Genomic DNA, 57,834 nt, shown 5'->3' with positions numbered 1-57,834 from the left:
CCGAGAGACCCGGAGTTCCCAGAACAGCTTCACCTGCGGGGTTCTCATCAGCTTCAACCACAAGAGCTACACGTGCAGATTTGCCAATACCAGCAAAACAGATCAAGATGGGTCAAAATACAGCTTTTGTCAAGTATCGTGGCATAACACTCCGGAGCTTCAATTACGTGCCACCGTTCAAAAAAATGCAAGGTTCCGCTGAACGAAAATTGCATTCAGAAAACTGAGTGTCATTGATCAAAATACAGAAAACAGATACTTTCCATCCACTGAATGGTGGTGGTACAGGAATTTATCAGAGCCAGCTTTTCTAAGTTCTGTTACGTTATGCCCACCGTACTTATGACTATATGTCACTGTAATATGTGAATACTCTCAAACAGCGCGCTACGCTGGGTGACTGACATCAGCTTGTTCTTCCTCTGGTCAACAAGGCAGCAGTGCTGCACTGGAGTCTTTGCTGTATATGGTGACAGAATAAATGGTCCTTGCAATTAAAGCAGAAGGTAGTGAGATTCTAGACGACCACTGGTTACTGATGAGATTTGTTACACCATCTTGTACTTACGGTTACTGCACAGGCACGTTTTACTCATGTCTCAAAGCTCAGCTACACCAAAGATGCAACTAGCACTGGCTTTAATACTCACAGTCCTCATCCCAGAGCCGAGTCCAGGCTGCTGGGAGTCTTGAAGAAAAAAAAAAGAAACCACAGAAAAAAAAAACCCAAAGACCTGAAATATAACTCATTTTTCTAAGTTTGCTAGATGGTGAACATTGTACTGTTGTGCTTCATCCAAAGATAAAGAGATAATTGAAGCTAGGTGACAGACCACTAAGATAGGATGGCAGCTCCAAGAAAAAGAGGACGGAGCAGTATTTTTTTGTAAATGCTGCTATGTGAGTCCACCAGAAACGGATAACAAGGCTGTCTAAAGCCTTCTAAATGCAAAGACCTATTGCAAATATACAACTTCAGAGAAAACGGTGCATTTTTCAAAATGTTTTCTCACCATCAGTCTATTATTTGCCTTGTCCGAGTTCAGGTTCAGTTGCTTGCTCTTCATCCATGAGCTAATCCCATCTAAGCATTGGGTCATCTTGATAATTGAAATTATGTGAAATAGGCAACTGAGTGAAGTAAAGCTGATTATTCAAAAAGAAAGAAAGGGAAACAAAAAAGAAAAAGTGCCAGGAGTTAAAAAGCTGGATTACATGAATTTTCGCTCATCTCAAAAATGCAGGAAATTATTTTCCTTGAATTCTGCAAGATCAACTGTGCCACTGATTAAAACTTTGTCTACTGAAGTGGAAGAGCAGAACACTGATGAGTTTGATTGTCCTGCAAGCAAGATATTTTCAATGAGACTGTTAACAAAATGAAGCCACTATGATAATTTAATTCCCAGTTCAGGCCTTCCAGCAGCTTTTCAACATGAGTAATCCTGCATCAGTTCAATACCCCCCAAATTATAAATAACCAGTGAATATGTGGCATTCAACTGTAGGCAGGCATAAGCTTATGAGGTAGTTCATAACTTTTACACTCTCACCACCAATTAACAATGTAAATAAATTACTAAAGCCCTATCAGATTATCATTTCCCAAAAATAACATTTCTGTGATTATGTTTCTGTGATTTCTGTGATTATAGTTAAGAAGTAACTAATCAAAGGGTGAGAAAAAATCCTAGAATAACCTGAATTAGCAGGAATCAGGATGGTTGGACTGTCCCGAGTCTCTGCCTCCAGTGTAAGCGTCTTTACAGCAGGAAAAAACCTCACAGCTATTCTGCCGGCTCCTGGGTACACTCAGATCATTAGCAAAACACTGAGTTATATACATGGAGTAGACTCACCGCTGTTTTATCAATCACGGTAAAGATGTCATCTAAAAATTAATGTACTGAAAGGCATGACGAGATCTGTTGTCATCGCTCAGATAATGAAAAACAGGCTTCGCTGTTCAGCACATTATTCAAAGCTTATTGATAAAGCAGTGGCAACACCCTAATTACAAAGTATATTACAGACATAGAGAACAATGTGGCTACTCCTTTGGCACTAGGGGCTCTGTCCTGGGGGCAGGAACGTGGAGGAGGCAGGAAAAAGACTCCCAGTCACACGCTGTAGAACTCGGCGAAACTGCACTTGATGTCTTTTGCATAATCCCAAGAAAAGCTGTGATCGATACAGAATTCCATTTTTACACAAGAAATACCACAAAGAGGCAGCAAATCCTCAGAAATAATTGATAGATCTTTCAAAGGGGTTTGACAGATCATTAACTTTGGATTTCATCATCCCATTTGATCCAATTAATAAAAGCAAACCTCACTAGGAGACAAGCCAGGCAGCGTTCGTACCAGCCATGGTGCTGCAGCTCCTCAGCACCTGCCCCTCTGTTACAAATCCCCAAAGTCAAGGGAAAGAACAATGGCTTTTCTTAAAGCAGGTTAAAGTGAATGCAATGAAAGGCAACTAGAGTGTCTCAGCGAATTTTTACTTTACAAAAGTCAAAGTTTTGGAAGTAGTAAGAACAAATATTTGCTGCTGACTTTGTTGCTAATTTAGGAAGTTCTGTTCTCAGTCTAGACAGCCCAGCGTTGATAAAGTTGTTTTTATAATCAGATTAGTTTGATCAAGAGACTGCTAAAAAAAGCAAATTAATTCCCGAAACCTCGCTGTACCTAATGAGAGATCTAAACATTAGTGTCATATCAAGCCAGTAGGCTACAAACGGTTGGATTCTTAAGCTTTACTTGCAAAAATAATATATTCATTACAGGCAATTACTCTCTGAAGAACAAATACGATTATGAATATCATGAAGTAACCCATTACCATTTCATATAATTGAATATCTTCCTATTCACTTTTCCTTCCATAATTCTCCTCCAGAACCAAACAGGAATTTTCTCCTAGCTGCAAAAAAATCACAACTGCAGCACCACATTAGCATTGAACCTCGTATATGACAACGCTGGAGAATGCAGAGAACAGACATCTGAATGGAGCGTTTTGGGTTTACACAGCAGCGAGCCCAGCAAGGAGCTTCAGAGCAAACACGTGGAAGGCACAGCCCTGACCTAACATCCAAACCAACTAAATATGCCCATGTTCTTGTTTCCAGTCCTGTGCGGATTTTTCTTTCAATGGGGAGAAGCCGTTCACTGTCCATAAATTTACTGAAAATGAAATCATGTTTTCAATAAACAGGGTAGATATCATTTTGAACATCAAGACTGGAATTTTAAATTCTTGCCAGTTCTTGTATCCGATTTCTGCTCTTAATATATGTATATATTAAATTATGTAAAAGCAGCAGTAATTTGAGTTAACGTCCATTACATTGCATAACCAGATAACTCACTGGACAGAGCTGTGAACACCCTCTTGGGCAGGTGGCACCCATGGCACCATCCTGTGACTCGCGCTGCTTCCAACCTTCCACCGCCGTACTAATTGCAGGCCTTTCAGGAAAACTTCACAGTGCACTACGTTTTTTAAAAGAACAATACCATCCCTGTCACAGTAAAAGGCTTATCGGTTACTTACTCAACACGCAAAATGAAACAACCTCAGTAGCACCATTCTAAGGTTTGGAAGGTCAAGCTTAGTTTTTATCTCTTTAAAATCACTCATTAATTTTGATAGCAAACATTAGCATCTCCATCAAGCTGAAGCGGTTGCTGTCTTTGAGGATAACACTGGTTATTAATGTAAGCAGAAATGGTTTCACTACACGGATGAATATTTAACTAGACAAAGCGGCCAGGACATGGGTCCACCAGGACCCTCCACTCCACAGAGCCCGGTAAGCGCTCAGTGCTTTAAGTGCTTGTTGTTGATGCTGCTGGGAGCAATGAGGCCGGGAACATTAACGTGATGTGCTGACAAAACACACACTGAATGCAAATGCAAGGCAAGAGGCTGCTTTAGCTAAAAAAATAAGACCGACCCAAAATAACAAATGTTTAGAGCCACAGGAAATATTTATTATCAACATTAATTTGCACTATGTTTTATTTTTCTATACAACATAACTACTGCATAGCTTTCATAGCTGGGAAAAAGCTTCAAGAATCACTCAGAGCCAAGATGTACACAAATTATTTTATCATCTGTCCGACATACATTCAGTGTTCCTGAGAAACTACCATGTCTGAGTTGAAACTGCAAAATTAAAACACCTCCAATGAGCAGAACTAGTCTGTTACCGCTGCTACAGGAATGTTATTTTACTGCTGTTACCATATTTAGTTTAATCCCTTGATACTGGAAGCTGGGATCTCCTCCATGCCAATCACTTATCTCAGTCGCATCGGCGCAAATTAGAGGCAGCCCAAGCTTGTCATTTGTAAAGAGGAAAAGTGAGAAGAAGGGCAAACATGCTCATAGAATGGTTTAATCCTGGTTTTAAATATCTCAAAAATATCCGATGTTTGTATTACTGGGAACCAACGCCTGGTTCCATACCAGAATGGTTCTAGGAAACATTTCACAAAAGAAAGCCACCACTGAAAAGTATTAGTAGAAAAATCAACTAGGTTGACCAAGTAGATCATTTTCCCTCTCTGCATTGCATAAATCTTTTGTCACATAAAGTCTTAAAGTTAAATAATTTTAAAAGGTCAGAGTATTGATACGAGACTATACTTCTAATAGTAAAAGATGTTTATTACTAAAACCTGTTCTAAAAGCAAGACAAATGACTATTCCTCACAGATTACAGTAAGTGAATAAATTCATGTACTTTAGAATACAACTCTCTGCTTCCTAATATCATGGCGTGGTACAGCTTTTCCTTGCTAAATTGTCAGAAAATGAAGAAAACCATAGGAATCTGATTACAAATTAATAATTGTAGCTTGACTGGATGGAAGGAAAACTATTTGCCCATGGACTTTAGTTAAGGTATCAATTTAAATGACATACTGAAAGCCAACTAACTCCAGCATTTTTTCTTTAAGCTACATTTCTTATGGTAAGTAACGAGCAGTTTCCAATATGCACGGCGCAGAGGCGCAGGCTGAAAACGACACAGCACGGACCGATGGCGTTTCACGAGCCGCGATCCAAGGGAGAAGGGGCCGGGGCCCAGCCCCGGGGTGTTGCTCTGCCAGGCAAAGCTGAGCGAACAGCCACCAACTGTCCCAGCGCACACCCACCAGCACAGGTACCCACAAACACACCCTCCCGGGAGCACAGACAGAGCTGCAGCGCCCGCCTTTTGCACTGCTCTGTGTACACGTCTCCCAAAGGTGAGACTTTAGGGGCTTTCATGACATCACGACATAGCAAAGCATGAAGTCATCATTTATTCTTTGCTCTGACAAAAATTTTAAACACTAGAAAATCTCTACAAATCTGAACACAATACAAAGCGTTGCTGCTTTGTGTCTTCACAATGTTAATACCTACGTATCTAACCGCAGCTTTATGTACCCGGTCATCAAGAACTACCTCTATATCTAAACACCGTTATGGCCTCACATCAATATTAGCCCTTTACTGCTTTGAGGTATTACACAGAATCACAGTTAAGATGGAAGACTCTCCTCTCTTCAAAAAAATATACTCCTTTCACTTAGTACTATTTTCCTATCATCTAGTCAATCCATTCTAGATTTTCAAAAGTCCCACACTACAAAGTTTATTTTATACAAACCATGTACTTCCAAAAACCACCAGAGTTCCATGGGTAAAAAAAAAAAAAAATAAAAAAATCACAGTAAATACACAAAGCGTTGCTTTTCCTTTTACATTGTTCCAAAGCAGATAACCAACTAATCCTATGGGAGCAATTCCTCAAGCAAGCGCTCCAAAGCAAAGAGGCTCTGGCCCGGCGAGGAGCAGTGTGCACGCTCCAGAGTGGCACCAGTGGGGAGCAAACTGCTGACGCTGCTGGGGGCACCCGATGCCCTTTGCCAGGACCCCTCACTCCACAGCCCAGCAGGGGCCACAGGGGCTTTTAGGCAGCTGTGGCATTTCACAGCACAAAATGTATGGGAAGCCCAAGTTCTGTTTGACATTAGCAAACTTGTATATTTTGCAGTTTCCAATGTTTTTCCCCATTTACTGCAGTCTACAGTATAAGCAGCCAAAACCAAAGCTCTGATGATGAGCAGGACTGTGGGTGGTTCTAATTGTTGCAGGAGGCAGACAGTGACCTCCACACACCCGCAGAAAAGGCGGCCTCATTCCTACACCACATTCTTCATCTACTTTTGTTTCTCTGGGCAACCTTTTTTGACAGTTTTTCCACCAGAAAAATTGGAAAGAGGTTTTTCACCTTCCAACATTCATGAAAAACTAGCGCTATTGTCAAAACCAAGTCATTCTGCATGCGTCTGTTGTATCCCTGAGAAAACTCGAGCTAAGAAGAGGGTTTCTGACACAGTTTCCCTTCAGGATCTAGAAAACCTGTTTCTCCAAGCAGCCCTGGCATCCCCTCCATTACTCCTTCAGGAGGGGTCAGTTACTTCTTGGGTAACTTGCTCTCTTCCCACTGCTATATGGCTCTAAAATCACATATTTAAAACAAAACAAAACAAAGGCAAAATTTGCAGTAACTCTAAGGTGATCACAGTGATTTAAGTGAATCTGTGTGTCACTGCCCCAAACCTTTGAATACTCCCAGTTGTCAGGAATCAGCACTGTGCAGCAGAACAAGTGAGTACATGATGCCCGCACAGGACGGGGGGCTTCCCACCCCAGCCCTGGGAGCATCCTCCACTACACAATCCTTAGTGAAGCACGTCCAGTCTGGTAGGAAAAAATGCGTTACTCCTAAACTGCGGTTTTGCAAGCGCTTTGCCTGTCAGTTCTTCAGTTGGTTAAGTGTTTTCCAGGGGATCAGGATGACATGCAAACGTCATGGAAGTATCACATCCACCAGGTTCCCAAGGTGCTTCAGTACCAGCCCCCAGATCTCTGGGGTGTCCCAAGAGCCAATCTGCTTCCCACAGCTCTGCTCCTGTTGCCAGCAGAGGGCACGGGGCCTGCTCTGTTCCCCAGGGGCAGCTGGGACACCCCACAACCTTCCAATTAAGCCAGTGACACCACTGCACCTCAGTGTCTTCAGATGGACTGCACAGGTGTCACAGACTTAATTGGGTTGCACAGCTGTCACAGGACATTAATTTGGCCTGTAGGATTTGTGTTCCTGGTAGCTAAGATAGAGTGAAAGATCCCAGGTTGGCTGTCACAGCCAGAGCAGAGATTGAGGGTATGACAATTAAAACAAGAAAAAAAAAAGAAAACCAGGCCAAAGTCCCTCCTGCATCAAGTCCCACTCAGTGCCACAGCCATCTGCTCCCCCATCCGCAAGTGCCACCGCTACTGCAGCCTGCGCCAGCTGGTGCTGGGTCCTCAAGGGATTTCATGCTGAGAACTGGCTGCGTGCGTGGACCTTGCCGTACCTATGGAAAGTCGCACAGAAGGTGGTTCTACACCGTTCAGCTGGAGGCTGCACACAAATACTAGAGAAATTCTTACCTGGGGAGCAGGCAGTTTTCAGCATTACTCAACGCAGCTCCACCACCCCCCAGAAGGGCGATAAGCAAACGATCGCAAAACCCCACACGTGAACTGGAGTCACCCTAGAGCAGGAAACTTGTAATAAAACAGTTGTCTGTTTAGTAATACTAGTTTGAAATCAAACTGTTTAAATTCTGGGCCCCCCCATGTTTTAAATAAAAACACCTGTAACTGCAGTCAGAAAACTTAATATTTTATGAAGAGTCAAGCTCCTTCCTTCCTAGTGCAAGCTGCACAGGGCAGGAAGGCCCAGACCCACCCCCCAATGCCTGCAGACAGGGAGATCTCCACGCCCTTACTTGCAAATGAGGCAGACTCACAGGTCCCATGCTGTATTCTAAATTCAATTAATTTTTTTTGCTTCAGACATATTTGCTTTCACAATACTGTTTTCATTACTAACAAAGATTTTAGATATTCTCCAGTCCCTCTCGCATAAATAGCATTTTAGAAAAAAAAGTTGGAATTAGAAAAGAATCCTCATGTTACTTGATTCCAACTAATTTTGTAGCCAACTGCTGTGATTTAAAGAGGAAACCCGAAACATCAGTGCTTTCAGTTCAGCACGACAGCACAGCTCCCACTCCAGGCAGAACCTGTTTCAGCAAGGGCTGCTCCAGCTTCTCTTGGCCAGAAGAACCAAATCTCAGTGTACTCCAGGGAAAGGAAAAACTGAAATCTGACCAAGTGTGTTAAATCATAGAATGACACCATGGGTCAGGTTGGAAGGGACCTTTAAAGATCATCTAGTTCCAACCCCCCAGCCATGGGCAGAGACACCTTCCATTAGACCAGGTTGCTCCATCCAGCCTGGCCTTGAACACTTCCAGGGATGGGGCATCCACAGCTTCTCTGGGCAGCCTGTTCCAGGGCCTCACCACCCACACGGTGAAGAATTTTTTCCTTATACCTCATCTAAATCTACTCAGTTTGAAGCCATTGCCCCTTGCCCTATCAGTACATGCCCTTGCAACAAGCCCCTCTACAGCTTTCTTAGAGGCCTCTTTGGGTACCAGCAGGCTGCTAGAAGGTCTCCCCAGAGCCTTCTTCAGGCTGAACAACTCCAGCCCTCTCAGCCTGTCACCACAGGAGGGGTGATCCACCCCTCTGATCAAATCTGACTAAAAATTCCACATGGGATTAGCTTCCCAAATTAAAAATGCTGTCGAGTCGTAGTTCACTAAAAATCACTACAAAATTACAACAGTGCAATGTAATTTGACCTACAGTGTCACTTAAGAATTACTTGTGTTGATCTTAAAACTGCATCTTAACATTGCCCAGCAGGGTGATTTCTAACTGGCCACGGACACTTCACTTTACAGGACATGTTACTACAGTTCTGTTTGAAAAAAAAAAAAACACTCCCAGAAATTGTGCATGCATTTCACTTTTAAAACAATTTCCTACATAACTTAAACAAATGCGCAACAGATCTACACTGTATGTATGATATTGATGTTACCGTAATTGTGCTGCTTAAGCATCTACGCTTAATATTAAAATATTAAACTACTGCCATGTCAATAAAACAGTAGTTTAATGGGAGACTAAAGGGCCTCTCATGTTTTGATCAAAACAATAGAAATACTGACATACTGTGGCAAAAAAAATAGTATAAATAGACTTTATTGAAGTCAGTACCTTTGTACTGAAGCTGAAGATTGTGTCTACATAAGCACAAGTTGTAACATTTCACAACTTCTAAAAGGAATGTCAACAATTACAACGATCATGCATACCATGGTCGATAATCACATTTTTAGAAGCATTTTCAACCATTTCTAAAGAAATGCTTATAACATTGTTATATATAGAACTACTTTCAATAAACTGCAAAACATTGATCAGCTTTTCCAGTATGAGCTACAGTGTCAACACAAAAGGGAGGCATAAATGTTTAATTTATGAAATCAGAATGGAATATTTACTGTAAAGAAAAATTAAAAAGCTTTCAAATAAAGGCCATTATTGAACCAAAGTGAAGAGCACAACTTGAACTTCAAATCCTTTCATCTCTTAAAGCTGTCCTCTGAATAACTTCAGTTCAAAGCATGAATTCAGTACTGCGAGTATTCCTTGGACTGAAGTTTGGCAATGATGCGATCCAACTGCCTCTTCGCTTCACACTGTGGAAAATTGCTCATGTCATAATATTGAGGGGCAATTTTCACCAGCCTGTCGAAAAAGGAAAAGTTTGTTACTAGTACTCAAACTTGCAGATGCATCCTACAGAAATTCTACAGCTGAGGGAAACAAAGATTATCCATTATTTTTTCAAGTCATTTTGCTGTTCTAAGATTACTGGAAGTTTACAGACATGCACACACACTTACATTTCAGTCCCCTCCTGCACAAGTGCCCAAATCCAAACCAAAACCACATGCACCTGAGCATTAGCCAAGAGCTCCTGCTCAGCTTGGTGTCCCTGACAGACCCACACTGCTTCTTCCACACGTGCCCCAGGAGCTTCATGTCAAAGTCCACAAGAGTCCACCCAAACATCAGTTTGTGCAGTACAGCTGAGCCGTAGCTGTTTTAAGCTTAAAAATACAGCGCTCGTTCAGAAAAATACTTCTAAGGAAGTGTTCAAACATATTTTCCATTAAAATACTACGGACAATACCATATATATACATATATATGTGCTATGTTTTATGTCTTACAAATCTTTAAACTCTTTTTGCACAACAGCACAATACTAACAACAGTTTAAGAACTCTGCCATGTCCTCAAAGCTTATAGCTTGGCAGTTTAAGTACAACCTTAAATATGGGCAAGACATCCGCTTGTCTGCAGAGGATCAGGTCTCCATATCCTTGATATGCAGACTGTTGACTAATAAGTATTAGAACAAAATAGGCTGTACCAGTAATACCACCTCTTTCCTTTGTATTTTAAAATGGCACTGAATCCGGTTCAGATCCTTGTGGAAAAATTACAGATACATACAGGGAAGAGATGTCCTCAATCTTGACAACAGAGCCACCTACCAGTATCTCTTCGCTTATGTACACAAGTGTGTGCTAGGACACATCCCCAAACCTACCATCTTCCGGCAGCTCCTTTCCAACAGGCTGACTGAAGTAACTGGGTCCAAGTCAAGCACCTCTGTGCACTGTATATAGAGCCTGGGAACCCAAGTTTTTAACACAACTCCCTCAAACAGGAACAAATATCCCCAAAGAAAACCTTTAGTCGTCTACAAGATCTCAAGTCCATGCTATTGCCATTCCCCAAACCATTTTAATAACATTAGCTTCAGGAGAAGTAAAAGGAATTACCTCAATTTAGAAAAGGAGAAAGAAAAACAGGAGCTTTACAGTAGGTCATGACTTGTGACTTACCATTCTGGCTTGATGTCTGTACATGTCCGGATGTAATTCTTTGTTGTAAGGACAAACTCATTATAGAGCACCCACTCTGGTTTATGATCAAGAACAGTGGAGGGATGCAACTGCACGACCTGGTTATCTTTTACTGTTAAGTAATGCCCTGTTCGTTCCAAATGTGCCACCTAAGTAAAAAGATATTCTTTCATTACCACAGGTCATTTTCGAATTAAGTGATTTTGAGCTCTTAAGTGTTCTCTACAAAACAGACCATCCCAACTTTCAAACCTCATCTAAATTTGGCACATTACTTGACCATTTCAACTATTCATGGTTGTGGGGTTTTTTTGTGTGTTTGTTTGTTGTTGTTTAACAGACACAATCAAGATGCCACATGTTTTTGCTGACTGCTATGGGAAGTGTATATTCTAACATAAAATTCAAGCAACATACAAACATAGTTCTCACCCAAGGAGAAGCAGCATTATTAGAACAGCAGTAATGCAAACAGAAGTACAGGAAGGGAATGTCTGCTGGACAGGTTTTAACATCAAAGTCAACTGTGGTCCACAGATACCTGCTTCAAGCACCTCACTGCAGCAGTAGTTACTGTGGGACCAATAAGCTACATTATTCCTTCAAGTTTTTATTAGTGCAGTGTTTCAGTAGTAATTTTACTCATGCACATATTATTCTGCAAATCCTCTCACACAGTAAGCCTGAAAAAAACATGTCAGTTCAATAAAATGGGAAGTTTAGTATGTCAGAAATAAGAAGAGTCTTGTTACAGCGTGACTTCAGAGCTGGAAAATGTAGGCTCAGCACCACACTTCTGCTGTGACCTTGGTGAAAATCAATTAACCTCTCTCTGGCCAAGCTTCTCGCTCTATGAAAGGGAATAATGCCTACCTCGCCAAGATGCTCTGATACCGAGCTCATTAAGATCTGTAAAGCAGACAGTTATCCCTAGAAGGATAGCCCCTGTAAGAACAGTTAATCTAACAGAACAGGTAACTAAAATTAACCTTTTGATACTTGTAACTCAAGATGACCTCAGTACTTTTTTCATTACATATATATACACACAGAAATGCTGTAAAAGGATTAAGCAGGGCAGACAATGGCTGACAAGACATTTTTAATCAGATCACCATTAGCTGATTTCCTTTAATGCAGTCTGTATAATTCCTTGTTTTCTTAATTCGTAGGTGTATTTTTTTGCCTACTGAAACAAATTCCATCTGTTAGACTAAAACCCCAGATTTCTAAAGCAATAGCTACCTCCAGGTTTAACTCAGTATCTCCTTAGTAACAAATTACTTATTGAGTGTGCTTCTCTTATATTTTATGACACCAATATCCAGAACATGTTTTAGGAGTAGAACAAAGTATTTCAGTAGTCCGCAAATATTTTCACCTCAGATTTTAAGAGATTATACTGCTACTTTATTTCAAGTCTGGGGAGCCAACAGAGGCTTTTTTAAATGGAGATTAACAGTGCACTGTCTGTAACCAAATTGAATTGCAGTATAGCTGCAAACCAGACTAGAAGCTCATCTGTCACAGACCCAGCACAATCATGGCACTTATGTTGCTGTGGGATTATGCCTTTTTTTTTTTTAATCCAAGTTGTTGGTTTTAGGGGTTTTGGTTTTTTGTGTGTATGTGTGTGTGTGTGTGTGTGTGTGTGTGTGTGTGTGTTTGTTTTGTTTTTTTAAATCAATTTCATTTATCAGGACATGAGTAAAGCACATTTACAAAAAATATTTTGGTGATTTACCTGTTTCTGTTATTCCTATAAAAGGACAGAACAAGTCACTAATTTAGAATGGGCTCAGGCCAGCCCCAAGGCTGACATAAGGGAGTGAATGAAGACACACAGGAGGCAGCACATAAACTTACGCTGCTTTCAGACCCTGGCATACAACCACTTCTAGTGCCTGTAAAACACAATGCAGTGGTGGTTGGGCCAGATGTCCTCTGGAGGTCACTTCCAACCTCAAGATTTCTGCAATTCTGTTGTTTTTCAGAATATGAAAGCCAGGAGCTTCCACAGAAACCACAGAATTGTACAAAGCATGTCTATGAAATGGGTTTGCTTTCCAGTGAGTAGTGGTAGCAAACAAGATACCAGGGAACACAAACACTGAGATCATCAAGGAATTTGTCATGTATCAATACAGAACATTTGTGCATTAGGCTATCTGAACAAAGAACAAGGCTGTAAAATGGAGGAAAAGCTACCAACACTACTTGACCGCACAACATACAGAGCTACACAAACATGACTAAAAGGATCATCAAGAGCCAAGCCAGCCCATGCATTGCTGCAACAGGTTGTAAATACTTCAAAATATATACCACTCTATATATGAAACAGCAAAGACTGAGTAGCAGAAAGAATGAGATTTTAATTAGTAGTCCAATCATCTGACATCTAACTTCTCATACAGCACAGGTCATTTAATGTCATCCTCTGCAGTGACCCTGATAAATTCTGTGTTTGACTAAGCCACATCTTGCAAAAAAGATTCCAAGCTTGATTTGAAGGCATCACAGGACTTTGTCCACCTTTAAATTATTATCTAAATTTTTACTTGAAGGCCCTCACTACTAGATTGGAAATACAATGATAAAAACCCAACTTCTTTTAGAAAACTTGTAGTATCAGTCTCAAAAAAATAATCTTAATGAGGAAGATGATCCATCTTTAAGATACTTCAGCACTTGCTTGCCTCCTCCAATTCAACTGTTTCCTTAGTTTACTTCCTGCAGTGTAATTGTTTTCTACTTAGTATTTACCATACAGTTATTTCAGCTATATGTGTATTAACACTTTTTAAACTATTAGGTTAGTTTTTCTACTACTTTTAAGTAACCATCTATATCTAGTTCATGAGTTTTCTTAAATTACAATTGTGTTAAAGTTGTACAATCTTCCAATCCCTCTCCCTTCTTAAAACAGGATATGTCAAGTGTTGGAAGTATTGAGAAAGCAGCATTGCTCTGATGAATTTTGTTGTCAACAAGTAGTTTCTTAATGATACACCACTCTTGCTGTATTTATATATACTTCACATATTCTCATGTGTGATATACGAATAGTTGCTGGAAAAAAAGCCACTAAGTTTTCCATTATAAACACTAGAAGAAACCAAGGACATAGCACAAAAATTTGAGACTTAACTTCTTGTCAGTATCTATCCACCAGTTTTTCTACACAGAAAATTGCTGACAGTTTTAAACTATTTTACTATTCCCTTTGCTTACCTATGGCAGATTTACTGGAATTCAAGTTTGAATTTATATATGAAGAGTAAAGAGATGATTTGTCACCAGCAAAAATTCCACATTTACCAGTCACTGACACACAACTGAAATCAGGCAAATTTACAGTACTTAGTACTAATTATATCATTAGTACAATTTCAATAGTTAATACAGGGCCACACTGTCTGATATTAATCACAGGTCTTGATTAGTACAGGAATTTCTACAGTAAAATTCTATGATTGGTGATTGTCCAGTGTCCTAAAAACAAAGTATAGAACAATGCAGTCAATAAGAACTATTTCAGAACAACGGCTGCTACTTTTTTGTGCCACTTCACACAGCATTTTTAAACTTTCGAAGAATCAACTTCTGTCATGTGTTGCCCATAGACCTTAGTACTTTACACACACAGACTATCTACTGTATGTGCACATCCTCTGTAACGTGGAATTCCACACAAGTTCTGTACTAAGACGACAAAGAATGATGATATGCATTTCATTACTCGGGTTTTCTGAACAAGAGCCCCCAAATGCCAGAGCCTGAATATCCACTTAGAGAGGGTACAATGTGCATACAAACTACATTTTTAAGTACTTCAGCTGCTGGTAATAATTTAAATACACAAAACAGATATTTAAGTTTCCTATTGAAGGTTACTCAAAGCAACATGGAAGTAATGAGAAAAAGTTCAGAGTCAACACTAAACAGGTAGCACACTATCACGGAGGCTGAAGAGTCAAAAGAAACTCCAAATAAAATGGACTTCAACACAGTAAAGGAGAAGAGAAACTCTTGAAATGGCTTCTACTCCAAATGTCTTCAACAGGCTTGCCATAGCTATCTCTTGATTCAGCCCAAAAACTCAATTAGGCATTTTGGGTGAGGAGGGTGCTATGCAACCTACTGACCACAGAAGTCTGAGGAGACTTCTGGAAAGGCTTTTGTTTTTACCAAGGCAGCCCTCTACTCTATTCACACCAAAAATATAAAGTCAGATCTTTAACTCCTGAGCAGCAGAGACCAAAAAGCTACCTACACCGACAGAGCAGTTCCATATCCATGTCAGGAATACATCTACTGGAGGAAGAATTCCACTCCAGGTAACAAACTGACAGTGCACCAGCTTCCAAGGACATGACCTCCTATAGGTCCCAAGCAAATGAAGGAAGCCATAGGGTATCCTGCCAAGCAAACACGCAACTATGGGAATCTGACCTGCCTCAACCAGCTGGAGCTCAACAAGGACCACTGGGCAGAGCTGTTCTTCCTTTTGCAAAACATCTGCAGAATTAAAAGTGTAGGTAGAAATGTGTGTTAAAGAATCCCCCAAGAACAATGAAGATGATGCATCCCAAAAGCCGGGACTGAACACAGTGACTAACCACTTGTCTGAAGGGTTACAGCAAGTCAGTCTTTAGGACCATTTAAATATTTAGAAGCAGCCAGCAGCTTTCATCTCCCATTGCATTACAGTGAAATGCAGTTGCTGACATTGATATTCCTGTATTCTGAAAACCCAGAAATATGTTTCTGCTACAGACTGGCTGGCTTAGCCCTGGGGAAGGGACTGTTTCCTTGGAGCAGGGTCTACTCATAGATGGCACCCCAGTCTGCACTCCAGTTGGGACGTGGTAAGTGCATGCCTGGCAAGCTGCTCGCCATTCTAAGCTGCAGAGTGTTGACCAGTGGTTCCCTTTTCAGCCATTGTGTGCAAATACCACCAGAGCACAGCTCATGTGAAAAATTAGGAAATACCATGGGCACTGGTCAGCCTCAAAGATAACAAGGCTGTGTTCTCTAGAAGTCAGGCTTTAGGACAGACATTGCTGAGATGCATCAGAATGCATGTTTGCTGGCAAAAACATTATTGCAACAGTCCAAAGTCAGAGCTGCTTCCATTAAAGGTTCTGCACTCCCAGGTCTGTAAGAGCCAGCAAAGGGGTGTTTTCTAGCCCCATGTATGAATGAAGACAAAAAACAAAACAAAATAAAACAACAAAACCACACAGCAAACACCCAGCAGGAATGGACTATGCTGGAGGGGAAGAGGGGGGGGGGGGGGGCGGGAAATCAAATCTCAGCCTGCATTCTAGCTTGGAGGCATGCTTAACATGAAATGCAAAGCATCCAGGAGGCAGCAGTGGTGACCAGCTTCCGTACCATCCTGGTTCAAGAGGCAAATGGGTTGCAAACAGCATACATCTTGCAATTACAGACCTGTTCCAGTACTCCGGTACTTGTGACTCGTGTAATTTAAAAGTGAAATATAAATATGGAAAAGTATGCAAAAGATAATACTCTCCTTCTATGAGGATTACATGTAATTAATGTTTATATATAACTATACTTCCCCTGTTTGTATCAAATTACAAATAATTTTAAAACTACATATTCTGCAGTTACTTTGCAATGTTTTATGAAGTTACTTCCCCAGCTATTCAGAAGTCAGCAGTCAGTTCTTGACTGTCATGCCAGAAACAGTTATTTCAATACTAGTATGATTCCCTACAACTTCTCTTCCACCTAAGATATGACTAAAGAATGTACTACTTGAGTAACAATCAAGCAACCTGATAAAGACTACCTGGTAATACAGTTAGCCACACAGTATTTAAGTAACATGCATGAAGTTTTGATAAATTATAATATTAACAGTAACATTATAGCATTAACATTAAAAGCCACAAACTCTGAACTATGATCCCTACAAGAATGCACACATACCTGCATGAAATACCCGGTAACTAATGCCTTTCTTATGTTTATGTAATAGTCTCGGCTGGTAAAGTCAGTGCTTCTACGAGGCAAATTAAATCTATCCATGATTCGTGACAGCTGTTGGCGTACATTGTCTGCAGACATCAGGGACCTGTAGTTAATGAAGTTGTCATAACACCACTGAACCGACTCATGATCTGCAACATTAAAAAACATGAATCAAAAATAAGCATTTCATCCAATTAGAATAAGTAAATAAAACAGCAACTAATCAACTGATCAGTCAGATGAACCAGAAAAAAAAATCCATAAACTTTCATAAATTACAACAGCTCTTAGTTTATTCAGTTAATTTCTTGCATTAGATAACTTGCCCAAATTGTTTTCTATTCAGGAAATGTGTGGTCAGGACAAAAGAAAACTAGATTCACCCCCATCCCCAACTTAATATACACACAATCACTAATGTTTTGCTGAAATACCACACCAATAAATTTCACACATTTCAAACAACTGCAACTAGAAAAATCATCTTCCAAACATGTGGCACAAAACTTAAATTAATATAAGGAACACTGCACCATTTTTAACAGTAGCATGAAGCGAACACACAGGAATATTGTACATAATTATGATGTATTTGAGAAAGCAAAACCTCCTTAAATTAAGTGCTGAAGTAACAGTTACAAGCTATACAGACTAATCTAATACTAAGTATGATGTACTTCACAGCAGTTTAAATGAATGTAGGCAACTTAAGTTACTGTTTCTACTGCTGATAGCCAACATGAAATCTGTTAAGACATCAAGCCTAAGCCATCCTGTCAGGATAAAAATCTGCATGTTTAACATCAAGAAACCCAGTTCTCCCTATCTATTCTGTTACATTAAGTTACTCTCTTCTAATCTTTGTCAGTTGAATCCAACAAAACCAGCCGTAACAAAACTTAAGTTATATCTTGTGCAGAGAGAGACCATTCTTAATTTGCATTGAAAAGAACGAACATTACATAACTTGAGCAAAGTTGTTTCTGCACTTCATCTTACAGAAAGTATTTAAAATAAAGCATGAATGCTGAAGCTCTTGTACACTGTACAGCAGTCATAATTCTAGTATCATAGCATGTTACTTTGTGTCATTTGAACTGTGCATTTTAGATGACCTAGAACTGTTTCATATTGTTCTAGATACAAACAGCAGCAGCATTTTGTCTTCTGATCCTGAAACCCAGATATCCTGCTCAATTTTACAGCGAAACTGAACAATTATTGACCAAGAATTCCACCCCTCAGTAACCTGAATATGAAAGCAGTGGCTTCCAAAACCACACACAAGATGTCTGCAAGACATATTGGGTCCTGCTAACTAAAGAGTTAACAGAAAAACAGGCAACAGGTGCCTCCAATTCATAGGTATTCAGTAGAAGTTTCTCAACTACTTTTTTTTTTTTTTTTTAAACAGTTTTGAGTACTCTGTTTGGATTTTAACTCTGAAGATATCCTCATTTTGGGTTGCCACATAATGATACACTGTTAGAATGTTTAAATGCAAACTGCCTAAATCAAAGCTGCAACAGAAAGGGGCACCCAGTTGTGTGGTTTGTAGGTTTTTTGGGTTTTTAATTTGGTTTTGGTTGGGGGTTTTTGTTTGTGGTTTTTTGTCCATCCCCTCGTCCCCCCCCCCCCCCACCACCTTTTAATCCTTCCCCCCCCTCTCTCTCAAGGTAAAATACTGCTGCTTTTTTGTTTGCTTACAGAAAAATGCAACTGGAGCATCTAATTTAACCTGGTTTGCAGTTGAGAGCAATAATTTTACTTATCACCAGGGTAAGTTACTGTTTAAAAAGTGTGCCACTTACACAGTCATTTTTCAAGAGAACTCCTAGCTTCACCTGTTAATTCCCATCTTTTTCAATCTGCTAAAATACACTTCAGCTACGCTGAGGAGGACCATACATTTTTCCCTAAAATCCATACACAGAAATGAGGTAAATGAAATGAACTTATCATATGGCTCTAAGTTACTTCTTGTTGATGCAACACCCCTTTGCCTCTCAATCCATCCCCGAGGCTTATTACTGAATTCCTAACTATATTTAAAAGTTAGGATTAAAAAGGTTTGGTTCTAGAATGTATCCTCCAAATTCAGAGTATCTTCTGCACTCCCCTCCCTGAAAAATTACTAAGCAATTATGTAGATTTTTCTGTAACTAATAGCAGATAACAAGCTTCCAATATTTCTTAATTATAGAAGCACTTCCTTCTGTTCAAAGGTATTCAGCATTGATTTAAAAGCCTGACTTGTCTCCATACTCAGTTAATTACATGATCTCTTGGCTAGGTATTTTTGTTTGGTTCCTCCAAAGGAAAGCTGCACTTAAAAAGCTTTTTACCTACTAAAAAAAGAGGTTACAATAGGCTAAAAAAGGGCTCAAAAAAACAAGCCCTAATTGTCCTTGGAACCCAGGAACAAAAGCTGGCAGCACAAGGTATTACAAATAGTTTTGCTAAAACAGTTGCACACTTACTTTGTTTGAAAGCATGGTAGACATTCAGCAACGTCAAATGATCTCCATCTATGTGGGCAAACCTCATCTTGGCTTCATCTGCTGCTTTCTTTGCTTCCGTGGGGCGAACAAAACACTGTGGGACTAAACAAGGTTGGTATGGGCCCAACACAAACGCCCATATCGATGAGTCACGCATTCACAGACAGAGGAACAAGGCCTAGCTAGGTCAGTTCACAGAGCATAGGGCAGGGCAGGATGGCCTCCGACTGCATCTTGGACTGTTTACTACCTTGATTTGGTACATCAACACCTAACCACATCTGTAAGACAAGAGGGTTTCAAAGCTACAGAGTACCTGATTATTTTAATAGAACTATATGTAGGCATCAAAATCTCTAGTCTGAAGGCCATCATATATATGTATACTGGAAGATTAAACAGATCTTAGTTCAAGTCCCAGTGCTGATAGCTCTACCAGGGGATTGTACCCCTTTTAACAAAACACTTCAATTGCAGATTTACTTTCTGAGAAAGCCTTTGTGGACAGCGTGAAGAAGACAGTTCTGCAACTGTACTGCACTAGCACAGCCTAAACAAGCACATGTTTTATCACAAGTCTGCTACTAGATAGAACACACTGGTAAAGTTAAGTCCTCTTCCCCAGATGGTATTGTTATCAGCACTGGTATACAGAAATACGTGAATGAAAGTATTGTCTAAGGTTGTGATGGTAGCGGTAGTGGTGGGAGGTTAAACCGTCCTTTGGCACTACTTGAAATTAATAAATCCCAAACAATAAAAATTGCAATGTGATGAGCTTTTTCTATCATTATATTCTCTTACATAAGTCTGACTTGAATCCAAAAATTGTGTTTTAACATTGTTTTTCCAAACACAGACTACCAAAGGCCACAAATGGTATCACAGCCCACTTAACTCATGGTTTATGAACATTCTTATAGATTTGTAATGTCAATACTAATTCACAATATGTTCAAAGTAGTTATAAGAGATCTTGACTTTAGAGAAATCTATAGGAATTAAAAAAAAATAATTCGGTTTTAAGTAGCTGTAATTTTTAAGAGGTTAAATTTAAATAAAACTAATGCTAAGCAAGATACTACAAATCCTTTATCTTTTTCCAGCTGCTTGGGACTACATTAGCCTTCTCACAACTGAAGCCCACCAATCTCATGAGAACACCTCTTTCCATCTCATCTGTCCCTAACAGATGAGGGTCTTTTTGTGGTACGTTATGTTGTTCTATTTTATTATTAAATTCCCATAAAAGCTCCAAAACATTACATTTCAAAAATATGCTGAATTGAAGAATGGATGGAATTTGAGAAAAAAAAATACACACTGCAACTGTGAATCACATGGTAACAAATCAAAAATACTAATGCATTAAATAAAAAGGAAATGCAGGTACAAAACACCCTGTGTTTTGGGTCCTGCACTCGAAAACACACAGCAAAGTATATATTGATTTCAAACTCGGACTAATAAAAGTAAATTCCAAATTACTCTATCACTGGCTTAACTTACTGTCTTGAATAAGTATCAGCACTTTCTATCCCCAAATAAGACACCACTGCTCTTATAAAATGAAGTACAATCTTTTAATCTGCTCATTTGTTCAATGCTATTCGCTGCTCTTTTCCCAACTATTAATACACAGATTGCTATTCAGAGCTTGACAATCTTTATGTGGACTTAAGGCATCATGACACACAGTCATGCTGCTGGTTTAAAAAAGCATTTACTTTGAGAAATAGTCCTCATAAATACTAGGACTAAGTTTTTTTAAATAGCAGAATTTTAGTCACAATCCATACACTAACCAGCTTCAATCAATTTTTTTAGAAAAACTTATGACATTGCGTCTTAAAAACAAAAGAAACTACCATGGCCTGGGAAAAGGTAAATAGAAAGAGGACTAAGACAAATCAGTTGAAGACCCCAGACAAAAATACTACACTTACTGTTCTGTAGTAGAGATTGGGGGCAGAGGAGAGAAGAGAAAGACAGGCACCAACCTACCACCACCTCCGCAATTAAGCCTACTATTTAATTAAATAAAATTATTACAATTCTGCCCTGCCCATCTGCTCTGAGTCTGAACAATCATAACTCTGCAACAAACATTTTAGCTTGTTCTTAAAAACTTTCATATAAATATACTGTAAGACTAAACTGAAGCAACAGATTTTACACTTAACCAAAACATTTTTTTTTCTCTATTCAACCAAGTTAACCATGTAAGCAGTACTCCTGCATTGTGAAGAGACTGGTAAGACAAGAATAGTTGAATAAGAACATCCCAATTTTCATAATACACTAAATCTTGCTGCTTGTCCCATGACTACTAGCTATAAAATAAAGTCAGTTCCACGTAAGTGGGAAATGAAGTACAAGCCTTACTTCATAACATTTTTCTCTCCTCAAGCTCTCTCAACAAGCAGCTCCGTTCTGACGCACTGCTATTCACATAACACAGCAAAGTACAGCTGTGCGCACAAATGAGTTCTTACAAATATACATCCTCTCCTAAAGTTTCTTTCTTCTGTTCAAAAGTAATGACTGTTCTTCACTTAATGACTGAAAAATGTATAATCCTTTCATGTACAAGCTTACAGTTTAATATAAATTACACTGTAATCCTGTTGGAAATACTGGGATTTATCAAAGTGCAAAAGAAAGCACAATACAAAACAGATTTCACTGTCTTAAAAACAGAGTGGTTGAGTTGACATTTCTGGTCCCGACCATGAGCCTAGAAAGAAATTTCGGTTCCACTAGCCTGATTTCCACCCCACCCCACCCCCCATAAATCCAAATATATACACACCTTTATCTAAAGTTAGGAGCAAACTGGCCACCCTACGTATACTAATTTTTAAACGTTACTATTTCTTAGTTTCAAGGTCTCCATGTAAAACCATGATTGAATAAGCCCCTATGTGAAGTTTTAAAAAACAACTTTAATTTTACAACATATTCGTATCGTTTATGTTTTTGAAGTGGAAAACTCCAATCTTCCCCACACTGAAGATATGCATTTTGTTTAGTATTTCTGTCCCTGCTATTACCTGACAACATGGCAGTGATAGATAGGACCTCATTAGAACAGTTGTAGTCACAACTTGCAATAACCATTTTAGCCAGTTGTGGGTCCAACGGAAATTCAGCCATCATGGATCCCAACTCAGTCAAGTCTCCATCATCGTTTAAAGCAGCCAGATAATTCAAAAGCTCTAAGGCTCTCATCAGAGTTTCAGGAGCTGAAAGAAAAAAATATTTAGGTAAGCACATTAATCAAACTGCTCTGAATAAGCAAAAAATGAGGAGGCACAGACTGTTCCAAGACATCTTATTATTTTGCTCTCCTTTCAACTGACTTCCAAACACAAAATTGTTACTAAATTCAGGTAATATACATCCAGACACGAATGAACTGGGGAAAAAACAATCTCACTTATTTAGAAGGGCTCTTAACTGGATCAAAAAATTTATATATTTATATATATATAGAAAAAATATATATAAATATATAGAAAATATATATATATATGAAGATTACTGCTTTTCAAAATGCAGACAGCAGTGGCATTGTGAAATATTCAGTATCATAGTAATATCACTTCTCCACCAATGCACTGATGCATTTTCCCTTGTTCTATACAAAATAGATTGATACAGTGCTAAAATCTCAGCCGTGTCAACTTCAGATATCTTTAGCCTTTCACAAATCGGAGCCTGTAAGAATGTTCTCTTAATCCTGCATCCCTCATAGGGAGTATTTATTGCACCCACAAAGAAAAACAGAAGGAAATCCAAAAGCCTTCCTGCTAAGCTATCATACATGTTGCATAGTACAAAGAATGCAACTGTTCTGTGGAGCTATTTAAAAACTTAAGAGATGATAAATTATTTTTATTCTAGGGGGAAAAATACAGCCAACTTCAATGTATTTATATACAGTTGATCTACATTTTTAATTAGCGATATAACCCAGCTATAATAAAGCCCAATTATAGTTTAAAGCATGTATGAACATTGTCAAAAGGGAGATAACTTTATAGTTTGAGCCAAAAACATGTATACAGCTTTAAGAACACTAGCCAATTTTACTTCCATCCAATTGTTAACTGATGCACAATTAGAATGTGTAATCAAGGTGATAAGTTAAAAAAAAAACCTCATCAAGTAACAGATTCTCTAATGCCCATAATTTTGTCTTATCCTCCACAGGTAAGGGGTATTCAGTGGATTCCTTGGTTCCATTAAAAGCTGTTATGCAGACAGAAACATAAAAAGCTTGCTTTAAGACACAGAGCACTAAATTTCAGGATAAACAAAAGACATTCCTTATGGATTACAATAAAACCAATAAAAACCATAAAGGAATTCATCCCATGTTGTTCTATAAAATAGTCACCAAAATAAAAGATTTCAAAGTCAAATCATATCACGGTAGACAAGATAGAATAGAGATACCTGGAGGATCCATAAAATCGAAGTGTACCAAATCATCTATACCAAGCTTCTTGAGCTGCAATACTACAGATCCTAAGTTAGACCTCAAAATTTCAGGGTATGTGTTGTCCTGTGAGGGGAGGAAAACAAGAAAGGTCAGAATACTTGTTTTTGCAAACACTGTAAACTACACAAGCATTCAAATTCTGATTTTGTTTGGTAGGATGGCACTTGACTATCTGTACTGACATGATGTTCTTACTCACACAACCTAAAAAATAGCAATCTTACCTGCATTTCAGTTTTGTAAGCCTTCTCTGTGTAAAGCCTGAAGCACTTGCCTGGTCTAGTACGACCAGCACGGCCAGCTCGCTGCTGAGCAGAAGCTTTACTAATCGCGGTCACCAAGAGAGACTCCACTCTGATACGAGGATTGTATACCTGTTTTAATGTGGAACAAGAACGGGAAATAAGGAAAAGAATTAACACTGCTCATGGATAAGACAACTATCTAAAAATATAAAGACTGCTTTAAATTTATTTTGAAATGCCTATAAAATATTAAGTTGGATATATCTGAAAGGAGAAAAAAAAATGGTTACAAAAGCCTTTGTATCTGTGACAGAAAGCTTCAAATACAACTGCCTAGATAACAGCATTTACTTTTTGTTAACAACGATTCCTGCCAGGCTCCCCATCCTCTTTAAATGGGTGCATATTTAGATAAGATTTTCATGGCAGAAATAATGTGTCCAATTTGTTCTCAAGAGCGCTAAACAAACTCTTGATGCTCAAATAATTCCATGGAAAAAAGCTGTCTTGATACAATTGTAAGGTTGAACGATCATGTACTAGAGGTCAGAAAAATCTAACATTAAGTTGAACACAACTGTAAAAATCAGACTGATGACAAAGCAAGACTGTATTCCAAGAGTATATGAAGGCTTTCACAGTACAAAATATAAGCTGGAATTTACTGTAAAATTTCCACTGAAGTCATAAACAGCAGCCCTTCCCACTCATTATGGCTCATGGAAAAGAATATACTGAGAAAAAAGAAAGTAGTCAGTTTCAGATGTTGTTTGGTTCATGTTTTAACAGCCTCCTGGTGTGAACATATATACAACATATACAAAACCTTTGTTATTGCAAAAGGTATTATTCCATTATAAGAACTACTTGTGAAAAAACCTCAGCCTAAATGGTGACTGAAACTTGTATATGAAGACGCATTGACTGTACTCACGTTCTGTTGTGCCTCTCATTTTGCAAAAGTTTAAAAGGGTGACAATGTATATGAGTATTAAAGGAAAAGTCTAAGAAACCAAGTTATAAAATCAGTAACAGTTAGTGAAAAAACTACATGAAGATTAAGAATCTTGAATTTTATTCTGTCTTTAATTATTTGGTTGACTTCAGGCAAACTACTTCAGTTCCTCTGAACATCCCACGATGTTCTTCCAAGCAGCACAATACAAGCCCAGTGACAATCTTCAGGGCTGCAACATGATAAATACTGACAAGAAAAAGTACTACCCTAGGTATTATTTTTCTCTTCTCATTTTAGTGCTGGAGCTTTCCACACTAACATGACCTTAAAAGAAGAGGTGGCTCCTAGCACCATTTTTATTTATTTTCATATGATTTATTTGTTTTACTTGAGCATTCTCAAGCACAGACACAGTACAAACTCACCCTTTCCAGAGTATAATACCTAGGAAAAATCCATATTCCAGGTCTAACTCTCAAAATCCTCATATTTCAACTTTTTAAAAATAAAATTATTCTGCACTGCACTGTTTTGGACTGCTCTATATATCTAAAGTGTGCAGACTCAGTGCAAACATACTATAAGTTAAAACCAAAACAACCAAGGTCAAGTTTCCAACTGGGAAAAGCGCTCTCAGTGTTTACAAAGGGAGAAGTTACCTGAGTAAACCAAATTCCAGTATCTTTCCTACTAGAAAGAGAAAATTAAATAGTACTTACCTTCTGCTTTGCAAAGCCAGGATCAATCACAAACACAACACCATCTATTGTTAAAGATGTTTCAGCAATATTAGTGGACACAACAACCTGTTGAAAAATAAAACAGTAAATGTAACTGCTTTGTCCTGAAGAAGAGCTCTGATTCTGCCTCCACACCAAAAATTTTCACAAACTTTCCTTCACTTCATGAATAATTACCAGAGCTCCTACACTTTACAGGGGAATCTGAAATCAACCAGATGAACTACTATTAAAATTTTGTTCACTGGTTTCTGCTCCCCTATGTCTGTATTAACAATACAACAAGTGTCAGTCATGAGAAAAAAGAAACAGAAGGGCAAACATTTTACTTTTAAAACTGCTATTCAAAATTTTACTGACATCTCTGATAAAAAATGACAAGTTACACTGGATGCCTTTAACATCATCTGTTAATCCCAGGTTGTTTTTTTTTTTTAAAGCCTAAACAGGGCAAACTGGTGAAATAACATTAAATCAAAGCTTATACAACTGTACCAGCATAGTATGTTCTTTCACTTTCGTTTGGAATAAAGCAGTTACCAAACATTACAACTAAAATCCTCCACAATATATATCTAATTTCAACTTTGCCTTTTAAAATTACCAGATATTCAAATACCTTTACTTATTTTGAAGTTGCATTCTTAAGTTTCTAGAAACTTTCTGAAGGTTCAGTCTCTCAGAAAAATTAAAGCACAGGTAATGTCCAAGTTGTGAGGCTTGATCTGCCATCTTTTTAATTTTATGTTCAGGTATGCGGTGTACCAGCCTACAGGCATCATTAGCTCTTATCCTAAGTAACCACATTAAATCACGTGTTGTTAGCAAATTTTATCAGGTACCTCAGAAAAGACCATTCAACACTTCATCAAAAGTACTTACGTTTCACTTCTTAATTTCAGAGCATTCTATCATCATTGTTTTGGTTTAGCAATGAGAATTTAAGAGACCCTTAGCAATTTGCTCCGATTACAATGAAACCAGCAGCTGGACTAGAGTGATAATCCTGCTGATTTCTTTTCCTCCTGGCTGACCACTTGGCCAGTCAGCTATTTATTATGCTCAGCTTGTCTCAGTAGACTTAAGGTCCAAGTTTGCCCAAATACTACTATATACTGAAAGCAATACTTAAGAGGAAAAAAAGTTGATATTAATTTGGCATTACAGCACTCCACCCTTAAACAATGCACTACTTAGAACTCAAATTAAAAAAACAAAACCTGTACACCTTTCATTCATGGCTAACTTGCAGAGATTAGTCAGAGACAAAAGCAACAAATATCAATATAATTAAGTGCTGACACGAAAGCACAATATTTTCATAAATAAATATGCAAGCCGTTAAATATGCAAACTGAACTAGCACTCCCACAATAAAAGGCCAGTCAATCAATTTTCAGCTTACACAGAATACTTTATCTAAAAAGTTTCGGGTTTTTTTGGGATCTGTTAAAGTATGAAGCATCCATACCCAGAACCTTCATCAACTACAATGCACTGTCAACAAGTTTTGGTCCTCCTTTTAATCACCAGTTTCTGTTAGGACACTTCAATGCCAATAACTCAATGCTGTTAGTACGCTTAGTCCACAAAGGTCCAGCAATTTAACTTGTGCTTGAATTTCCTGAACTTATTATTTACACGGCAGATTCTGTTGTATGTTCAGATCTTATTTGTTAATGTCACAGTGCTTAAAAAAATACAATTAATGTAAAAGTGCAATAAATTTAAGGAAAAAAACTTATTAATTTACCCCATCTCTTTGAAGCCCAAATCAAAGTATTAATATAGAGTTTGCAGGAAATCAAATGAAATTAGCACTCAACTATATAAAACAATAAATCGTACTTAATGACCTTTAACTACAGTTTTACTGAAATAGTTACGTTTAAAATGTTTTAAAATATCAGATTAACAGTTTGATATACCAAAGGGTTTTAAAGATTAAATTAAACAAGTTACTTCTAATAAAAAAAGAAATCTACTTACTATCTATATATAAAAATATCTCTATGTTGTGTATGTATTAACTAGCAATGCTTAAGACTCCTGAAACAAAACACAGAATGCAGTCTGGAAAGAAAAGGGAGTAGAAAGGCTCCTTTTAAAGTCATCTTCCCCCCGATTATAAATTAAATACTCTGATTAACTGTAACCACTAAAAGCATTTTATCTTTAATCCTTAGATTTCTTGCAGCAATAGCTGATCTTGGCTAGCACACCTAAAAGAACAAAAAAAGTGTTATCAAGCTGTATAAATACTAGCTGTTACCATCACTACTACTGCAACATTCCACATAACTTCCAGTATCCTACTTTTCTTTCATCAAGTTAAAGCTCAGGAGATACTTACTGAGATACTGCAAGCACTTCACTTAGTTTTTATGACCATTAGAGACTTTGAAATGATTCAGATCTCCTGCTAACTCGCCCTTCTCAGCAGTTCTAAAAAATAGGCTCAACTCCCACAGGACATCATGAGAAAACAGACACTTCGCAAGATAGTGGAGGCAGAGCAACCCATGGTTCTACTTTACACATCTTGATCACTAAGACTAACTAAAACTAAAACAATTTGTAAGCAAATTTACAACACACACAGACACTCTTTCACTTATTGCTAGTTTTGCTATGGAAATAAAAAAAAAAAAAACCACCACACACAGCAGAACATTTCAGGCAAAGCAGGTAAAGAGGAAAAGTGGTGTGGTTCTTTTTTAAACATAATAAAAACATAATCCCCTGCTTACATATTTTGTGCCTGCTTTTGCCTACAACTGATATTGTTCCAGGCTGTCAATTTTTCTTGTAGTAAAGTAGTTGCTACACTGAGAGTGTCTTCCTCTTAGGCACAGGTATTGGCTTTGTCAGTTCAACATAACAAAAGCTACACACTGCATCTGTTACCCTCTTATCAAGAAAACCAGAAACAGCCTATTTTGAAGTGCACAGTTTTAAACATGAATGAAAATCTAATGAAATATACAACTATCGCTTGTTCATCACTGAAAAGCAATTTCATTCAAGCCATTTGCTAATACAATCTTGTTGCAGCATTAGTTTCATGATTTTTACATTGACTGCATTCTGCAATCAACTTCAATAGGAAAAAGACTAATTTCACTAAATTTATTAAGCGATTTATTCTTCCAGAACACTAGAAAGTTGTCACTAGTATTCTACATGCATTGTACCACACAGAAAAGCAAATAATCAAGGAACAAACCCTGCCTAGAGCAGATAGTATGATTCAGCTTTGACCTTCAAAATCTTAACTTTGTGATTGCAACAGTTTCATATAGCATTAGTTTAACTTGAGGAACCTCCTTCCAAATGCTCAGTTTTAGAGAAATAACCACATAGTTTCTAATATGGTTTATGTTAGCATTTAGGAATTGAACTGTTAATTTCATGAAGAACACTCACTAGTGTCATTTCACATTTTTCTATTTCACAACCCTTTTTGCCCAAGGAAAGAACCTCAGTTCCTTGCTTATTACTACAGAAAACATGAACATAGTATTTGTTTCAACTTGCACCTTCTCTCAAACCTTGAGAAACAGACAAAACCTGCTTGACAGCATCTCTTAAATAGATTGTCCATTTTGTTTCCAAAAAGAGCATGTCTCAGAGTAGTTACTTAGGGAAAATAATCCCACCCACATAAATCATGTGGTTGTCAAATTCAGTATTTAATCTGACTTAGTGTATTTCTCATTAAAAAAAAGTATACAAAAGGCACTCCCATTCAGACAAATCATTACTAGAACATTATGGTCTTATAGATGGAAGCCAGAATTTTGCATTGTACTGAGAAACAAACTGAGTTATCTAAAAATTTTTATGTGCTAAAACACTGGATTATTAGGGATATATTAAAAAAAATCATCTACTTGCTGCTGTCCAAATACACTTAAAACAGTTGAGGCTCGTATTTAATTGCCCACACAACTGTGAGTAGCTAGTTACTGAACAGCATACTATTTACCTTTCTTCCTATTGCTCCATTCTGTTTTTTTGGTGGGGGAGGTTCAAAAATCCTTTGCTGTTGCTGTGGAGGAAGGGTGGAATACAATGGAATGATTTTGATGTCACCAACTTCAGGGCCTAAATCATCAATTTCACGTTTTATCCTCTTGCAGGCTTCATCAATCTCCTGCAAAACAAAAATATTGGTTAAAAGAACCCCATGAAAAACGCAGTACATAGAGTGCCTTATGACAATTATATTAAGTTTACACCCTGAAGACCAATTACAATAACTTCTACTTTAAAAAAAATAAAAGCAATAATAATAAAGTCAAGGTGCTTGCTAAGTTTGCAACTGAATTTCCACAACACTTCAAGATGCTTCAGCTTCTATACTCTAATGAACAGCCTAATTTGCATTCAACATCCTTTTTCTTTTAGTCATGTTTCCTAATTAATTCTCTACAAATTGTACTAAAATTGAAATCTCTCACCCTGGAATATTAAACTGCACTCATGACCTTTTCAATTTTCAGAATCTAAAAGAAATTGATGTGCAAGATATTTAAAATAAGCCAATTAAGCTTTAATGTCACGTATCACTAATGCAATTATATGGAAGATTTGCTTCATTGTACCTAATAAGAACAAACACCTTTACAGTATAAACACGGATGCTCAAAACCAAACCTCTCAATCCAGTGTTTTGGATTTTACTTCACAATTAACTGAAAACCCATTTAAGCTTAAGAAAAGTCAGTTACATACTCTGAAGACTTCTGATGCTTTTTTTACCTTAGGATTTTCTACAGTATTTGCTATTCTGTTTTCATACTAGCTTACCACATGAAAAAGTTAACCGCAGACCAATCTTTTATAATATCATTTCATTTTAAAACAACCATTTAAGCCAGTGAGGTGACCTGTAGTTATGACAGGATTTAATGAAAATAAAAGTGCACAGAAATGTAGGTCAACAAGTAACACAATTCATTAACCTCAACTTTAAAAGTACAACAGAGCCTCCACTGGTACAACTAAGATGCACGCTCCCAAACTGATATTTCCCCACTGATGGGAAAACGAAGTCGTCATGACAAGTAGCAACAGCAGGCAAAACCAAAAACATGGCTGCAACACACTCTGAGAAAAAGAGGCCAGACCTCCCTTATCACAAATAATTCACCAGCTTGACGCTCAAGTGGTGCTTAAGACCCTCAAGCAAATACACAGAACAAGTTAATCTAAAGGCTCTGTGAAGTTACTGCTTTAAACTGTAATTAGAAAAGCAAAAGCGGTCTCTTTTTTAAAAACCATGAATTCAGACAAATCCTGGAACAAATCTGGGTCTTTTTCATTTATTCTTAAAGAGACTTGTAAGTTTTCAGCACAATTGTGAGTATGTTTTAAAGAAGCACAGACAATACCTCATACTGCATTGATCAGCATAGATAACATAAGCATGGAAAAATGAAGGCTCTTCCTCTTTGATGTCAAAGAGTCCTTTAATTGTAAACACAAATGGTTTCTGGTATTATCTTGCCAATTTGAATGAACTGCAGATATTTACAAAAAATCCTTCTAAACAACTATGCATTTTGCCAACACATCCAATGCACCCTTCATAAAAGGGGCATACAAGAAACTGAGCTGGAATGCCCCCTCCTGGTGCATTAAGAGAGAACGAATTTCCTTACACAGATGGCAACACCTGGTGTTCTCCTGATAAAACCTTTTTTAAAGTTCAGTAATAGCCTCTCAGTGAAAAGGAAAAGCCTAGTTTAATTGACAGATCATACACAGTAGCTCAGGAAATTAATGTTTGTTGACTAACTAGGCAGTGACAGTCCCTTTTAAAGCTTGCACCCATTCCAATTTTTGACAAGCTTATACGTGGGCCTGGTAAATATTTAATACAAAATTAGAGTGTATCTTAAAAAAAACAAAAACACAACAACACACAAACCAAACCAACCACCACAAACACAAGTCAAATGCTACAACCAAGTTTTAGTAAGTATGGAGATAGGAGAGATACAGTCAAAGGTACAACCCTAACTTTAATCCTCCAGTGTTTCAGCAAGTCTAATTCAATAGTCCGGACTTACTCAAATATGAAAGGCTTATTTGGGAAAAAAAACCCAAAACACTAACAATAACAACCACCACCACCACATTTGCACACCGTTTACTCCAAATCTATTACAAAACCCCTTGCAGAAGGATTATTCCATCAACCCACACATAAAAGGTGGTTTTTCTTCTGGGAGGGAAAAAAGGAAAGGTAAAATAAATTTGCCTTGCATTTAAATTATTCCCAAAAAACTCCTCAAAGCCCTGACTGTCACACTGACCACCTAAGATAGGGGATACCAGGCTACTGGAATCAGGAACAGACACAGGATCAGGAGCCACAACTAAGACTCATGACTGCCCACTGCAGCCGCACTCAGATCTCCTTCAGAATTAACCACAGAAGAAAGGCCTAACTTGCAAAAAGTGTGAGGCTTAGGCAATGGTGAAGATACCGGCTTGAACTAGATCCTAGATCCTCACAAAAATGAAGACTTCTATGGGGTACTATCTGAGAAACAGTTCTCAGTAAAATTATATTCAATGAAATTGTCCTTTGGTATACTCCTCCTAAAAAAAAAAAAAAAAAAAAAAAAGAAAACTGCTGACTACCAAAAAGGAAATAGCAAACAGACCACAAAAAGAGGAAAGGTTACATGCTAGCTGAAATGCTCATCTATCTGGAGCTGCAAGTGCCACATATACTCAATGCATCTATATTTCACAACATCTAGTAATTGACGGTCTACTATGCACTCTAAAAAAACTACTTGCTTGATCCCATAAAAATTAATTAACAATAAATGTACAATACCTATAGGTCAGCTGCAACACTATGGAAGCTAGAATCAAGTAGCAGTTAAGCGCTCCACAGCAGTGCACTTTTAATACTAATATGGAGTCCCCAACATTCTTCTATACCCTCAACATCAAAAGAAATTCTCCTTAGAAAATCTCCAAAGACAGAAAAAAATCAGCAAAGAGAAAAATACTTCTTTTTATGGATATACTAGTGATCAAGTAGGTAATGAGGTGGTGGTTATTTTTCAACAAGGAAAATAAAGTCACATAAACATCCAAGTGTGAGAGTCAACAATTTGTATTTTGTACCTACACCTCAAAAAAGATAGTTTACAAAAGGAAAGGAATGCACTAACCAGGAAAATAACTTAAATAATATTATCATAACAAATCTAGTCTAATTTAAATGGTATTCCTTCCAAGAAGCACAATCCTGATCAGGCTGCTTGTTTTTTTAAACAACTAGTAGACAACAGGGAATATTTAGAACACAAACTAGGTGGATTTCAGATACTTAAGTAACAGAACAAAATTCTGAGACACTCAACAGAAACTGCCATTGAAACACAAATTTCAGCAAGACCCAAGTCTGTATGGGAACCAATGCTTAGCAGTGTCTTAGAAAACAAAGCAAGAACAGGGTGCACAATTCCCCTCCAATTTATTAGAAACAGTAGTGCAACCATCTGTACTTTCACATAACAGTAAGTAGGATACTTATGCCTCCTAAATCTGACAGAATTTTTACTCCATCTTAACCCACTTTTCCAAAGAAAAGTCAGGCTGATGACTAGTGTCTAAAAAAAGCCCTTGGATGCAGTAATTTTTATTCCTCTCACTGAAGCTGTGTTTCTGTGCAGCTAGAAATGAAAAGACCCACCAGACCAAAGGGAAACTGAATTTGAAGCCTGTTGACAACAGGGGTCCTGAATTCTCGGAATGCTGGGATTGCTGCTTCTATTTGATTTAGTGTCTTCTGGATGTGGACAGCAGTGCCTAGTACCCATGTCAAACTCTCAAGGAATTAAAAGTACATTGCTTTTTTAATTTTCAATTCTCATGGCAGACCAATACAACTACAAGTGAAATAACTGGTTACATTAAACGATTCAAGATAGACACAGAGCAGAACTTCTGCTTCAGCTCCAGGGAAAGAGTAAGAAAACTTCATCTAAGTATGTGTAACTACATATACAAGTACTCAAAAGCCAAAACAGCAGTCCTGAGTCACACACGCTCACCCATGAACAGTGTTAAATACTGTAGTAACTGTACACAAAATACACACTTTGAAACAAGTTACACATCTTACAGTTTCAAAGAAAACTAAAGAGCTATAGGTGCTTTATCAGGCATAAACGTATTTAATGCTTCAGGTTGTGGTCACAATTAAGTACTCCAAAGCATTTTTAACCCTTCAGTGAGACAAACATATTGAATATCACCTGGAGATATTTCACAGCTAAAACTGCTGGACTGTAACTGTGGTAACAGACCTGGCTGCATTTACTCTTTGTATGACAAGTACTGAATGCTGGTTTCTAGTCAACAGCATCTTACTCCTTTGCAGTAGATAAAACTACCTACAGAAGGCACTAGCTGCAGGTTGGTATCTTTAATTCTCAATTGTATTTTTCAGTCTGCCCTTTTGCTGTCTCTCATATTGCCCAGTACTGCTGGCATCACTCATCCAAGAATGTGTGGAGAAACTGCTTCAATTAGTACAAGACACAGGGTAGAGTTGAATTCCTACCCCGCCTCTTATTTGTAAAACTAAATCCTTTTATCTTCTATCACCATAACAGTAGTAAAGTTTCCTTTTTATCCCTCATTGCAGCAAGTGAATATAAAGCCTTCCATGTTGCTCAAAGGACAGACTGGGAAGGAGGCAAAACAAAGGTCTCCTGAAGAAGACAATTTCTTTAACATGACAAACCATCTGAGAAAACAGGATGAAAAGCTATCAATATTTGAAACTAAGAGGGACAGAACTGATACTTTTCCTTCAGCTTATCTTCAAGAGTACCACTTACAGGACAAGTGTTTAAATCCCACCTAGCCCCATCATCCTCTTTGATTTGCATTAGTATATACTAACAAGACTGTAAATGCAAACAGGACTTGGTACTACTAAGTAATATTTAGCAATGCTTTTTTTTTTTCCTAAAAGTCTCTCATGTTTGCAATCCTTATCACAGAAAAATCTTCTGGGTATTACTTCTAAAGATGGCCTGTGCCAGTTTAATTTAGAAACATGTTGGTTCCTTGGGCTCCATGTCAGAGCACACAGCTAAGAAAGCCTTGGAAATAAATGAACCACAAACCAATACTTCCCCAGCTGCCTCCAACACTACACCTCCACTACTTAAGTTTATCATCTCACTACTCCAATATTTAATACTCTCTAGCTCTGCATCAAAAACTAAGGATTTCATCTAAAAGGAGCTTTATAAAATTAAGCACAGAAGAGACCAATTTTGCTTACCATGCACAGCACTTTTTTTTTTGTCACTGAAAATAAAGTCTTTATTACCCTATCCAAACTGAATACTCAGTAGAAATTCACTTTCATTTCTTTCCCTGATGGTATTTCTGCAGCAAAAAGCAAGATGCTCCTACTGAAAGGATACTATTAGCAAGAACAGAAAAGAATTATAGAAGCAATTGCACATATGGAGTTAGCGCACATCTTTAAGCAGCAACTTTGTGCTGAACAAATACTGTCAAGATTCTTACATAAAGAAGTTCCACTGAATGGTAGTCAAAAATCCCAAACATAAAAGAATCCAGGAAGACTAGCACCAATGAAGTTACTGAGTTAAATTGCTCTGGCTATTGAATAATCCGAATTCCCTTCCCCTTTTGCTGTGTGAAGGACCCATCCATACGGCCAGAGATGAGGCTTGGAATTACAAAGCTACTCAAACAGCAGCGATCAAATGAATGAATGCAAGTTATCCTGAGTCACGTAAGTACATCAAGTGCTCAGATTCACTGTGGCTCACAGGCCAAACAGGTACATTTAAACATCCATACAACTTGCTGGTCAAGCTCCACTCAATCTGAAGAGCTAAGCTGTATCCCACTATCTTTAGAAAAACTGTTTCTACAAAAAGATGATGACTAGCGATATCATTTTAAGTACATTTAATGAAACAATTTGAGCACTTCACATATATTGGTGATTTTGTAAACATGGTCTTTGGGAACATTATTTCAGAAACCCTTTCTTCAGCTGACTTCAGAGCACTTTTCAGATGACTTTACAGCACTTACAAAGAATTTCATGAGGTGAGCAAAACTTCAAGACTGCTCCAATTCAAACATAAAGTCTTTCAAATAGGGGATGACAGTCTTATCTACAGCAGATCAGCTGCCACACTATACACAGTTACATTTAGCTCCACCTTGACAAATCAGTCAAGTAGACATAACTGTTAAACCCTGAACAAAGTTAATGCAAAAAAAAAAAGTATAAGGCAATTTTACATTGTATAAAATGAGTAGCACATGGGGAAAAAGTAAATACATAAATGAAAAGGACTTCCCAAACCAGAAGTATCTGGCAGACACCTTAACCTTTCCCCTTCACTTTGAAGTTACTCTCACAGATGGGCACTGCCGGCCACATCTGGCTTTTATAGTATGAATCTCCTAGAAATTTTGTATTTGCTCTTAAAGCTGCATAGAACTTCACTGCTTTCATTCCTGGGGGAAGAAAGGGAAATGAAGCTGCTGTAAGCTCAAAGTGAGGAAATAACAGTATTAAGAACTAGCCTTAAAAGCTGCACCATTTCAATAAATGCTCTGAAAAAAAAAAAAAAATTCAGAGACAAAACTTTGTAAAATGATGTACTTAAACCAAAAAGTCATCCATGGAAGAAGTCAGAACTTGACCATAACGGAGAACTGCTCTGTCAACAAGTCAAAACTGAACTTGCCTCAGCACTATATTCAGGATCTTTTTGACCCGGTCAGTTTGAAATAATCAACATTGACATCCTCTCAAATGAATGAATAGCAAAAAACACCTTCTTCCCTTTAGCACCTGAACACAAATTATCGCTCTTCTTTCAGTTTATGCTCCCCAACTCCTCAAAAGTTTCTACATGAGCCTAAAGACACACCCATGTTCGTTGCAGCCCAGTACACACACTTACTCATCCAATCACTACCACTGAGACTGAAACAGTTGTCAATTTTGACTTCCATTTTCTCATAAGAAAGTTTCTGCTACTTTCTTTCACAGTTCCACTGCCTAACCAGGCTCACTGTGATGCAAAAAAGTGTACCTTTAAAATAAATCCTCATTTACAAAACATTCTACCAAAACTTAAAAAATATTTTACAGCTCTTCTACATCAAACATCACATTCTAAACCTTTCTGGAACAATGACACCAGAACTTCACAGCAGTATTTTTCAGTGTATTTAATCAAGAAAAACAGTGCATATCTGTACTTCAAATCTCCAGATGCAGCCTACATTATTCCTCCTAAATATGTAACTATGTATTTGGCTTTATGAAGAAAAGGGTACTGTGGTGCCAGAAAACATACTTTGCATTCTTAAGTGCCTAGGTTGTTAACATACATAAACAGATCTACACAGTTTCTGTGGCATTATTTCTGCCTCCCCACCACCACAAGTTTAATCTCTACAGATTTTACACCTACTCTCAGATTACTGATCTTAATGGAGTGCAAAATCTAATACTGTTTTAGCAGAACTCCAGTAGACAATAAACCAGCTTACCTTTAAGATCTGCAGGTGAGACAGTCTCAAGACATTTGAAGCTCAACAAACATGTATCTACACAACTACACTACCAAATTTGTAATCTCAATGATTAAGAACAAGTTTAGACAAAAGCTACTGTGTAAGAAATACATGTTGACTGAAATTTGATTATACTTTTACCTTGTGAACAGAATTCCTTGTCAGTTTCCAATGTTGCCTGTGACTGACAACAGGCAACCTGGCTCAGAGTCATCCAAGTTATCTCAGGTTACACTTTTTTTAACATTGGCATGAAACATGAACATTATTTCAATCTTCTGGAATCTCCCTAATATACTAAGGTGGTTTTGTTTGTTCTTAAAATCAATAGATCGGCTCTCCTCCTTACAGAGACCGTGAGATGTAAGTCCTGTTTCAAAATGTTTATTCCTAATAAATTTTGAATTTAAAAACCCTCTTTCATTACTAATGGACTAAAAAGCAGTTCATGCAACATAATCATACACTTTTGCTCCTTTCAGAATTCAGGAAGGAAGTTTTTATTGAACATTTATTTCTGCACCATTAACAATAATTTTATCTTCATCCAGTAAGAGGCTTATACAATTAAGATTCCTTTGGTTTCCAACTGTATTTAATTTTTTAGTTTTGGGCCTAACAACAAAGAATCTTCCCTGGTATCTCTAGGGTCCATAATCAACTTTATGTCTTAACTATTCTGTACTAATTAACTGCTATTTATCTTATTGCCCATATAAAATTACTTCAAATTCAGAAGGAAGCAAAGGCAGTAGGAGGGCAGACCCTCATTAGGTCAGTGCTTAGACCACTCCTCAGCTGAAGCCTCTTACACTCAATACAGTTCACACTTGCATGGTTTCATTTAAAACATCCTCCTTCTATGTAATTTCATTTGGCTTTGTAAATGCGTATTTCTGACATGAAAAATCAAACTACCCTGCACCCTATTTACACTGTTTTCCAGAATCCAAAAGAACTGCAAAGCATTTCTGCCCAGCAAAAAGCAAAAGTAAGACTTGAGCTAAGTGTACTGAACCCAAACCACACAGTGGTACCTAGACTACACTTTCCAGTTGGTCCTATCATTTTACATTTAACAGTAGGACACACATAGATTGTACCATGAGGCTCAAAGATTTGCCTAAACAGAAGCCTCAAAGCATTACAAATCAAAATGGATAAAACACTGCAAAGCTTCTCTACAGAAGCTAAACCAGATTTCAACTTCACACTAACAATACAGGTAAAACTAGACTAGCTCCAGGCAGACACTCCAGTGTCCGTGAACAGTGTCATTCGTGGATATGTGGACTGGAGAACTTTAGACAACAAAGAGAGGATGGTGACTTACCAATGCAAGTTTTCAGTGATTCAGTAAGGCAATAAAGGGACACTGTTAGATACATTTATACATAATATTTGTACACACGAACATGTGTTACGTGCATGATTTTATTAAAAATGTTTATAATACATTTTATGTCCTGAAAATCAGCCCAGTGGAAATAAAAAAAAACAGAGAACATGCAACAGAACAGAGTACCTCCATAGTGCTGGCTGACAGTAGACCAGTTGGGCCTACAGCCATTTACCAAACATGAGTGGTGTTCAGAGTTGGTAACATCTGAAGGCAGTTGTCTGCCTGTCTGCCTCCAGCCCAATTGTTGTAACAAACCATTTAGAGCAATACATGGCAACTGATGTAGCAAGGACATCATCTACAATTGGTAATTAGAAGGACAAGTATTTGTTCTTCATGCATACTGGTGAGAAAAAAGTCTGCTCAAATGGCTGGGGACAGCAGTATTCCTTTCTGTTGCTAATGGCTCATTTACCCACATTTACCTGCCAGGCTACTCTGAAATAGAACTTCTAACCAAAACCAAACAAGCTGGTTTCAAAGCCACAATTGTTAAACCATTTTTCCCTACCTGTTCTTAAACTCTGCAGCAATACTCCAAAAAAAGAAGGACAAATGCAAAGGCCAGAGTATCTGCTTTTACAGGGGCAGTCATTGTTTTGGTTTCCTATGGGAACAGACAACCTGCCAGAAGATACTTTAATCAAATGCCTTTTAAAACTCATCTAAGAGCCCATGTACCTTTAGCATCACAAGTTATTTGTACCATTCCCCCACATCCCGCTTTTCATAATTAAGACTGTGTATGCTTAGATTAAAGACACTGAATTGTTCCACATCCTTTGAAGGATATTTCTTCAAGAGGAGTGACTACAAGAAGAATGAGTCAGAAAAACATTTTTTGCTAGCTGTGTTTCTCCTCCTACTAAAAATACTATTTTAGGTTGATCCAGTCAAGTAAACTTTCACAATGCTTATGGGTGTTTTTACTTCTTCTCCGTCTCAGTCTACTAATAGCAACACTCAAAAGAGCTTCAAAGCAACAGATTAGGACTAAAGAAACCAACGTCCCAGTTTATTTCAAGCAAAGGATTTAAGGTTTCCAAAAAATTCTTGTTTCCTGATGTAGTTTAGCTTAAGTATCTTTGTACAATCCTCTTTTGCAAGGCACTGAGCCCATTTCAGAGATGTAACTCCCATTATTGCGGTACAGAAAGACTCAAACCTATTCATAAAAACAAAACCCAAACATTTTATTTAAATTACTACTGATAGCTAAGTAGCAGAACCGAAGTGTTATTCTTCAGGTAAGTTGTACAACATACACCCAGAAGTGCACAGAACTACATTTTCAGTTAAATCATGGATGCTACCAGGTACCCAGAACTTTTCAGTTCACATCAGTACAAGCCTAGGGTTCATCCTCTATTTTTCTATTTTAGACGTATATGAGTAACAGGATAACTTTCATTTTAGAGAAGGTTTGCATAGCATATGCATATTACAGATACATACAATGATTAAGGACCTAAAGTGTATGGCAAGTAGAGAACCCAAGGTCACTCAAATGATAAACTGAAATGTTTAATTTAATTTTCTAGTTTACATGAGCCACCTGGAACATATGTTCCATATGGAACAATGGATTTAAAAAAAAAAAAGTATGTAGTACCTCTTGTCCAGTAAGAAAGAGTAGGAGATCTCCTTCCTCCTCTTCACACATGTGAATTTGGATCACTGTTCGAATGGCAGCCTCAAGGTAGTCCCTTTCTGGTTCTGGTGTATAGAATATCTCCACAGGATGGGTGCGACCCGGGATAGTTAGAAGAGGACAGTTATCAAAATAGATCTGAAACTTGCCAGCATCTAAAGTAGCACTCATTACTATAACCTGTAGATTTGAAGGACACAAAGAAGATGTTAATCCTAAGGTTAACAAGAATTTGTGAAGTAACATGCCCACAATATGTAAACTCAACAGTTGACTGTGATTTAAGCAGCTTTTATCACCTGAATACAGCACTCTTGTTATGAAGGTCCAAAAATATTCCTCATCAAACACAGAAAAGGTTAGGCTACAATTATGTTGTTTCTAGTATTTTCCTCAATACAAACTGCATTAAGAATTTACTATGGTTATCTTTCCAATGCAGATTATCATCAGATCTAAAAACAGTTGATCTGCTTTAGTTGATTACAAAAAATCAGCTAATGGTAAGCACACAGATATCTTATTTGGTATGCCTGCAACTAGAAAAGAGATGCTGTTGGGCTTCATCATTACTGACCTTCAAATCAGATCTTTGTCTTACAACCTCCTTCAGAACTCCCATCAAAATATCAGTAGCCAGTGTTCTCTCATGGGCCTCATCAAGAATTATAACACCATAGCGCTCCAGCAAAGGATCATTCATTGCTTCACGAAGTAACATACCATCAGTCATATACCTGAATACAAACAAAACCAATTTAAACACAAATTTTATTTAGTAAGCCTGATAAAGAATCCTCTTCTGTATCATTCACTAGGTTGCTTGAATGAAACTTTTTATCAACATTTTTTATTAGAAACAACACTAAACTATTTCCAACAAGGTAACAAGCTCATTTTGTATTTTCAAATAGAAATTACTGCAGAGTATAAGTGAAATCTGGGAAAAGGGGAGGAAGCTTAAAAAAAAAAAAAAAAAAGGAAACAAGGTTTAGCAACATTTTTCACCAGTTTGTAGGCTATTCCTGGCAGACTTCCAGGTCTATAATCAAGAGACAGGAAAAGAAAGACACAAAACCCCTCTGAAATCCTAGAAATCTTATTTCTGCAGTTGTTTCTCCCCTTTTCTGCTTCCAGATCATCTGTTCACTTTTTGCTCTGCCATCTTAGTTAAATTAATTTTTACATATTAACTTTATTCCCAGTCTTCTTGTATGAGCACAAGCAAAGACATCATAAAGCACTATTCCTTGAACCACACCACATGGAATCCTTTTTAACTGAGCAATCTGAATGTCATCTGCAAGTGTCACAGCACAGGAATCTAGAAGAGCTGACAACTACAACACTATGGATTATGTGTCCCAGAGTCAGGTATAAGACAGTTCTAAAACTTTGTGGTAGTTCTCCTTACTGAAGTAAGCTACCAGACTTCAATACAAGTAAGAGGATGGAACAAAGGTCAGCTGAACACAACATGAAAAACTGAATGCTGAAGGGCTTTACTCTTAATAGCACCTTAATAAAAATACTTCCTCAGATGAGCCTCTTATGGATCACCTAAAATTAGTTTCCTTACTGTGTAGTGATTTCTTTAGGAGGAATGAGACATTTTCAATTCTACTCAAGCCCCCCACCCCGGCTCCCACCTCTCTTCTCCACTCAGACACAGAAAGGGCCTATCCATAGAGTCATTTCTTTCCACACTACTCCTTTTGTAACTTTGCTCATAGTCTTTACTACCCTGTGATTCTTCCCACCTCCAAGCAGGCTATTATACCTTTACTTGACAATTACCATACTTACTTCAAAATTGTTTTTGCGCTACTGCAGTCTTCAAATCGAATAGAGTAACCAACCTCCTGGCCCAGCATGACATCCATCTCATCAGCAACCCTCTGTGCCACACTCATTGCAGCTACTCTCCTAGGCTGGGTACATGCTACTCCCCTCTTTGGTCCAGGTAACGAGCGCATGTAATCAACACACCATTGAGGGATCTGTCAAGAATAAAATTCAGTTTTAAATACACTTCAAATGGCCAGATGTAACTGGTAACCTTTGTATTGTATCAAATAAAGTTAGTTATAATTCCACTGAGATGCCAACTGCATACACAAAAATATCCAAAGCATGACTGTAGGCTAGTTAATATATTATTAATACATTAAGCAAAAAAGAAGCATTTTAGTGATAAAATAAAATCGTGGCTAGGAATCACAACAAATAAAATGAACAATTGGCTATGTTCATTTTGTTGATTATTGCTCTTTTGAAATGTCAAAAAGACATGAAACCCCTATGTTTTCCTTCCTATGTTAGCACTTATTTTGTCAGTCAGCAGTTTTCTGCTCCTGTTTGGAATATGGAAACAGTGAGAATCACCCAAGACAAGCAGCTTTATTCAGAAGAACTTCTAAGGTCATTAACAATCTGATGAAGATAGAATATTCTTAACACGTTCTCAGTGTGACATTTTATGAGAAGACGTTTCCAGACACAACTAGCTCCAAGACTGCAGATCAAATAAAATCCACTCCTCCTTGGTAATTGGTTTTCAAAGTATTCTTAAAAGATCAGGTTTACAGAGTGAGAAGGAAAACAGAGGGAAAACAAACACCCAACACCCCCCCCCCATTTATACATTGCACCAATGTGGAGTAACAGGAAAAACAGTAATTTAAACCAGGAAAATTTTTCTTCTCGAATACCACATTTCCACAGCAAAATGGACACAACTGCACACTAAAACACATCTACAGACAGAATAGTGTAGACTGTAATGATTTTTTTTTTTTATGGAGAACACACTTCTATTATAAATTTAAGAAGAAAAAAAAAAGCGCAAAGACTCAATATGACAGAGACTAAAAGATTGCTGAGAAGAACAGAACTCAAACTTCTGGAAACCCTATGCAATACTAAAAGCAATAGTTCTTGAACAATGACAGCCTGAACATGAAACCTTAGGCTGTAGCACATACACACTCCCCTAAAGTGCAATGTAAAGAGGAATTTGCTTCCCAGGTCACTAATAAAACCTATAAGCATACTAGGCAAAACTTCTAGACTTTAAACAGAGGAAGTCCTGAAATAAACTTCAAAACAACAGGTCTGTTAGGCCACAGCGGCATGAAGTAAAAATAATTTAGAAGTGGTTTTCCAGTAAATAGCAAAACCAACGGCATTGGCATCAAATGAAAGAAAAGGGCTACACAGACTTCAATGTATTAAGCTGATTTAAACGACCACCTGAATACTTTTCATGTCCAGCTTTAAAAGAAATACAAACACACTAGGAAAAAGGACTCCACCATACTACATTTTCTACTTCAGTCATGACTGGGAATACACTGAAAACTTATTTGGTTGGTGTAAAACCTAACTAAGTTAACTCCAATGACACACAAAACCTACGAATCACAAAAAACCTTGAGTTTCCTTAAAAAAACAAAAAAAAAAAAAAAAAAGAGACATTTTATCAACATCAAAGCACGAAAAAAAGCTTAAGTTAGCACCCCCTTAACCACAAGTACTTCCTCAATGAAGAGGGACTTTCAAATATAACCCCTATAAACAGGAGGAGGTAGGGACTACATAGGGACTACACAGAGTGGCCTTTAAATGCACTGAGGGCTGTTAAAGCCTATTTCAAAGTCAAAGGAAAGTCATATTTTTAAAGGGATGCAGAGTATGAGATGGAAGAGTGCTATCCTGGCTTCTCTGAGCTGCTTTAATTTATTGAAAACTTTCTCCATTAAAAGTTATACAGTAGAATTCTCAGAATTTTCATTAGTTGAAAAGGTGTCAGACTTTTACCAACATCAATTCTCTTCTGGACTGCAAGGACAGCAGGAGATCGAGCTATACTCAGAATCACCTTGCTTCTAACTTCATCTGCCAAGAAAACTTGCTGACAAAGTGCCATTCTTTACGTTATGTCAACAAACATCCAACCCTTTATAGTTAAGGCTCTCATGCAAATGCAGATGCTACTCTAATATTCCATCTACAGAAGAAATTTAAATCATCATACTAGCACAATATATGATACCATATTTTAAAGGGAGTACACGTTGCAATTACAGCAAGTACTTAACCTCTTTCTAAAAGAAATTCAGTATACCCATTCCAGCACTGAGCACATTCTGAGAGCATTTAAAGAAAACAGTTAACTTAGAACGTTAAGTTTATATTACAAATCAAGCCATTGCAAATACTGAAGACTTGAAAATGTATTGTCTTGGCTTCCGACAATACTTCTTCAGTGCTCTGGGTCTTTTAAAAGTGTATGTGGAACACAACTTTCAGAAAAGTTTTATGTCCTGTTGTTTCCATCATCACAGCCAAGCATTCCCAAACCTGGGTACTCTACAAGACTAAAGGGAAAACATGCACATAATAAGTAGAGAAGGAACTTGAGAGGCAGCAGCTCACTCTCAAAAAGATTTACTACTATGTAGCTTTCTACTATCGCCAAGAAAGGGAAGATAAATTTTAGAAGAAAAATTCATTACATATTTCAAATAATGCCAACTTTATACCAATAAAAGCAAGAATACATAACTCATGTACATCTTCAGTTTGAGCATTATAGAGTTTATTAACTACAGATTATGTTGCTCTGATCAATGAATGTAAGGAGAAGAAAAACAACTACTCCTCAGCTGATTCTAAGACAGCACTTGATCACAAAAAGGATGTGACACTAACACATTTAAAACAAGGTTTAAATTAAGTGCCAGCAGGATCATTTTCAGTGATATGTTCCTACAGAGACACTCTTAATTGTTTCAAAACATACCTACACGCTCATAAAGTAGGAGAATTCAGAGGAAGCAGTGAAGCTTCCAAGTCAGCTTATGTGCTTTTGATAGCTTAAAACCCCATTTTTAGGAAAGATGCCTTAGGTTTCTTAAGTCCTTCTAGCCAATAAGGAGTAAAGTAGTAAGACAGTGCAAGAAAAGCTTTATGCCCGGGGAACGACATGACAGTAAGATGTATTTGAAGTTTAAGCCACAGATACTAAGAATACACACCCTTTAGGTCCTCAGATTCTCAGATCATGCAGCAAGAAATCTTGTTTTCATATAAATAAGTACCAAATGTTTTTTACATGAACGTTCAGAATACTGCATCTTCTAAGTAACTATATAATCAAACTTTCTGAAGAATTCTATAAAATCCTGGTCTCATCTTATACATGTTAAAAAAAAACCAATATAAATAATGCAACAAGGTACGTTCCACACAAAACACTGGATCCTAAAAACATGCAGCAAGGGCATATAACTTCAAATATTTCAGGTACAGCTATAAAAAATATATAATGTACTACTATGTCCTTCACATTTTATCAACATTCAAATTTTATTTTATGGCCAAAAAATTATTTCTGTAAGACTTACTCTAAGTTAGCTACAACCCATTTATAAAGAACAAAATATCCTTCAGTTTTTATTTTGTGACTCAACAAAAGGAATTTATCAGGTTACAGAACAAAGAACTTTTTTACATGACTTTTCCGCACAGATTTTAAACAGCAAAACAAAGAATATGTTCAAGTTTTCAACAAGTCTATCCTGCTATAAGTACACAGTGGTGTTCCTTAGATCTTCCCTGTTTACTGGTCCCCAAAATTCTTTTTAGTGGTTAAAGAGCCTCTTCAGATCTGTTACCACTATTTTTACCTCTAAAGAAGATTTTTAAAGCCATGAACTCACAAAATAATGTCATTCTAACCACAGCATGGGAAGCTACATGAACTCTGAGAAGTTTCAGTACCAACATGTCCTGGTTTTGGCTGAGATAGAGGTAATTTTCTCCACAGTAGGCAGTATGTGGCTATGTTTTGGATTTGTGCTGAAAAGTGTTGATAATACAGGGATGTTTTGGTTATTGCTGAGCAGGGCTTACACAGAGTTAAGGCCTTTTCCACTTCTCACACCACCCCACCAGCAAGTAGGCTGAGGATGCACAAGGAGTTCAGAAGGGACACAGCTGGGACAGCTGACCCCAGCAGACCACAGGCATGTTTGACACCATATGATGTCCTGCTCAGCAATAAGTTTGTAGGAGGAAGGGGGAAGACATTCACAGTGATGGTGTTTGTCTTCCCAAGTTAACTGTTGTGCACAATGGAGCCCTTTCCTGGAGACGGCTGAACACTTGCCTGCCAATAGTAAACAGTGAATATATTCTTTGCTTTGCTTGTATAAGCAGCTTTTACTTTACTTAAACTGCCTTGATCTCAACCCATGAGTTCTCACATTTCTCATTCTCTCCCCCATCCCACAGGGTGGCAACAGAGTGAGCAAGTGGCTGTGTGTGGTGCTTAGATGCCTGTCTGGTTAAACCACAACACAAGGAAACACAGGTCACTTCTCTCAACTATCACCAAAATACATAATCCAATCACATCAAGTCAGAATTGTATCTGACATTTCAACCCCCTTTAAGTTCATGTTTCTAGCAGTAAGTTTCATAGAACACTAACAAGTCCCTATTTCTGTAATTTTTGCCTACTTTCCAGCTGCGACCTAGAGAAACAGCCAAATAAACTACAGTAATAAATTCAGAACCATCTCCTCAGCTTGCATATCAGTACATTTCTGTCTAACCATTAAAATACCTTACATTCCTTTACCAAAAGGACAACTACCAGACATAAAACACAACAGAAGTAGGAGCCAGAGAATAGGACTGCATTGTGAAAGATGCTGAAAGATTCTTTTAGCTTTCATATTCATTAAGCAAATAAAACATCCAAATTAGTTTTGATCACAATTTGAGAGGTGTTCTTACACAATGAATTACAAAAAAACAAAGGAAGTTTCAACCCCACACACACTTAGCAAAACTTTCAACCTTCAAAAAAACTACAGTATCATATAGGTAAGAACTCACCTGTGTTGTTTTACCAGACCCAGTCTCTCCAACCAGCACAAATGACTGATGCCTGATCAAAATATCTGTAAATCTTTCTTTATATTCCCAGACAGGAAGCTGTAGCCTTTTTTTCAGGATGTCATAATATCGTGGTGTATGCGGTAGATTTGTGAAAGGGTTAATACTGTGTGGAATCATTGCTTGTTTTATAGTTGGCAACCCAGCAGCTGCATAATACGTAGAGTTAGATGTAGATCGCAAATCTTTTTCCTTGTCCCTTTCTCTGTCACGATCTCTATCTCTGTCACGATCCCTGTCGCGATCTTTAGAACGGTCATCACGGTCCCTGTCCCGGTCACGATCTTTCCTAAAATGAGTTAAGAGACAGCAGAAAATTAGATACTTGAATACTTAAATGCAGACTAGGAAATTAAATACAAAGCAACCTTAAAGATATCTAATACAAAGTGGCTACGAACTCAATCTTTTTAAAAGCCTTGCAAACAGCTACCTGGAAGGGTAAGCAAAAAAGTAACAGTATACGATTGATACTGAACATTAAACATAGTCACACTCATACATAAGCACTGCCACAGTTCCTCTCACTACAGACAAGACTGAAGAAAACCATCACATGAAGAGACCATTGTCTTAACCTTCTTCACTTTATAATCAAGAATTGACAGTACATTCCAGACTCCTCTCACAATTCCTCCTATCTCCACTTGCTGCTGCTGCTGCAGAAAAATTACACTAAACAGTTTTTTTGCCTGTCTAGCAAGGGAATTATGGTAACCCACAAAAGCTAACTCAAGATGATAGTGAGCCTGGAAAAGTTTGATTTTCACATCCACAATTACTCTGTGGCTTTTTTTTTTTGTTGTTCAAAGTCTTCCATACAATTCTGACTTAATCAACTTTGATATACAGGTTAAGTCTGAAACCTAGACTTAAAACTAGCCACTACAGTTTGTAAATCCATAGTATCATTTAGGTTGGAAAACACCCTTAAGATAATCAAGTCCAACCATTAACTTAACACTACCAAGTTGTACCATCTTCTCCAGTATCATCTCCTACCACACACTTAAAACAGCCAGCATTTACATATGCCCATTCGTTCCAGATATTAAATAATAATAATAAAAAAGTTAATTGCTCTTTCAAAAGAAAAACAGTATTATTGTCACCACAGTTATCCACTCAAATTTCAGTCTCTGGCCTCAATCTTAGCATCAGTTTTTTATTTTGAAAATCCATTTACTTGTTCCTGCACATAATCTCACTCTCCCTACAATCAAACATTTGCAAAGTCCTCAGTTTGACTCAAAGAACTACAGCTACATGCTTTTAATAAAAATCCCAAACTTACCCTAACTCAGCACTTTGAAATAAGCCCTGCTTTACAAAAAATACTCCATCACATTTTAAACTAGCATAAGTCAAAACACTGCAGAACTGAGAATATTCTCAGCTTCAGTTTCTTTTGTGCATTATAAGTGGAATCCCATCAAAAAAGGCAAAACAAGCTAAGTTAACACCAGCTTTATAGTAAGTGTACACATAATATTTAGGAATAGTCATTAAGGGAAAACAAAACCTCCCCCTTTTCTTTTGCAGCACTCAGACACTCCTGAAAGGAAGAATAGAGAGCATTTCTAAAGAAAACTGTTGGTCAATACTCCTCTACACAGCTTTGGTTTTTTTTTAACATGAAACTGGCACTCAAATGTAACTGATGAAATAATAAGCAAATTCCTACCTACAGGGATGATGAAGTAATCCAGACCACATTATTACTGATTTTATAAATTTTACTTCAAAATGTGCTGCAAATCAGAAACAACCACCACTTCTGTTCTTGTATAAATGAATGCAATCTATGCAGGCTGTATTTTTTTCCCTTCAATACTTCAACATATCACAGCATCAGAGGTTGTCACAATACTTTAAGACTTCTTTAACACAGACTCATTGAAAATAAAGATTACAAAGCATGCTGTTTATTGTCACTACCTAACTCACTTCTGTGTAGATTTTCCTATAGCTTTGGACCATTTAAAAATTAAGGCCATTTTAGATTACTTGTTTGAATCCGAGATACCATAGCTTGAACATTACTTCTAAGATGGTCAAATACTGTACAAGCTAGCAATCTCTTCTTTCTGTAAAATGGCAGAAAATATTGCAGAACCCAATAGGTTCAAATTCTCTGCTATGGAAAAATTACCTCTGTTACAAACTGAAGGAACTAACACTTAATGGAGGAAGAGTCTAATAGCAGGTATCAGACAGGAATGAAGCTTTGGACTTATTGTGTTATTCACAATCAAATTAAGTATCTGCAGCTATAAGTATAAACAAATGTATAGGCAGACAGTAACAGTGTTAATGAAATAAAGGTATAAAAACAATTTAAGAATGGTTAAAGCTATGGTAAAATGCAACAACCTGGTAACAGCACACACTTAACTGAAGTGTGAAGACACACTACTAATGTGGTTTTTTTGGTCTGGTTTTGGGGATTTTTTTGCGTACACATGCTTCTGAAGGATTTTTATTCTTCACTGGTATCCAGTCAAAGCATAAAAAAACCCCACAAAGCAAACTATTCCATAACCATTTACTTAAACAGTATTATGTCAGAAGAGGCCCTGCAGAGGGATCTAGACAAATTGGAGAACTGAGCAATCACCAACTGCACATGCCAGATTTTGCACCTGGGACACGACAACCCTGGCTGTACATACAGACTGGGGGATGAGATGCTGGAAAACAGCTCTGCAGAGAGGGATCTGAGGGTTCTGGTTGACAGCAAGTCGAACATGAGCCAACAGTGTGTCCTGGCAGCCAAGAGGACCAACTGTGTCCTGGGTGCATCAAGCACAGCATTGCCAGCCAGGCGAGGGAGGTGACTGTCCCGCTCTGCTCTGCACTGGTGCGGCCTCACCTGGAGCACTGTGTGCAGTTCTGGGCGCCACAGAATAAAAAGGATATAAAGCTATTGGAGAGTGTCCAGAGGAGGGCCACAAAGTTGGTGAAGGGTTTGGAGAGGAAGCTGTAGGAGGAGCAGCTAAAGTCACTTGGCTTGTTCAGCCTGAAGAAGAGAAGACTAAGAGGAGACCTCTTCACAGTCTACAGCTTCCTCACAATGGAAGGAGGAGGGGCAGGCGCCAAACACTTTAGTGACCAGTGACAGAACCCAAGGGAATGGCAGGAAGATGTACCAGTGGAGGTTTAGTTTGGACACTAGGAAAAGGTTCTTCACCCAGAGGGTGGTGGAGCACTGGAACAGGCTCCCCAGGGAGGTGTCATGGCCCCAAGTCTGACGGTGTTCATGAAGCAACTGGACAACACCCTCAGACACATGGTATGAACTGTGGGATTGTCATATGCAGAGACAGGAGTTGGACTCGATGATCCTTGTGGGTCCCTTCCAACTTAGGACATTCTATGATTCTAAGGTTCTACATCGCAGACGGAGGGTATCTTTAGGCATGCTTCAGCCTCACACAAACCAGCACTATCACACTGCTGCCAACCCTTCCTGTGTGTTCGCATAAGCATTTCAATAGCCCGTGAGGCACAAGCCCTCCCTAGACCCCCTCCACAAAGGTTAGAACTAACTCAGATCGGTTCTCTCATCTAGTCTGCCAAATGCAGCACAAGGGAGAAGGCAGCACTGTCTTCTTCCATGTTGGTAGCAATTTGTGTGGGCTTAAAACATAGATAAAAATACCACATCAAGAACAAGACGGTGGATTAAATGGACTAAAAATACAATCCAGAATGGAAAGTCTTGTTAATCCCCCATTTCTCAGTTTCTTCATTGAACTTTACAGCTGTTTAATCATACAAATAAGAAAACAAACCTATCAATCTCTATTTACATTTCAGAAGTAAAAAACTACTTACAGGTTAATCAACAGAGTTATGTCTCCTGTTTTAAAAACAGAAAGAAGTGTGGGGCAACCAGATCTCAGCATCAAAAAAAACCCAACATATGCCCTCAAACACACTCTTTAATACTTACCATTTTATAGAAGCACCTTCCCCCCCAAAATGTTTCCCAGTCTCCCATTATAACTCAACATTAGCAGACACATCCAGACTCCTTTGGTCAACAAGAGAAAAGAGGAATAACAATTATGCTGCCATATAAATTTACTAAACTTTCTAAAAATGCAAATTGGCAGTTCTTCATTTATGAACTGTCACATTTAAGTTACTTTTCATTATTGCAGAGATCAATCTCAAACCCAGAAATAAACAATAAAAGAATTTTAATTTAATCACATCTGAATGCCATAGCAGCCTCCATAATCAGAGGGGGTTGGTTTTTTTGCCTTTGTTTTTCAAGTGAAGTAGTCTGGTCTGCTATCTGCCTTCACTTCCTTATGTCCACACATACATAATACATACAGACATCGATACAAAAGAAATGCTGTAGCAGTCATTAAATCAGAGGATGAAAAGCATATAGAAATGAAAACAGAAACAAAGGGCACAAGGTAAAACCACTGATCATGGCAGTGAAAGTCTAAGTACATCTAACAGAACATCAGTGCTTTCTCTTATTACTAGACATGGCAAGAGTTGATGCAAAAAAGCCATTGCAGCTAACGGAGTATTTCTGTTCTATACATTAAAAAAACCAAAGCATAATTAGTCTGAGTGATACATCCTACTAACTGTGATGTTATACAGCAACAACTGAAGTTATGTATGCTTGGAAAAAAATTTAAATAGTGTGTATGCAACTCACACAAACACTGCAACCAAAAACCTTCCACAGAACTCCCGTTTTTTTAAAAAAAGGTTTTTTTACTTCACAGATGATACTTCAAGACTGGAAGAAAAAAGATGCCTTGCCAGTGCTTAATGTTACACCAACAATTATAAGCCTGTTGGCCTGGCATAACTGCCATGTAGAGCAACACAAACAATTACAGGCCTCAATTAAAAAGGAACTAAAAAAAATACAGGGTAACCTGATAAGACTTCCATACTTAATCAGGTGGTTCCATCTGAATGAAAGATAAACTACCAGTCTGCATGTGAAGTAGTAACCATTCATGGAGCTAATTCAGCTTAATCCAGCTCCCAAATCAACTAAATTGCATAAAGCCACTCTTGGTACAGGGAAAGACATGTACATACATGCAATTAACAAGAACCTCTCTGTGCATCTTCCTTACAGCCTTCCATAAACTGTAAAACCAAACTAAAATAAATCAAGACAATGTAACATTAGCACAGCTTGTGCTACATGAATTAAGATTTCAAGTAATGGTAGAAATACTATAAGCATAATTATTGAGTGCTATTGACTTGTTCTCCAGCCTATACCTTTCAATGTTTTTATTGGCAGAGGACAGGAAGACAAAGGGGCACAAGACCAGCACTTGTATAGTTCTTGTGTGCCATAAAGGTCAAAGGCTTCTGGTTAAAAGTTCTACCTGAGAACTTACAACAGTGTATACCAAGCGGTAAGGTTAAGAGCTCAAGATGACAGTAGGCTATCAGTAAAAACAATGCCAAATAATAAAATTATACCAAAACTACAAAACCCACCAACATACAAATAAGGAAATACTGACGTGTGATTATCTTTGCAACCAACCATAATGGTTATACCACATTTAAATAATGCCCAGTTTTGGCATAACCATTTGAAAACTTTACAGAGTAAACACCTACATACAAAAAGCTGCATATGTAAAACTTTTCTGTATACAGAGAAGAGCTATTTTAACTTCCAGCAAACCATGCTAAAACATCTTAAAGGAGATTAAAAGTTCAATACATTGATTTAAAAAAATACCATTATGGTGATGCTACATACAGGAAACAAATGTTCAATAATAATAATAATTCACTTTTGTTTTTAGCAGAGAAAAATACATCAAACTCTAGGGGCTAAAACCTGAACTATATAAGCCCACCTTTTAAAAAAAAAAAAAGACACGTTTTGCAGACTGTTTATCAGTGAACACTAACTGCCACAGCAAACTCAGTCACTGCAAGCTTCCAGACCAAGATTAAACATTTTTCTTAGATAAACACTCTAGACTAAAACAATGCTGTTGGACTTTAAATATTGATTAATACACGGAAGTCTTTCATGCTGCATCAAGAAGGACAGACTAAGATAAACATGATATTTGTGTTCTCTTTAGACTTCAGACATTTCCTCGGAAGAGCCCCCCCCTCAATTAGCAGGTAAAGAGATTATGTGGAGAAGGCTCCAAAAGAAGGCAGGTAGCAATAGGACAAGGGGGCATGGGCTTAAACTGTGCCAGGGGAAATTTAGGCTGGATATTAGAAATAAATTCTTTATAGAGAGAGTGGTCAGGCATTGGAACGGCCTGCCCAGGGAGGTGGTGGACTCACCGTCCCTGGAGGTTTTTAAACTCAGATTGGACATGGCACTTAGTGCCATGATCTAGTAAACAGACTAGAGTTGGACTCGATGATCTCTGAGGTCTTTTCCAACCCAGTCGATTCTGTGATTCTGTGAAAACGGCTGTGTATAAAAGGACAGCACCATTATATCGCCTATACTCCTGCAATTTCATTAACCTTGATAACAATCTGCTAAAGCTTGTGCAGTACAGTCCTAAAACTTTAACCTTTGCAAGACTACGAACAAATACCTCCCCTGACCCCTACCCCAAAACCCACCCCACCATCGCTTCTTACTTAAAGTCAGGCATATGCTTCCAGCTAGCGAGTGAAATATATTAACAGAGAAACAGCGTTTCTATCAGGCTAGCCACTAATTGTACAGGCGGAACGAACCCCATGCTGACCTCTAGGATCACACTGCCAGACCTCTCATGCCAAGAGAGGGGAAGAAAAAGAAGAAAAAAAAAAAAAAGAGGGGAGGAGGGAGAAAAAGAGAGAGATAAAGAACGAAAAGCATGGCAGACAAAGCGAGGCGAGGGAGTGGGCCGAGCAGCGCGCCGCCCCCGGCTCCGCCGCGCCGGGAGCCCAGCCCAGCCCGCCCAAGCGGCGAGGCCGGCGGCTCCCTCCCCCCTCCCGCTTTCCCCGCCATCCGCCGCCCTCGTCCCCACCGACGGGCCCGGGCCCCCCCGCAGGACCGGCCCTAGGCCCAGGCCTAGCGCTGCAGGAGCCGCGGGGCTGCTGGGCCTGCCCAGCCGCGGAGGCGCCGCTGGGGCTTCACCGCGCGGCTCCCGCCGCTGCACCCCTCTCCCTCCCGCCGCTGCACCCCTCTCCCTCCACCGCACGGCGGCCGCCACGCGGAGCCTCAGCCCCTCGCGGAGCGGCCAGAGCCGGGATGGGCCGCGGATTGCGCGGGGGCCGCCGCGATCCCCCACCCGCCGCAGGCAGCGCTGCTGGACCGGGCCAGGCCGGGCCGCGCCGCCCCTTACCCGTCGGTGCTGCGTTTCTTGCTGGAGCTGTAATCATCCCCCAGATCTAGACGGTGGCGCTTGGACATGGCGGCGGCCGGAGGGGCGAGCAGCCGCTCGATGCGGTCGGTCGGTCTGTCTGTCTGTCTGTCTGCGGGCCGGGCCTGGGTGCGGCGGGGCGCGCGCTGCGCTCCTCGAGCTGCGGCAGCGGCGCCGCGAGGCCAGGCACACACACTAAAATGGCGGCCGGAAGGAAGCGCCGGGGCTGCGCGAGACGCTGGCGCGCGCGCGGCGAGGTTGCGGGGAGGGGGGAGAAAGAGGGCGGAGCGCGTTCGCGCGCGCGGGCGGGCCCGCCTGGGAAAGGCTTCTATCGGCGCGCGCCCAACGGCCGGCGCGCGCCCAACGGCCGGCACGCGCCCAACGGCCGGCACAGCCTCGCGCGCTCCAGCGGCAGCGGGGCGCCCGCTATGGTGGGGGCGGGGATGAGCTGAGCTGAGCTGAGAGCTGAGCTGAGCTGAGCTGAGCCGGGACCTGCCCTGGCCGGGCCTGGCCGCTACCGGTCGTGCCCGACACCAAAAGCACCTTCTTGCTGCCCTTCCCGTTCCCCCCGGGCACGCGTGCGCTGGAACAGGAGGTTACACAGGGGAATTTGAACCGGGATAACTGTCTTGGCAGACCCTGGTTTGGGCCGGCACAGACCTGCTCGGGCACGTTCGCCTTGCGTGCAGGGAAGGGCAGTCTCACAGGTCATCTGTAGCAGCAGAAATACTAGAAAACCAGGGACATCAAAGCTGTGTGCTGTAAAAGCACATACAGACTCTAACTACTCAGATGTCAACAGTGAGTGTTCTTGGCAGCATATTTCACATAGAAAAAATTTAACTGTCTTTCAAAGGCCAAGAAACACACCAGTTTTTCCCACTTGTAGTTTGTCTTACAGAATCACAGGATGTTAGGGATTGGAAGGGACCTCAAAAGATCATCTAGTCTAGAATCACCACTTCACAGGAAGCCCATGTTCGTTACACAAACTGCACTAGACCTGTTTAGTTCTACTACTTCAAAGTCTTCCAAGTGTGGGCACAGCTACAATGGCACTTACTAACACAATTCCCTAAGTGAAACAAAACACGTAAATTCACAGAATCACAGAATGTCAGGGATTGGAAGGGACCTCGAAAGATCATCTAGTCCAATCCCCCTGCTGGACCAGGAACACCCAGATGAGGTTACACAGGAAGGTGTCCAGGCGGGTTTTGAATGTCTCCAGAGTAGGAGACTCCACAACCTCCCTGGACAGCCTGTTCCAGTGCTCTGTCACCCTCACTGTGTAGAAGTCTCTTCTCATATTTAAGTGGAATCTCTCGTGTTCCAGTATGAGCCCATTGCCCCGTGTCTTTTCATTGGTTGTCACTGAGAAGAGCCTGGCTCCATCCTCGTGACACTCACCCTTTATATATTTGTAAACATTAATAAGGTTGCCCCCTCAGTCTCCTCCAGGCTAAAGACACCCGGCTCCCTCAGCCTTTCCTCATATCATAAGGGAGACATTTCACTCCATCATCTTTGTTGCCCTGCGCTGGACTCTCTCCAGCAGTTCCCTGTCCTTCTTGAACTGATGGGCCCAGAACTGGACACAATATTCCAGATGCAGTCAAGCCCTGTTTCCTCACTACAGTTGGGTTTTGCTTGGGCAGTTACAGCTGTGGTTACTTTCTGCACTTCCAACCAGCAAAACTACCAGCAGAAGCCTGCAGGCTAGAGCCTGGTCCAGAAGAGTTGGTCCTTGGAGCTGTTTCTTTTGTCCCTGAGCTGTGTTCCCCATCTCCTACCCCCCCCAGCAGCTTTTAAGAACTGGGCTAACCATCAACACAAACAGAATGTGTCCTCTAATAGAAGGCACCAATGAGTCTGGGCAGGAGAAGATGAAGTCAGGCAGTGAGATGCCTCTAATGACCATGTCTTCAGGTCAGAAATACAATTAGTGCTGGACTGACCAGCCTCTGCTCTCACACAACTTCCTTCAGCCTCTCCTGCTCCCTCCCAGCGCTAACTCTCAGCAGCAGCCTCACCTCCCAGCACTGTCACTTGATGGTTCAGCACAGCTCATAACAACCGGTCTCCAAAAGCTTCTGGAAAGTTAAGAGACACTGTTCTTGGTACTTCTGACAGCTGTTTGGAGAACATCGACCATTGGAGACTCAGTTTGCTATTCCTCCCCTCTCTGTTCCAAGTCTATTTCATGGTCATTCAGCACCACTGTGGTGGTTTAAATTCATACCACAGACAGGTAGTTTTAAGACAGAAATTAAAAGAACCACCATCGTATCAGTATTTCTCTTCATCAAGGTACATTTGCTGCAAAACATGGAGTTTGCAAGGCTTGCTCCCCATCACTCTTCACAGCCCTTCTGCCAGAGATTACCACAACCCTGCTCAGCTACTTGCATGAGCACTCACTCCCTAAGCATTTTGGTCAAAGGAACTGTTCTAGATCAGATGTTCTAAGTAATAAATTTCTGTTAACTCCATCTGACTGTGAGAGCAAGGGAACATTCACGTAAATGGCTCAGCTAACAAACACAAAAGTGGTCAGGAAAGATCCTCTAGTGACCTGTTCCACAAGTACAGCCAGCTCAGCAAGTGGGTGTTTGTCCACAGCTTCACGTTTCAAAGATTTTCTGGGATTACATCAGTATAACTACTAAAATATTTAATATAGACAAGTCCTTAGAGTATGTTATTTAGTAGAGGAGCATTCCTGTCCCTAATTTTAGATAACAAAACGGTACCCATGGCTCTGCTGTGGAGTACTAAACACTAGTGTAATGAAAATAACATTTGTCTGCTTAGAGTTATCAACTGAAATAAATATTTCTGGAAAACTGGATTTCGAGCTTTCCATGTGAAACTGGAAGTAATTTTTCAAGTTATATTACAAAAAAACACTCAAATATCTATGTCAGAAGTTACCAGAGTATAGGTGTTACAGGGTCTCTCTCTCTCTCAAATACCAAGCTTATTTTTTTTC

General features: G+C 38.9%; 1 protein-coding gene across 1 annotated transcript; it reads right to left on the bottom strand.

The window, feature by feature from the left end:
* Nucleotides 1–9,164: 9,164 nt before the first annotated feature.
* Nucleotides 9,165–55,042, bottom strand: DHX15 (DEAH-box helicase 15). The gene is made up of 14 exons (XM_080343754.1): nt 54,825–55,042; nt 47,449–47,797; nt 42,349–42,542; nt 41,120–41,279; nt 40,504–40,722; nt 29,856–30,023; nt 25,847–25,933; nt 24,149–24,298; nt 23,879–23,987; nt 22,471–22,662; nt 19,397–19,519; nt 16,875–17,065; nt 10,890–11,059; nt 9,165–9,720 (listed from the first exon to the last, which is right to left on the bottom strand). Exons 1-14 carry the CDS (start codon nt 54,890–54,892, stop codon nt 9,603–9,605), a joined length of 2,298 nt encoding a protein of 765 aa, XP_080199880.1. The 5' UTR covers nt 54,893–55,042; the 3' UTR covers nt 9,165–9,602.
* Nucleotides 55,043–57,834: the final 2,792 nt, after the last annotated feature.

The sequence above is a fragment of the Nesoenas mayeri genome (assembly GCF_963082525.1).
Source record: "Nesoenas mayeri genome assembly, chromosome: 4".
Lineage (NCBI taxonomy): Eukaryota > Metazoa > Chordata > Aves > Columbiformes > Columbidae > Nesoenas > Nesoenas mayeri.
Note: the sequence above shows the minus strand (reverse complement) of the source record. Positions and strands in the feature narration are given on the sequence as shown.

Bases quoted from the DNA above. Each gene is read 5' to 3' on its own strand.
- DHX15 (XM_080343754.1), bottom strand. From the start codon at position 54,892: ATGTCCAAGCGCCACCGTCTAGATCTGGGGGATGATTACAGCTCCAGC. The intron at 40,723-41,119 runs GTCAGTAATGAT...TCAAATCTACAG, and splicing joins GACAAAGATCTGATTTGAAG to GTTATAGTAATGAGTGCTAC. The intron at 9,721-10,889 runs GTAAGTCACAAG...CTTTTTCGACAG, and splicing joins ACAGACATCAAGCCAGAATG to GCTGGTGAAAATTGCCCCTC.